The following is a 72,089-nucleotide window of genomic DNA, read 5'->3' on the forward strand; positions in this document are numbered from 1 at the left end:
TTTTAAGCAGGCTACTATCAACCTCCCATTGTTAGATGTGATTAAGCAGATTCCCGCTTATGCCAAGTTTCTTAAGGGTATGTGTACGCGAAAGCGGAAACTTAGTGTCCAGAAGAAAGCCTTCCTAGCTAGTCATGTGAGTTCTATTATTCAGAGTACCACTACTCCTAAGTATAAAGACCCGGGGTCCCCTACTATTTCTTGCACAATAGTTAAACACCGTGTCGAGAAAGCTTTGCTTGGCTTAGGAGCCAGTGTGAACTTACTGCCATACCATGTGTACCTTAAACTAGGACTTGGTGAGATGAAACCTACCCAGATGACACTTCAGTTAGCTGATAGGTCCGTTAAAATTCCTCATGGTGTGATCGAGGACGTTCTTATTGAGGTCGACAAGTTTATTTATCCAGTGGATTTTGTTATCCTAGATACCCAACTTGTCCTTGACCCGGAGAACCAAATATCAGTGATTTTAGGTCGCCCGTTTTTAGCTACATCCAATGTGATCATTAACTGTCGAAATGGTTTTATGAATTTGTCTTTTGGTAATATGACTATTGAGCTGAACATTTTTAATATTAGTAAGCTACCCTCTGAACTAGATGACTCGAACATAAAAGAGGTGAACATGATAGGAACATTAGTCGAGGAGTCATTACCAAACACTTTGTTAGAAGATCAATTAGAGAAATGCCTAGCCCACTTTGGGATTGATTTTGATGATGATGATGTGATTAATGAGGTGAATGCTTTGTTAGATTCAACCCCTTTGATAGACACTAGTAATGGCTGGAAACCTAAGTTCGAACCTCTACCCGTTTCTGAGTCTACCCTAGTTCCTTCGTTAGAAAAGCCTCCTAAGTTGGACCTTAAACCATTACCAGATTCCCTGACGTATGTGTTTTTAGGCCCATCTGAAACTTTGCCTGCGATTATAGCATCCGACTTGGATAGTGATCAGGAAAGTAGGCTAGTGACTGTCCTTCAGAATAACAAGGAAGCTTTAGGGTGGACCATAGCAGACATTAAGGGTAAAAGTCCTACTGATTGTATGCATCATATCTATTTAGAGAGTGACACCAAACCTTTTAGGGAGATGCAACGTCGGCTGAACCCTAATATGAAAGAAGTAGTTCGCACCGAGGTTCTTAAACTTTAGATGCAGACATTATCTACCCCATTTCAGACAGTAAATGGGTCAGCCCCGTTCAGGTTGTTCCCAAGAAATCCGGTATTACTGTAGTCCAGAATGATAACAATGAGTTAATCCCAACCCAGGTGACCACGGGTTGGTGTGTCTGTATCGACTATAGGAAATTGAACAAGTTCACTAGGAAGGACCACTTTCCCCTTCCCTTGATCGACCAAATGATAGAGAAATTAGCTGGACGTGGCCATTATTGCGTTTTAGATGGATAATGCGGTTATAATCAGGTTGTTATTGCCCCAGAAGACCAAGAGAAAACCACTTTTACCTGTCCCTTTGGTACCTTTGCGTATAAACACATGCTTTTCGGGCTATGTAATGCTCCTGCGACCTTTCAGCGTTGTATGCTGAGCGTATTTTCTGACATGGTAGAACGGTTCTTAGAGGTCTTTATGGATGATTTTTCAGTGTTTGGTTCGTCTTTCGATGAGTGCTTGCATTATTTGTCATTAGTTTTGACTAGATGTAAGGAAAAGAATTTAGTGCTTAATTGGGAGAAATGTCACTTTATGGTTCGTCCAGGAATTATTCTAGGGCATATCGTATCTTCGAAGGGGATAGGGGTAGATAGAGCCAAAGTTGACCTTATTAAAACTTTACAGGTCCCAAAAACCGTAAGAGATATTAGGTCATTCCTAGGGCATGCAGGTTTTTATCGTCGATTCATTAAGGATTTTAGCTTAATTTCTAGACCTCTTTGCAATTTGCTTGCAAAAGACATTAAGTTTGTCTTTAATGATGCTTGTTTAGAGGATTTTGAGAAGCTTAAGAATTTACTCACTACCGCCCGCATAGTCCAGGCACCCAACTGGAACCTACCCTTTGAGATCATGTGTGATGCTTCAGATTATGCTATTAGTGTTGTACTAGGTCAGGGAGAAAATAAGTTACTTCATGTGATTTACTATGCTAACAAAACTCTGAATGATGCCCAGTTGAACTATACCACTACGGAGAAGGAACTATTAGCTATTGTGTTTGCCTTAGACAAGTTTAGATCGTACCTCTTAGGTTCTAAGGTCATAATCTTTACTGATCATGCTGCTTTGAAGTATCTTCTTTCCAAGAAGAATACTAAACCAAGATTGATTAGATGGATCCTATTGTTGAAGGAATTTTCCTTAGACATCAGAGATAAAAAAAGGTGTAGAAAATGTAGTAGCAGACCACTTGTCTAGGCTTGTTGTGGATACCCTTAACGATTCTCCTCCTGTTAGGGATAGTTTTCCTGATGAACAACTAGTATTTGTTACTGGTCGAATGCCCCAACATTGGGGTAAACAAGATCGTTCTAGGTTTTGGCCGAGGTGAAGCACTTCTTTTGGGATGATCTTTATTTGTTTAAGTATTGTCCAGACCAGATTATTAGGAGATGTACACCTGAGAGTGACCAGTCCAGTATTATTTCCTTTTGTCATGATCATGCTTGTGGGGGTCACTTTAGTGCTAAGAAGACTGCTGCTAAGATATTGCAGTATGGATTCCATTGGCCTTCGTTGTTTAAAGACTCCCATAGTCACTGTGTTACTTGTGACCGTTGCCAGAAATTATGAAGCATTCCCCATAGGAATATGATTCCCTTGAACCCTATTTTAGTTGTTGAGGTCTTTCATGTGTGGGATATTGACTTTATGGGTCCGTTTCCTAATTCTTTTGGTAACTTATACATCCTTGTCGCTGTAGACTATGTCTCTAAGTGGATTGAGGCGATTGCGTGTAAGACTAATGACCATAGGGTTGTGATTGAGTTCTTGAAAAATAATATACTTACACGTTTTGGTACACCGCGAGCTATAATTAGTGTAATGGACCTTTTAGGATTTTGATGAAGAAATATGGTATTACACATAAGATAGATACCCCATATCATCCACAGACTATTGGTCAGGTAGAGGTTTCCAATAGGGAGATAAAGCGTATATTAGAGAAAACAATTAATCCTAATCGGAAAGACTGGTCGTCTAGGCTTATTGATGCCTTATGGGCTTACCGTACTGCGTTTAAGACCCCCATTGGAATGTCGCCTTATTGGCTTGTGTATGGCAAGGCATGTCATTTACCTGTTGATTTAGAACATAGAGCTTATTGGGCTGTTAAGCAGCTAAATTTTTCACTTGACAAGGCAGGAGCCCATAGGAAACTCCAGCTCAATGAGTTGGAAGAGATTCGTGTAGATGCTTACGATAGTGCGAAGGAGTATAAAAACAAAATGAAACTTGTGCATGATAAGAATATTTTAAGAAAGTCATGTTCTCCAGGTCAAAAAGTTATTCTGTATGATACCCGCTTGCATCTTTTCCCTGGGAAGTTACATTCTCGGTGGACGGGTCCTTTTATTGTTCGCACTGTCTTTCCTCATGGATCTGTTGAGATCGAGACACCAGATGGTAGTAGTTCTTCGAAGGTTAACGGTCAGAGATTGAAACCCTTTTTAGAGCCCTTTCCTACAGGTGATGTTGAGGAGGTCCCTCTGGAGGACCCTGTTTACCATTGATTGACCATCGAGGCGATTGTATGTTGTATATTAGTTTTTGATTTCTCTCTTCACCCAGGTATTATCTTTCCGACTTCTCTCTTTACTGATTCCTCATGTTACTTTGCTTTTGGTATTGTTCTTTCATTAGAAACATTGAAGACAATGTTAGATTTAAGTTTGGGGGTGGGGAAGAAACTTTTTGTTAGCTTTTAGTTGCAATAAATAAACTCCAGAGCCTAGAAATTTATGCTTATTAAGGTTGGCACTAACCAATCTAAGTGGATGGGAACATCTTGGTTGTAGGAGTTGAGGAACCAATCTGATTAGATGGAAACATCTAAAGAGTCTATTCATAAAAGAACAGAGCTCAGGTGTTAGAATTTAAAAAAAAACAAAAAAACATGGTAGTTTCGCCATAACTCGTTGAATCCTAATCCCTCCTGTTTTTATTTCTTAAGTGATTTGGTGGAGCACACGACTCAAGTTGTTACCATTGCTATGTGAAATAGGGTGATTGAGATACAAAAAAAAAAGTTTGAGACCAGACCATCAGACCAACCAGAATAAATTCAATAAAGTCGACCACTGGTGCCCTTGTATATGCCAGTTGTGTTGACCTAGAGTTAGGTTTATCGACCACTGGTCCTCTTGTATATGCCAGTTGTGTTGATATTAGTCAGACCGGTATCTCAGTCCATTAGGATAGGTTCATCTTGGCAGAGGCCTTCAGACAAATATGGGAAACACCGTTCACTTTTACCATCTATTATCCATCTTCTTAATCTTTCCATATGATTGGTTGACTCCGGTTATGATATCTAGAAAGTATCTGAGTAGAGCTCTATCACCTATATATGAATTTTAGTATGCTGAGTGCAAACTCGTGTACATCAATTGGAACTTCGCATCAGGGTACTTCCTCCTATAGTCAATGATTGTATGCCAACCAAGGAGATTCTTTAGTGCCTTCTAAGGTTCAGCGTAGATAGCTAGGGTCTGGAGTAAAGGTTTTGTGGGTAAACCTCTGGTAAACCCTCCGGTGACAACACTCCGCCGCTAGGGCCACCTAGAGGTTTAACGGCTTGCTGCACGTGCTAAGTGTAGACATTTTATATTAGATTTTCTCGAGGACTAACAAATAATAAGTTGGGGGTATTTTATAGACACATTTTTGTGTCTGAATTTCCCCCAGTGTCTCTATTGTTAGTGCTTGATTTTGTACTTATTATGGTGTTTTTTATGTTTGTGTAGGTGTTTTTGGAGAAATACACTTGTGTGGAAAAAGTTGCTCAAAAAGTGCTATTTGGACCCCCGGAGGACACATGTTATTCGGACTCTCAATTTTGGATAAGGGGCACCTAACTGATAAGGGGCACCCCATGGAACCAACTGCTAATCGCACCCCATTACTGGTTAAAGGGGCTCCATCTTCTTCCTTGATTTGAAAAGAAAAAATTGGCGGGAAATTTGGTTTCAAAGGCAAAGGATTTATTATCTTTAAGATAAGAATATCTTTTTGCCTTACAAACATGAAGTTTTGAAGAAAAAGGAAGTTATCTTGTATTAAAAAAGAAAGATATCCTTAGAAGATTTTATCTTGGATTTTATTCTGCGAATTAAAAAAGATATGGGTTTAGTAAAGAAATATATAGAATAAAGAGAAGTAAAAATTCTGAAGATATTTTTAATTAAAAAGAAAAAGATTTTGGAGTTATGGAAGTATATATTTGAGTGATGTTCATTTGTGTGTATAAATAGAGAGCTAGAGAGCACATTTGGGGAGAGTTTTTGGGAGAGAAAAGAAAATCATTGTTTTATCATTGTTTCTCCCATTTCATCTTTGTAAACACCCTTTGAGCAATAAAAATGAATTTTGAGCGTGTTTCCATGATGATGAGCTAATCATCGCGCAACCAAGGCAATGGATGAAGCTATCTATGCAGGAATGATTGGTAACAATTTTATTTTCTCTAATTTACAATTTATAATTCATTCAATCACCGCTTTTGTGGAGTTCAAAATGTTCACATAATTTTCTTAATTACTTGTGATTCAATTTGATAAATTATACTTTGTTTAATTGATTGATAGTCTACTCTTCAGGAGTACAATTAATATTTTGGAATATGTTTGATTATGTGTGAATTAAGAAATAAATGACTTAAAGGATAGTTAGAGTTTTGAAACATATTTGATATCGTTCATTCATGTGTAATAGTGGAATCTAGTGTCTTGGTTACTTTTAATATCTTGAAATCAATTTTGCAATAAGTTTTCTATTTTTAAGTTTTATAAGTCTAAAATCCTTTGCTTTCACAAGTCTCAACGAACTTATTACTACAACATCATTGAAAAATATCATAAGTTAAAATTGATCGAATTTTAGATAGTGGTAAATAGAGTGTCGTTTACTCGGACTTGTGAAGATTGATTTCTAGGATTAAATATAAAAAATACTAAAAGAGAAAAAATGTACAAAATATGTCACGGGATGAAGAATTCATTGGGACTCGGGATTTCACTGTTTTTCATATTCAAGTGGTTCAGAAATTAATCCTAGGCGATTATAGCTCAAAACAAAAGAAATATTAACTCTATTTTTTGCCAAAATAGATTTCGTAAAACATCAATTGTAAATGACAAGCATAGTATATCAAAAGCACACAAGACTAAGCATACACTATCAAACAAGATAACAATTGATTAATAAAAATCATAAGTCATTTAAAATCGGTGCAAAAAGTAAATAAAGAATTAAATAAATTACCACAAGGGTGAAATCCAGCTTCCTCCATTGTCCCAGTGTTGGGGTTTAGCTCCTCATATTGTAGACACTCTCAAATTTTTTTTATTGCTCAAAAAGTGCTTACAATGGTGAAAATAATAAAAGAAGCGAATTTGCAACGATGCTAAGGCGTTACAAACTCGTTGTTAACAAAGGAGGCGTTGCGAAATGAAGATATGCGTTATTAACGGACTGTTACAGAACTTGAAATATACGATACTAAACATCGACTGTTCTTGGCAGCATAATGTTCTTCATGTTCATCTTTTTTGCAGCAGCGGAAACTTCTCCCTGCAACTCGTGATTACTCACTCTGTTGCTCTATCTTCTAACCCCTATCTCTCCATCCCCTTCTCTGAGTCTCCAGCACCCTATATATACTCACAGGATCAACATAACTCTAGTTTAATTACCGTATCTTCTCCATTATTGTTTTTATTCTCAACGGGATAATTTCCTTCTCTGCGAAGATTTTATTCCTTCTTCAAGTGTCTGCTGATGTCGACACACACCCAACATGCTATGTTCACGTTCAGTTAGAGAAATACTCAGTCCATCCACCGTATATATCACAATAAACACCGGAAAATAGAATTGAAGACCCGATATTCTTGTGGACCCTGTTTTACATCAAGCCGATAATCTAGCCCTTTTTTGACGAAACAAAACACATTACCGTCCCTGTTTAATCGAAACAGAGTGATATCAATTAAATCCGATCACTGAATCTCAATAAATCCCCTCCAAATTCTCTGCCAAAAGTTACGCGGCAATAAATTTTTGAACTGATAAACTCCCGCCACTTTTCTGTTTCTTGTGAAGAAGAAGTGGCGTCCCCCTATCCATGTGTGGGGTGTGAGTAACACTGGATTCCCTATAGCAATTGGGTTGCCCTTTATCCAAAGTTGAGAGTCCAAATAACATGCGCTCTCCGGGTGCCAAAATCAACTTTTCGAGCCGAATTTTCCAAAAATGTTTATTTCCCAAAAATGCCTACAAACACATAAAATACCAAAATTAGTACAAAATCGAGTGCCAACAATATATAGTATTGACATCAAATTAGACACACAAATGTGTCTATCACATGTAGGGCTGAACATGGTGTCGGTTAACCGTTGGAAACCGACCGAACCAGACCAATAAGAAAGAAACCGAACCAAACCATTTAGATTTGGATTGGTTTGGTAAAAAAAGTTGAAAAACCGACATTACTGGTTTGGTTTTGGTTTGACCTGAAAACCGAACCAAAAACCATTGGGGAACCGATTAATTTTTAAACTTAGTTTCTACCGTCGATTTAAAAATATTAGATTCTACCCATTGATTTAGAGGATAAATAGAAAACCTAAATCTAATATTTCATTATGATAATCTCCCTCTTTCTCTTTCTCTCAGCCGCCTCCCTTCTCCACCCCCAACTACAGCTGCTGCTACTCGACTTTTTTCTTCCCGTCTTCCTTCTTTTTTATTTGTCAATAACTAAATTAGGATATATTATATATCTTCTTTTGATCTCTAGAATTAGAGGAAGCTTTAACTATTCTTGATTTTTCTTTTTTTGTCTGTATATTTGTGTAAACCAATAATATCGACAACTACGATTTTTTTATCTGTAAATTTGTGTATTTTTTTTTGGTTTGACATAATTATTGATTAACCAAAAACCACTGGGACAAACCGAAACCAACTGGAACCATTTGGAAACCGAACCAATGGTTAATGGATTGGTTTGGTTTAGAATTTTAGAAACCAATAATATTGGTTTCGGTTTTGGTTTGGCTAGAAACCGAACCAAAACCGACCATGAACAGCCCTAATCACATGCCTTTTCACATGACTCATCCTAGTTACTCTTACAAATCGGAAAATATTTCTCTATCTTGGCCAACTCGGCTAAAGAGAAATTTCTCTCTCTCAACACATCATCACAAAGGTTGACCCAGCTTCACACAAATGGGGGGATAACAATTAGGGTTTTGGTCTGGTGGTCTACGTCATGTGTGAGAAATACCCGACTTATTTCTCACCGCAGAAGAGAGTAAAGGCGGTGGAATAATGAGAAAAACTCGACCTAGTTTATCTCTTTTCTTAAAGATATGTGAGAATTGCTCCGCACGGCACGGAAAGCAATCCTTATCTTCACCGACCTAAGATTAGAGAATTCAGTTGTAAATATGTCATATATTTCTCCAAGCTACGATCATCTTTCTCATAACCTCTCGGAGAAATTCTTCTTCAAACCCTAGAATTTTCTGATCTCTCTCAGCATCTGCTTCTCTCCCTAAGACCAGCCATAATTCTCTTCCCTATGACTGAAGCAGCCTTTAACGACTACTATGTGGTCTAAGCGAAGACTATTCGTGCTCAACCTCCCATAACTCACTTTCAGAAACCCTAGAATCCCACTTCTAACATCTCTCGGATTTTACGTAACTACATTTTGGCGACCACAGTGGGAGGTTGTCCACTCAGCCACGGTTCCAAATCAAAAGGTCGTAGGGAAGTTGAATGTTCGTCTCGGGTCATTTGCGTTGCACGCTCCACCTCATCGGTTACCAGTTTATCCTCAAGGGTAAGAACGTCTCTTGAAAAGCGAGGGCCAGAGTATTACAACTTTTCAAAATCGACTTGGATATTGTTGAGCCATTCTCGAATCTATTTCACGTTAAAGCGAAGATTTTCACAAGTGGTCACGAGATTTTAGAGATCTATGAAGTAACTAGAAAGGATGTTGTTCAGAGTCAACTCTCGTATGGCATCAAGGATCTCCAACAAGTCGTTAACTATTTTGAGCATAGGATGAACAACATTAGTTATTATCCCTATTGTAGCAATATGGCCATATATTTTCCAAATCGACCGGTACAGTTCGACATAATTGGTAGCAATACAGAATCCCCCTACGAATATTTCATTCGAATCCAGGATTGCATTAGGACCGACAAAATCAAGACCTGCAGTAGGATATTCAACAATATTCGATGGTTGTGCTCCGCCTCTTCGGGTTTCTTCTACGCGAGAATTACTGAAAGCTGGGGACTGATGGGTGGCTGAAGCATAATCAAGAGAAGATATTTCTATTGTATTTCCATCAAGTACATCTTGATTCGTTCCCACATCATGAGTCTACAAAAAATAAGATGGAATCAAACAAGGTATATCGAGATATGAAAGTGTAAGAGAAGGTTTTGCGACTGAATTTCTTTCACAGGAGAGATTACGGTTCACAGAGACCAAATCCACGTCTTATATTAATATAAGGAAATTTAATGAAGTTATAATACCCCAGGAGTCATAATCAAGACGTCGAAACATGCAAAGGTCCAAGGAATACATGACGAAAACGCGCTAACTGACGAAAATTCTTAAGGAATTTTGGGGTACTATCTTGAGAAAATATGTTTCTATATGTCTCCGCTACAACATCTCCAAAGGGAGCCTCAAACTCGACAAACGAGCTAGGAGATATGGTCCCAACACCGAAGTAAGTGCAATCTGAAACGCTCCTGAAATTCTATACGGGATTCATGATGACAAAAGTACGTGGCTGCTTGACTGAACCGAAAAACTCGGGATTAGGTCATTCTTTTTGTGTTGGATAGATAACTATTTTATGTTTTCAAATTGGGGTCGGGAGCTCAAATCCGACATCGTATGAAGATTCTACAGTCCATTCTATACAAGTCTATCGGATCTGAAAGTTTCTAACGAGTACTCAAATAATGGGATATTCCTATGGTATGACCACTTTTGTACCAACAATGAATGAGAACACTTATACGAGTAGAAAGAGAATGGTTCTTACCGGTGGCATTCCAGAAGAAGGAGATGAATGGTTTTCCGTCATGATAGGCTCAAAACGATCTATGTCATCTCCCATGTCGTGCACATGGGAGTCAGTTTCGCTTCGAGCACGAACTGAACGTCCACTCTAAAAAATCATTCAGTTAAATTCTAAAGAGACATGATTAAGTCATAAAAATCGTTAAATACATGAATACTTACTTGGTTTATGCAAGGAGATGAATGTTTAGGACTTGGCTCACAGGACGTGATAATTACATCCTCTTCTGGGAATAACTTATATGAAATTATTAATGCTCACAAGTTGTTCTATCCAGTAAGTTCGAGCTTTTAGAGATACACGGCCGGTCCTTTAGACATGAAAGAAAGAAAAGTTTCTTTGCAAACCGCTTACAGTACCGAGATTCCTCTGGATCCTTGAAAATATGGACGGTCCTTTGCGAAAAGGGATATCTTGGTCGAATCCCATCTGACGAGCAGTTCTATCAACATTATAAGATTATATAATGAAGTCACCACGACTGTCCAAACTTAAGTGATCACGACCTTCGGGAAGTAATATGGCATCCTGTCATGTGCCGGGCATGGTAAGGGAGTGCCCATATCTTATTTTAGTTTGTAGTTAGCTTAATTAGTGTTTACCTGTAACGGGTGATTGAGATGTAAATTTGTGATCAAAACACACATATCTATTGGAAGCATTTTAATAAGAATCTTGCCTTGTTGAAGTTGTAAGAGAAAATCATCTATATCATTCCCTAAATTCCAAGATACACCCTCAGTCATTTTAACAAGCAGCTTCCCATCCACAAAAATTTCGGTATCATAAACACACAAGGGAATTATCAAATATAAAAATCCAAAATATGATTTAAACCCAATGCTAAGAATCAATTTTCCAGAATAATTCAGTTGTACCACTGCGTACTTTCCACGATCAAAAATGCTTCGAGACTCATCAAGACCAATATGAAAACAATTTCGACAACTCAATTTGTTGTAAAGAACGATTAAACTAACCTCAACCACTTTAACATGATTCTTGCTGTCGAAATAACTCACTTCAGCTTTGTCGATTTCTCTGAATTGAAAACTCGCAGCATCAATTGAATCTTCTTTTGGTTCATTGACAGTGGGTTGAATTTATTTAACCACAGTTGAAACTTCTTTAGCTTGAGAATTTGAACTATTTGTTGAATCAACCATTTCTCCAAAAAAATAAGAAGGAATCAACTCATCAGAAGAGTCACAAATATCTGTAAAATCTACTTTCACTCTGAAAGGAGGTTGATGAGCTGAAGAAGTATATCTAATAAACTGGATCGATATCAATCTCTTCAATGCCTTGTTCATATTTTTGGACCGTCTCCGAAGGCAATAATTTTGAGATGAAGATTTAATTCTTTCCAACCAAAACTTATACCATTTTATGCATCCATCTAAATCGCTTCTTGCTAACCTTTCCAATTTCACTATGGGTACCAATTTTCCATTCCTTTGTACCCATTTTTCTTCCTATAAATTCGTTTCTTCAACCATGATTAGGGTATGAACCGAAACAACTCAGATACTAATTGTCATGTACCTGAGTACGATGACAAGGTTGGGTGGATAGATTAAGGATAAACCTCTCTTGATTCGTGAGAATCAAGCCTCTCTGAGTTCAAAGAACACAGCCTAAGAAGAACAAAGTTCTAATTTGATTAATAATTTGCTTAATGTTTCATTACAACATCCCTAGCTTATAAATCTAGGTTTCTCTCAAATATCTAACGACTACTAACCCGCCATGTGGTTACATCTCAACCATGATATGGGCACTCCCGGTACATGACACTTTTATGGTGTCTGCACATTGTGTTATGCATCTTTTTTGCTTGCTGCATAATGAGTATGTAACCAATTTTCGAAATTTTTGTCTAAAAGAATAATCACCTCCAACTTTTTCATCAAAAATAAATAAATTTGGTATTGTTGTTTGTACTCGTTATGTAGATTTCTTTAAAATCTTTCTAACGAGATAAAATTTGTTAAATTCTAAGGCTCGTTTTTTTGATATGTTATATTTTATAATTTGTTGTCATTTATACCCCTAAAAATATATGATGCATAACGAGTAGTGCAAATAATTATGGGTGTCACGGAAGCTGAAAAATAGTTTGGGCCTGAGGATAAGAATAACATACTTTTGGGGCGTTGGCCTAAGTTCCCCTTTTAACAAACTCTCCCACATGATTTTTTTTTTGGGCCAAAAATAGGGACGGGCTATAGACCGGGTTAGCCCCTTGCTCGGCCCGTCCCTGAATTTTATAAACCGATCAATATAAGGCTAGAGGTTTGATCTCCACTACCACAATCTCAAAGTAGAGATGGAAGGAGAAGATGAACGGCGTAAGGCTGCTGGTAGAGATTACCGTAAGAAGCTCTTGCATCACAAAGAGCTTGAATCAAGAGTTAGAACAGGTTCGTTTTGTTTATTTTTACAAAACCCCCACTTTGGTTGCTGTTTTAGGGTTTTTATATTTGTGAAATTGTTGAAAATTAAGAACCCTAATTCTGACTGTGTAGATCTTAGTTAAAATTATTACTTGTTTGATTCCCTGTTTAGATCTTAACATATGAGCTGAATTTTGAATGGTGGTGGTAGGTGTATATGGAATGCAGTGTGTTGATAGACTTTTATTACTGAACCCATGATTTACCTGGTAATGCTAGGCGAAGCAACACTTATTTTTTGAGGGAAAAAAGAAGAATTTTTTGGGGATAATAGAAAGGAGCGGTTGAGGATAAGTATGATTAGGAACAAAGGGTTGGGTTTGTTGAGAATTTCTGTCCATGTCTAACAATGATTGTTAATCATCAGCTGAGTAGTTTACTGACCTTTTGGTGCTGTGCATAACCAACTACGAGCTACTTGTTGCCAATAGCTTTCGAATGTCAAATTTCATGCTAGATGTTTAGTGTGTGTTTTTGACAGAGAACTGATTTTGTGAATAGTTGATGTCTACATATTGCATTGTAACATTTATGTTGGCTCGCTATGGTCATATTTGAAACTGATAATGAATTTATATATGCGCAGCAAGGGAGACTTTAAGAGGTTCCAAGAAGGAGTATGCTAAAACTGAAGATGATCTGAAGTCCCTTCAGAGTGTTGGGCAAATAATAGGAGAAGTTCTGCGACCTCTTGACAATGAACGCTGTAAGTTCCTTTTTCTTTTCCATCGTCATGGGGCTTCTGGGTTACCCCATCAGTTGTATCTGTACATGTGGAGCTACATTTTTTGTTGGATTTATGTCTGTTACCCCGTCAGTTGGGACATCTGTTAGACAACAAAGTAATTAACTGATAATGTTGTTATGTTCCAGTGATAGTTAAAGCAAGCAGTGGCCCTAGGTACGTTGTTGGTTGCCGCAGTAAAGTAGATAAGGAAAAGCTTACCGCAGGAACAAGGGTCGTTCTTGATATGACAACTCTCACAATCATGCGTGCCCTTCCACGTGAAGTAAGTTATTGTTCTGTAGTAATTAAAATAATAAAATGGTCATCTTTTCTCACTGATGCAAAATTAAAATAATCAATCCAACTGGAATGCTGGTAGATTATTGATCCTATCTGCTGATTATTTTGATCTCAGGTTGATCCAGTTGTTTATAACATGCTTCATGAAGATCCTGGTAACATTAGCTACTCAGCTGTTGGTGGATTGTCGGATCAGATTCGTGAACTAAGAGAATCTATTGAGCTGCCACTTATGAACCCCGAACTCTTCCTTAGGGTTGGTATCAAGCCCCCCAAGGTAATGTGCACTATATTTTAGTTTCTGCATGTGTTGTTTTTCTTTTTACTCCAATCTCAATGTTTTTGATCTCAATATGCAGGGTGTTCTTCTCTATGGGCCACCTGGAACAGGCAAGACACTATTAGCCAGAGCTATTGCCAGTAACATAGATGCCAACTTTTTAAAGGTTTGCATTTTTTGATTTCCTATAAGATTATAACGCGTCCGAAATTTTTATGTTTTCCTTTGGTTAATACGAATCTTTTGGCTGTAGGTTGTCTCAAGTGCTATAATTGATAAATACATAGGTGAAAGTGCAAGATTAATTCGTGAGATGTTTAACTACGCACGTGATCATCAGGTAAGGCCAAGGTCTATGTGTATCAATCATGACATATTATTGATTAGCCTTGTTGCAGACCAAAAAAGTGTCCGAGCATCTGATATTTGGTGTTTTCTTGTTAAGCCTTGCATCATATTTATGGATGAAATCGATGCCATTGGAGGTCGCCGATTCAGCGAGGGTACCAGTGCTGATCGTGAAATCCAAAGAACATTGATGGAATTGCTTAATCAGCTTGATGGGTTTGACCAACTAGGGAAGGTATGCGCCTAGACGATGGTCTTTGTCTTTGAAAGCAGTTGAAATACTGCTATGGCGGTTTCACTTGTTTAAGTTCTATATTTCTCAAGTGACCGCAGGTGATAAATTACAACCTCTCGTTGTTTTGAAATGGATGTATAGGTTAAAATGATTATGGCGACGAACAGACCTGATGTCTTGGACCCTGCACTTCTTCGTCCAGGGCGACTTGACCGAAAGATAGAGATCCCATTGCCTAATGAACAGTCTAGGATGGAAATCTTGAAGATCCATGCTGCTGGGATCGCCAAACACGGCGAAATTGACTATGAAGCAGTTGTAAAACTGGCTGAGGTCTGATCCCTCTCATAACTTTTTCTTATAAAATCTCATTGAAGTAGCCAAATTAACCTTTGAAACTGTTGAACTCTTTCCCAGGGCTTTAATGGGGCTGATTTAAGGAATGTCTGCACTGAAGCTGGGATGTTTGCAATCCGTGCTGAACGTGATTATGTCATTCACGAAGATTTCATGAAAGTAAGTCTTGTCTAAGTTATTTTTTTTTAAAAATAAGCCTATCTTTCTGTGTACTGTGGTGCAATAAATAAAACTATGCAGCTGAGAGGCTTTGGCAAGGGTTTTATGGGAACCTTGTTTAAACCCGGAGCAGTTTATCTCCAATGCTTCCTATGTTATTATTGTTTTCAGCCTTGTCTACTTACCATTTTGACTTTCTGCCTCTTCATTTTTCTCGGTATGGTATTTCAATTACATTTAGTGCAAGTGATTTCTCATATTAAATAATTCTGTTTTCAGGCGGTGCGAAAACTGAACGAAGCAAAGAAGCTCGAGTCAAGTGCACATTACAACGCGGACTTTGGAAAAGACTAATTGGGAGGAAGCTTCATGCTCTTTGTTGTCTAAATATGAAAGCCATGGATGCCGGGCAGTGCACTATATCTCTCTTTCTTTTCGTCCCCTTCTCCTGAATACCCTTGAATTAAGCAAGGATGTGGTTGGGCCAAGATTGCAAGTCAAGGTTAGTAAGGTACCCTGGAGCGCATAAGAACTTCGCAATTACCTTTACTTGGGCTCCTCATTGGAAGACTTATCAGCAGTAACTTCTTCTTCTTCTTTGTCCCTTTTTTCTGTTTAATATTGTCATTTCTCTGTCGATTTAAGCAATTCGTCTAGGATCTTAGTAATTAGGCCTATTCCTTCTATAGATTTAATATTTAATCTTGTTCCTTTTTTGTTTGATTAATTTTCCGTTTATAAATTTTAAGTAATTCAACTATGGGGTTTTGATTTAGGGTTTGGCAATTTAGGGGTTTCCAAAGGGGTTGGTGTTTGTTTGAAACATGGGTTTTCAATCATCCTGGATTTCTACTGATCTCTGTTTTCTTTTGATCTTTTGTTTGGTTTATTGATGCTCTATCTCTTGGGATCTTTTTAAATTGTAGTTTTTGTTTTAGGTGAAGTTTTGTTTGCCCCCTTCTCTTGAGCCGGGAGTTCACCTGAACTGTTTGTATGGGTTGTTCCAATATGGGTTTGTTGATGAATGCAATTGGGAATTTGCATGTGAGTGTGGTTTTTCAGATTTAAATGGGTTAAGCTAAAATTGTGTAATTTAAAATTGCGTAAATCAGAAGATTAAACGATGGAATCAAAACAAAAAGAATAAAGAAAGTTGGTCCCAAGATAGATTAGAATTTGTATGTTAGTGTGGTTTTTCAGATTTAGATGGGTTACCCAAATTTAAATGGACTAGCGCCCTTATTAACGGGAGGCCAAAATGTGGTAAAGTTACTTTAGTACCCCTGTACTAATTAACCTAAAACTAAATCCTAAATTTAAAAACTAAAAATTGTTTAATTTTCCTCTAATCTATCTTTTGTAATCCCTCCCCTCTTCTCCTTCCTTCATCTTATTCCATCCAACTAAAAATTTTAATTTTGATTTTCTACAAAAAAAAATGATTGATTCTAAACGATCAAGTAGCAAGAGAGATTCAACAGGTAACATGAAAAGATCCAAATTAGAGGGAAAGATAAGGGAAAAGTTGGAACGAGTAAACCCAAGAATGCAATCCTTGAAGATGCTGAAAAGAAACCTCTACAGGCGAAAAGAAGACTGTAAGTGATTTCTAAACTCAAACCCGTTATTCTGATGTGTTATATGATTGTTATATTAGGTTAGATTATCAAAAATTATGATTTATGTGTTTTCAGTCGGCAAGGTCGATAATTTAAAACCACGCCGACTGTTGATATTTTGTAAGAGCCGCATGGTCTCGGGATGAATAACCTGCCGACTTTTCATAACAGCCATGGCGACTGTTAGACAATAACCAGGGCCGGCAGGGTATAATAACCAACCTTACCGACTTGCGTCTAGTCGGCATTGTCTTAGACTTGTACTTTTCCGACTTTATGTCACAGAAACCTTAGTTTCCTTAGTTAACCGTCGGCATCTTGCTTGTATAGGACCTTACCGACTGTGTGTTGGTCGGCTTGGTATATGATTACAACCTTGCTGAGTAAGTATTAGTCGGCGATGTATAGATTCTCGACTTTGCCGACCGTATGACCAGAACCATGTTTCAATGTGTAAAAGGTTCATATCTTTTATTTGTGCATTGTTTAAGTTCCCAGAGAAAAAAAAAGAAGATCTACCTTGTCTTGTTAACAATGCAGAAGAGTTATTAGAATTTATTGACGGAATTTATCCCAATTTAGAAGATCCTAAAGATGAAACTGAAGAGAATTGCCCGGTAAGAAAGTTATGTTTGATGGGTTAGGAAAATCCTGAAGAATTTCTAAGGTTTATGAACAGTCCTAGCAATCCCCTCAACTATGAAGAATGCATATCATCAGAGGAGGAAGAAGAGGAGGTTGATCCAAGAACTGTTTTCAGGCATGTGACTTTTCTGGAGTGAACCCCTATTATAATGAGGCCGGTGACTACATAGGTCGGAAAACCAAAAGTTGATGCTGGTGAAAAAACTAGTGATGTGGAGGAAGATAACAACAACAAGAAGGATCCATGAAATTCTTAAATTTTATTATGTTTCACTTGGTTTAGAAACTTAGATTGTGGTTTAAAATCGTACATTATGTTTTGAACTTTTAAATTGTGGTTTTAGACCTGACTTATGTTAATTTTCAGTTTCAGTTGCTTTAGAATTTATTCTTTTTTGTGCAGTTTTAGACAAATATTAGAGTTTTACAAAGTCGGCATGGTTTGTAAGCTCGACCTTGCCGACCATCCCATGATATATGTTATAATGCTGTCAGGGATATGTAGTCGGCATGGTTTTAGATCTCGACCTTGCCGACTTGAATGTTAGTAGTATAAAAATATTACTTTTTAGGTACAAAGTACAAGCCATTGAATGCTCAACGACTACAAATTTCAAAATCAAGACATTAGGTGTGTTGTTATTATAAAAGCATTCTCAACTTCATCTTCAAACTTGCGTAAAGAATGGAAGTTTCAAGTGCAACACAACCAAATATTTGTAGTCTTTGTACACTAAGTGGTCACTTTGCAAACGATTGTCCCTTTGAAGGAAGCAAATGCACTATTGAAGGTTGTAAGGGATTCTTATTTCTCATGAAAGCTGCAGTAGGAGATGTATATCAGCCGTATGCTTCAAAATGCACTTGCTGTGGGTTTTTCTATTGGATAGATGAGCGCCTAGCTCCATATAAAGATGAAGTTGCTAAAATCAACCTTCTACCATGCACAGATCCATGTTGCGACGGTAAGATGAAGCTAATTACCTCTCCTAAGAAATTGTGTACCGGAAAAAGATATTATCTATGTCCCAAAATGTGTTAGGGTTAAGTTTTTAACGTTTGTATGCTTTAATTAAGGTTTGTATGCTCTAATTAAGTTTTTAAGATTCGTGTGCTCTAATTAAGTTTCAAAAGTTTTTTAAGTTTTTAAGAATCCTTGTATTCAATGTTAGTCGGCATCATACTAAATTCAAAGCGTGTCGGCTGCATAGCAGTCGGTACGCAGAAGTCTATTAACACTGCCAGCGTACGTATAGTCGGCATGATTTTCCTCATCAACCCAACCGACTACAATGGGTGAGGAACATCCAGGAACATTTTTTTTCCTGTTTTGATCGTCATGGTTGTCCTCATAAACCATGCCGACCACAAATAAGCCAGCACTGTAGGAGGGAAACAACCTTGCCGACTGTCCCAGGACTTTTTTCCTGTGCTGTCATGCAGTGCAGCCGGCAACCTGAGGAATTTATAACCTGCCGACCCTGGGACAGTCGGCAGGGTCGTGTGATAAATACAATGCCGACCAATGGATTATACACCAAAAAAATCACATTCATTCCATTCATTTGTAGTATTCCAAAGTACATTACAATAAACACGAATGCGATTACAAAAGTACTCCAAAAAGATTCATTATTCCCTAATCATAATCACTCATCACTCAAATCTATTGGAGGGAGTTCATTCAAATCTATTGAACCTCCTTTAGTCAAATCTATGGGACATTCCCTAGACTCATCTAAAGCATTCCAATGGTGCATGTTGTCCTCATAAAGTTTCATCCATTCCTTGCTCTTGTTGTTTATGAACTTCTCCCAAAAACTAAACCTACAAAGAGGAGGTAATGGACATTCCTTGTTGAGTTGTAGACCAATAAAATTATTTTTATCCACCAAAGCAATAACAATTCTTCTATGCTTGAGTTGCTCCACACAAACCACATGTTTCGGTGCAAATGCTATAGATAGTCCTTTACTAAAAAAATGTACCACACATGACCACGTATCCGCCAATAGATGGCCACACTCCGACATTCTCATCCACTGCTCCCATTTGATCGGTGCATTTCCCTCCGGGCCTTTATACTAGTAAGCAATTATTTAAAAGTCGCTTCTTTGTCCTCCATAGAACCTTCTAGCATCATTGAGATATGAAACTCCTTGTATTTTTTATGTATTGGCGTTGGGTGAGATTATCCTCAACCGCTCCACTTAGGTGTCCTAATTGTTGCGAGACAACGTGAAACCCACAATTTCCATCCTTTGCGACGTCGTCGGTACCAATAACGAACTCTTGAATAATTTGAGGGAGTTGTATGTGATACTCTTGCAATACCGGTTGTACTACCTTCCTTGTACGACCTCTTTTCTTCGCAACATCTCCTTGGCTTGCTTGACTCTCAAGAGGTAGAGTGCCATTTGGATTCAAGTTTGAGACTGTTGGTGTAGTTGAATCCTTCCTTGCCCGATCCCTTTTCTTTCCAACAAATTTCACACTTGCTTGACTCTCAAGAGGTGGAGTGCTATTTGGATTCAAGTTTGAAACCGTTGGTGTAGTTGTTTCTTTCCTCGGACGACCTCTTTTCTTTTTAGCTGGCTCCTATTTGTATTGCGCCTCGGTATAAACATGTCCGGATGGATCAAATTTTGTACTCAAATACTCTTTAATTTGTTCCCTTTCTTCCGCCCTCGTCTTTTTGGTAGGTGGTCTACCGCAAGGATCTTGTTTCGCCGGTTCTTGAAGTTCTTCCATAAAACGGTAAACAATAGGCATCAACTTGTGCTTCATAATTTGTTTGTCCAACCTATTCAACTTGGGGTACTTGTCGAGGATTATTCTCCCAAGTTCCATGTCTCCAAAATCTTCACCGGGATCTTCTTTTGGAGCCGGTTTGAAAGATAGTAGCTTCCAATAAGGATCGATATCTTCAATCGGAATGGGAGTTTTATACCTACCAAGCATATGACGACATAGAAGTCCGATAGCCTTCATTATCCTACACTTACAAGGAGTGCTCGGGTCATCATACTTTTGATACAACTTGAGATGTTTCGTCATGAAACATATTGCCCAATGCGAGACGTTTCTATGTATACCAACAAGCAACCAATCATCCTCCTTAAACTCCTTCAACTTACAGAAGCTACTTTCTTGGAATTGCTTTTTTATCTTGTCGATATCGTTATTGGTGTACTCATGGATAGCATGTTGCACCGTCACAATCCCATTTTGACTTGTGAAAAGTAGACCTTTTAGTCTCCCATGAGCTTGCTCTACCATACTTGTGGATTCAAGTTTGAAATGTTTATAGTCGTAAGTAAAAGCATACACAAACCTCTCTTTGTGTGGCCTCAACCATTGTTTCTTGCAATATTCCACTACTTTGGGGTAATTAGTCCCTCACTCATCCTCGAACTCCTTCAAGTTTATCTCATATCTTGCAACACTCACCGACCAAACCACCTTATCCCACACTTTCATGAATAACCCAAACTTGATCTCACCTTCTTTCCATTCTTCGTCTTCTTTATTTTTCTCTTTCTCCCTCTCATCTTTAGTTAGTTTACTAAGACGTTCATCTTCATCCTTTTCACGTTTAGTGTCTTTCTTTGCCTTTGGCTTTTGGATATGATTCCTACAATTCTTTCTAAGATTGCATTGTATATGCCAAGTACAAAGCAAATTTTGTGCATTTGGAAAAACTATCCTCACGGCGTTCATTATTGATTGTTCATTGTCGGTCACTATAACCCCTAGAGTCCCGTCTTCGTGGTAGAGAAGCTTCAAAGTTTCCAATGCCCAAATATAGCATCCTTACCACGATCCATAAAACACCTTTCCACCGTGAACGATTTCTTATCAGAGGTTTGTTCTACAATGTTCAACAAAGGAATGTTGTACCTATTCGTCTTATAAGTACAATCCATGAACAAAACTTGGTAAAAGAAACACGCCAATTGAATCATATCGGAATGCGCAAGAAAAATACGATACACCAAGCCCTCCGATGACTCATGGTGTCTCACCGTGTAGTTGTATTTGTATACTAACCATTGTGATTCTTCCATCACCTTTCTTCCATCCCATTCAATTCTTTTGATAGTTGCCTTGGCCGCATAAATTGTAGACAATGAAGAAAGGTTATGCGGGTCATCCTTCTTGAACTTACTAAGGATCTTGCTTGGTTTAATTCCCTAACTTGTTCTTACTTGTTAGAACTCATGCGGTTTCAACTTGGAAACTTGACAATGCCCAACAAGAGTTTCCGGATCTTTATGGTTATGCCAACCAACATCAACTCTATTCATTCTCCACACGTTATAGGTTTCTTTGTTCCTCCAAAATATAATCTTGAATGGGCATCCATACTTCTTTGACTTCGTCTTGTACACCCTAGTCGTCTTCTTATCATACACATAACCCTTTCTCTTGTGACTTGCATCTGACGACCCATAACATTCGCATACCATTTCAAACCGCGTATCTTTTTGTCGGGTATTTTTCACTAGAACGCACATCTTCTCTTTTGCTTTCTCAACAATCCAATTGATCGCGTCGTTTTTTTCCTCCCATTCCAAATCATTAGCGTAATGTGCGGAAGTATCATGACCCCTAATATTGTGAGCTTGAGGCTGATCCGTCATCGGTATCAACGCAACAATCTAGAAAACATCAAAATTTAGTTGATATGTATTACCAAAGTCGGCAGGGTCGACATATAAAATCGTACCGACTACACAATACCCGACATGGTCTAAAAATAAAACAGTTCCGACCAAACTATAGTCGGCAGGGTCCGTATCCACTACAATGCCGGATTAAGCATGTTTCAAATTCGTTTCCTGCGTTGCAAAAAAAAAACTGGTAGTCGGCAGGGTTCAAATTTTCTACCTTGCCGACATGAATACTGCTCATTAAAGTCGGAACATTGTTCAAATATAAACCACGCCGACGCTTAAAGTCGACATGATCCACAAGCGTCGACCTTGCCGACCCTGGGAAGCAAAAGTGAAGAAAAGAAAACCAAAATCAATCATTTGCATGGAAAAATCACAATCTTCACCACGTAGGTTGTGTACCTGATTACTTGCAGCTCCATTCTCTTCTTCCGGGTCATTGTATTCTACGTTTGGCTCAAGATATTCATCACTTCCATAGCCATATTGAGTTTGAGGAAAATAAAAGTGAGGATCATGCATGTAATACATTTGATCATGATTTGGTAGATCATCATACAAGTACTCATTTGTAGGAGGAAAGTTAGAAGACTCCCCCACTTCAAAATCAGGATTACAATCACTCATGTCACTCACATCACAAATTTCACAAAAACCCTAACTCCCCCCCAAACTTCCTCTATTACTTCATTCTCTTTCTTACTCTCAATTATTTCTAAATCCACTCATATAAATCAACCAACTAAACTAATTAATTTAACTAAATTAATCTAACTAATTTAACTAAATTAATCATTTCAATTAAATCAGTGTTAATCATTGCAGGGGTAATTTTTCCATTCAGAAAATACAAGGTTAAGGGGTGGCTTCTTTTATTTAAAAATGACCTAGCTTTTTTCTTATTAGGTATGCCCTAATTAATTTGGGTATACCCCAATCAAGTCAGGTTTAAAATTGGGTAAATCAGAAGACTAAACTTATTATTTTGCTTGGGACACAATTTTATTCAGGACTTCCAGCGGTCTTGGTTGTGCTACTGGATATGACATCTATCATTAACGGGGCCACACCAAGCAATATGTTTTTCGGGCGCAGAGAGCCTATTGAAAGGTGCATTATATAATGAGCCGTTCTTAATCCTTACAGATCTTACATTCAAAGTGTTTATCAAGTCTGTTAAATGGGGCGACTCCAAACAATATGTTTGCTCTTATGATATGGATTTAAAGCAGTGGGAATTAGTCTGTGAGAATAATGGAGCTTTCATAAGTTATTGGAATGTCAATCGCAGTGTTCTTGAGAAAAATATTTATTAACAACTACATGAGACCTTAATGTCTATTGGGGTTCTTCTGTTTTAGAGTGAAACATTTTTGTTTTGAAAATGGGTGTTTGCAACCAACAATAACAGAAAAGTTTAGACCTTTTTGTTTTGTTTTTGTTTTTTCTTTTATAAATCGTGTCCATAAGTTTATGCATGGAGGTTTTGTGTTATGCATTTGTTAAATACTTTAGATTTTGTTATGCGTCGTGTATAATTACAAGGCTCTTCTTATACCAAGAAGAAAGAACTCCCAGTGATTGACAAACAAAAAATTATTGTCTTATCAGAGCTGCCCCCCTCAAAAATTAGATGCCCTTATGCAGGATTGAACTGCGGACCTTCAGTTTACAAGACTAGCGCTCTACCACTGAGCTATAAGGGCGGACGATAGGCAGAGCTTTGTGAAAAAGAGGGATGTTGGGTGTCTTCTTTTATGAGATTGGGTTTTCAGATTTGCGAGATCTTTTCTTATTTTTTTAAATTGCACAATTTTAGCTCGAGCGTGGGAATAATCACACATGGACCTCCATGTCCCAAGATAGATGAGAATTTTTAAATTACACAATTTTAGCTTTGACGACATATAAAGGTCGATGTCATAGCCAGTAGCACAACCAAGACCGTTGGAGGTCCAGCGACACACAAATTATGTTACCATCCCAACTATTGAAGGATCTTACCCTTTTCGCTCAAAACAGCCACATCTTAGCCTATAGTTGACAACAATTTAGTACCAACTGCTATTGTTACCTAGTTTGATCATAAATTACTATCATCCCGCAAATTCAAGTTTCGGTTGCAACAACAGCCGACACAGATTCCAGCTCAGTGACTTCAAAGATAGCTCGTCTTTTCCAACAACTGTTACCAGTCTAAGTTCTACGCAACTGCTGCAGTTTAGTTTTGTATCAACCATTGCAGCCCAGTTTTGCATCAATAGTTACAACTCACTTTCAACAATAAATTGTATCGCATCAATCACTGCAATTTAGTTTCACCAGTGATTGTTCGGGTCATCTCTCGCCCACAACCATTGCATTCCAATTTCATGCAGCTACTCTGCTCTAGTACCACCCTTCCGTTGCAAACCAGTTCGGCATTCATACCGGTTTGGATCTTTAACAATAGTTCGTGCTTACCTTCTTCCATTCAATCTTCAGTCACAACAACCTCACTCGGGGGCGTCTTGGTTGTGATCTCTACAAACAATAAAGGCAACTTGTTTACGCTTCAACAACAATAATTCACTCTTGGGGGCGAATTTTATAATTGGCTGTCAATACAAAAGGAAAATCAACTTCTTAACCGCACAGCTAAGTTGGAGGCTAAGAGGGGGCGATGTTTGTACTATGAGTAAAATTGCCACATATTGGGCCAAAATATTATCTGGGCCACTATTCAGCTGTCATCCAAGCCTGCTACCCAGTCAACCGACGCAGCCCACCAACCTGCCCAGTATTACATAAAGTCAACAACCGACTAATGGTCAAAGTCAACAATCGGTCAATGATTATAGTCAACGGTCAAAGTCTACAGTCGGTTCAACTGTTGAAGCCATGTTTCCGGTCGCGCTTCCAGACATGTTGCAAGCAATGCTTCCAACTAGTTTCCAGCTAAGTACTCTATCGCGCTGCCATCCAGCCTCCATCCATGTTGTCAATTGTGTTGTCTACCATTCTTCATCTAGTCTCCAACCATGTCTCCAGTCAAGGCAATCAAAGAGATAGTCACAGTCAACAGCGAAAGTCAACCTTGTCAGTCAAAGTCAAGGTTGTTGACCAAGTCGCTGCAGAGAAAGTTTTGGAACATTCCAGATGTCTTCCTTGCCAAGTTACTTGCAGAGGAAGTTTATCTCGAAATTAAGTTTTAACCATGTATTCAACGATATAAATAGAGGGGAATCCCAACCCTAAAAGAGACACGCTCTGATAGATAGAAATACACCAACAAACCCTAGAAGGGATCAGAAATCATTTTAATCCATACAACAATAAAGTATCCCTCCCTACGGGGATTATTCCGTGGATGTAGGCAAAACTTGCCGAACCATGTTAAATTCGTGTCTTTCTATTTATGTTTGTCCAGTGTAAAACCCTAGTTCTGATCATCATCACCAAATCGATTGTGTTATGTGCCTGGAAATATTTCTGGGTACAAACAAGAATATTTCTCTCTCTCAACACATCATCACAAAGGCTGACTCAGCTTCACACAAATAGGGGGATAACAATTAGGGTTTTGGTCTGGCGGTCTACGACACGTGTGAAAAATACACGACTTACTTCTCACCGAAGAAGAGAGTTAAGGAGGTGGAATAATGAGATAAACTCAACCTAGTTTATCTCTTTTCCTGAAGAGACGTGAGAATTGCTCCACACGGCACAAAAAGAAATTATTATCTTCATCGACCTGAAATTAAAGAATTCAGCTATAAATAGGCCATCTATTTCTCCAATCTACGATCATCTTTCTCATAACCTCTCAGAGCAATTCTTCTTCAAACCCTAGAATACTATGATCTCTCTCTTCATCTGCTTCCCTCCCTAAGACCAGCCCTAAATCTTTTCCCTATGGCTGAAGCAGCCTTTGAACGACCACTATGCGTGGTTTAGGCGAAGACTGTTCGTGCTCAACCTCCCATAACTCACTTTCAGAAACCATAGAATCTCACTTCTAACCTCTCTCATATTTTAGGTAACTACAACGGTGTAGCTACTTGTTTGGGTGTTTGCAAAATTCCAATAGCAATCGTTAAGTGTTATTCCGACATAATCTTTTGCGAAGTAGTTGACATTGACTTGTGATGTTGTGTCGGGTGTTCCATGGTTGTTTGAGGTTCGAGCAATTTGTCGTGACAATATTTGTGAATTCACGTGGGAACAACTAAATTCAAGCTAAGGCCAGGAAAACGACCATCGAGAGAAGCAAAGGATGAAGATATATCACCAACTGTAAATGAAGAGGGCTTACCGAGTCAGTTAAATAAAGAAAAGGATAATATTGTCGTGAAAACTTCATATGTCGATCCTTTAGCTGTGTTTTGTAAACCAACATCCATTGATTTCCGTCTACTTGGTGCTTGCGTATGAAGATGTTAAAGCTCAAGTTTTATGTCGAGCACTTGGTGATTCCGATGCATAGTGTTAGGGCATAGCTCGGTTGAACCCACCAAGCGTTGGTATGTCAAGTTTGGTTGTCATATTTTAGTGAACCAAAACTCATTTAAAGAGTCGCTTGATTATTTACTAAAGTCAACTTCGTTTAGGTTAGCTAGAAAGTTATTAGGATATGAGATATACAAGTATTACTCGAAGACTTGAAGAATGTGAAGAAGTAAAGAGCTACAACGACGATATCATCCTTCCACTTGAGGTTAGTAATATTTTGACTTGAAATGTTTCATTCCTAAAGTATCTTTCAAGTCGTACTATATTGAAAACATAAATGCGAAGCTGTGAATGATTATACTCTAGTTAAACGTAGTATTAAGAAATTATAATACAAAGTATAACGCCTATCTTTTGAACTTCGTATATAAGACATCGGCATAATCGTATGAATTCTATTGTGATTATGTATGGGTATGGGTGAAGATTTCGTCCTAGGAAACAATTTTTTACATTCGTTTAAAGGAAGTAAAATTCATAAACTTGTTTTGTGAATCGAAAGGTAAATCGCTAGGCTTATTGTTATTCAGTGCAAATCTTTGGATTACCAATATGTGTGTTTAGCATAACCGCTTATAACTTGTTTATGTATCTTGGTAAAACTATTCACAATGCCTGGCTTATGTATCGGTATGACTTTTAATAGTGAAACCAATCTTAAGTAATCACCTGAGATGATATGATTGATATTTGTAATTGGTGTGACCAATCCTAGTCATTGGGTAACCTATCCTAGTACTTCGTGGGACTAATCACAAGATGTGTAATCGATCCTTCTAGTAGTTAACAAGTTTTAGTAATTGGTGTAACCAATCCTATAACTTGTGCAACCGATCACAAGTAAGTACCATAAATAGTTGTAACCGATCCTGGTACTTAGTTAACCATTTTATGGAAACTAGAGTAACCGATCCTAGTAGCCACTTGGAGGTAGAACCGAACTCGTGTTTGGTAGAACCGTTAAACCCATGAATGGTGATTGGATGTTTTTGATCAATCACATAGTTTTTGGAAATAAGATGAACCAATTCTAAACTCGTTTGGAAGTGTGGCAAATCGGTTCCAAGATTGTAAATATGAAAAAAAATTTACAAAGTAAAGATGTCGACATAATTTGAACATGTGCAGTAATTCTTATCTATTATTGTTCAAAGATATTCCTTAATAACTAAAGGAGAATCCCGGATTGGAATAAACTGAGAATCTTTTAATTAAGGTTTTTAGTTTTATATGCTTTTAATTTCCAGCAATTAAATGCATATCTTTAGAAAATAAAATTGGTAATGTGCATTTACTAATTAGAGATTTTCTACTGAGATTTCGGTCAATATTTGGACAGAGCATTTCCAGGAATTATGAAAACCAATTTTTTCTTTATTGTATATCTTTGAGAAAATTCGGTTTTGGAAATTCCTTGGTGTCCAAACTTCCTTGGTCTATGAATATTGAAGTTTGCATTTCGAGCAAACTAACCCTCAGAGCCAGCAAAACTACTTAGTTGTGTTGTTACTGGTGGAGCCGTCTATTCGGAGAGGAAAGTAACCTAATTAGGCGAAATCTCTTACGACCACTCGTTTTAAAGACTTCTTTGGGATTGAGAAGCTCTAAGAGTACCGTTGGTGGGAAACTAGATAATTGCAGTTTATTATTAGTTTTCGGTTGATTTGATTGACTAACGGTTGTTGAACTATGATTGCACCTAGTTTGTTTATGCTTGAGAATCTTCTCTTCTGATATAAGATTCATTCAAACTAGATCTAAGTATCGACGGGGATCTTTAGACTGTTTGTATATCTAAAGAAGTCTTGTGATAATCCATCGTTAACAGACTCCGTTCTATGTGTGATTGATCACAAGAGATTCAAGTTGTTTGTGTGCATGTGTTTATTGAAGATCTAAGAAGATTTGAAGACAAAGAAGATTTCTTATTTGAGTTCATAATCTTTGGTGTGCAAAAAACTTGATCGGCTGGGGATCCAACTATAATCGATTTATCTTTTGATATATCGGATTGATTAATTGCGTATATCGGCATCAATGCATTTCTTTGTGATTAATAGTATTGATTGCATAGTCTAAACAATTACTTTGGTAGTTGTTGAATAGATTGATCTAAGAACCCGACAAAGGAGTTTATTGGGATAAACGGACGATCCTTTTGTCAAACTCATATCACGTTGTTTGAAAAGAGTTGTTACCGAACAGATTTGTTATTCCTTTATTGTTTGGAATACGAACCAAGGGAATTGTTCCAAGTGCGTGACTTATTGCAAGTTGGAGGCGCAGGAATATTGCGGGAACTAGGTGAACTATAGGTTTAGTTGCTTGGTCTCAACTATACGAAGTTGGTTTAGATTTTGTATAACGGATTAATTTTGAGAGTATTCAATTCTGGACAAGGTCCCGGGGTTTTTCTGCATTTGTTGTTTCCTCGTTAATAGTTTCATTAATCAGATAACAATAGCGAGCCACAGCTGGATTGAAATGACAATACAAAAGGCTATTTATAGCATGTAAACGTAAAAATCTAAAAGACTAAAATTACTAAATTAGCCTAGGAGAATATTAATCTCATAAAAACAAGTTAAGTAAAGCAAATAATAATCCTATTAAATAAAATGACATAATTAATAAATATCTATGATATCAGTAAATCTTGGAATGTGATTGACAAACCAAAGATACGTGCCATATCACTAAAGTCGGTGTTTCTTAAATGTACCCAAAATTCATCAAGTTTTTAAAAAAAAGTCGGGGATTTTATGAAATTTTGAAATAATCCCAAAATTGACCTAACCTAGCTTCAGGTGTTCCGGAACAAATCAAAGAAAACTCTCAATTCAAAAGACAAGCAAACAACAATAAGACCTGGGGTGAACATAAATTGTAACCAAATCATTCAAGAGATCCAACAAAAACGCTATTTTTAGGAGGAATATCACATAAAAGATTCAAATGCAGGATATAAGAAATCAAAAGGCCAGAGATTTATCACCATCCAACATGATTCTCAATATATTACCCACAAATATCAAGCAAAAATGAAACACCCAAAATAAAAAACTGAGTGAGAGAGAGTGTGTGTCTATACTTGGTTTTGGGGCTTCAGATAACCCGATTTGTACTCGTTTTCGTATCTTCGTCTTGAAATATAATTGAAGAACGAATTCATGAACCTTCAAAGCTTGAACTAGGGTTTCATTAGATGGTTCTTAGTGGTTCTAGGAATTTAGTTCTTTTTCTACAACTTGGGAAAAATAAAAAATGAGGGGGTGGAAATATTTCAGAGGCGACAGTGTCTAGAAAAACCCAACAGAAAACTTAAGAAGGGAGAGAGTTGCCCAAACCCTAGATACTGTAGAAAAGGTTTCCCGCTCTCTGCCGCACAATAATAGTAGTACTTCACCCTACTGCGCAGGGCTATGATGCATGGTCTTAATTGGGTAGATCTTACGGCATCCGCATCAACAATTATTAGCCTGAAAATGCTAAATTTAGCATTTGTTTGGTCGTATTTGGCCATAGTAATTAAAATAACTGATTTTTTATATCATATTTGACCATTTATTTTGGCAAGTGGTCAATTTGTTAAGAAAAAAAGTATTTGCCAGTTGTCAAATATCAGTCGTGTTTTAAAGTAAACTGATCTCAACTTGAGGCTGGCTGACTGGGCAAGGTTTTAGAGTGTGCACCACTACACCTTTCATTAAATAAAAGAACCGTTGGTTTTGAAATCGGTGTGGTATCCATACCCGGTACGCAAACCGGAAAAGTTCTGTATATACTTGGACTTGTTTTTTTCTTAAGGGTACACATACTCGGTACACGTACCATGACAAAAATAGTCAATAACAAGGTAGAGTACACGTACTTACCCCGTCGAATATTTTCAGATGCACATAAAATTATTTTTGTGAGATAATTTGCATTTTAATAAATCTCTAAAAACACTATATAAACATATTTGATCACATTATAACCTATGGTTGTGAATCAAGATTAAAGTCTTTAAGTCTTATATGAAAATGATTAAGTTTGTAATTCAATTGGATAGTTCGGCTAATAATTCATGAACAATGTCTTTGCACACGGTTCGTTTCCGATTCATCCTAACCAGAGTGTATATATTATTATATTAATATCAAATCAAAGATTTATATAACGGTGGATATTGATTGCTTGGTTCCAAAGCTATCTTAGCTTAAACCTAAAGCAACCTTTGTTTTGAAAGTCTATATAAAGGAGAACCTCAAGCAACTGGAATTTTGAAAACCCGACATTATTCTTGTGTGCCCTAGTTGTAAACTAGATTCGTCCTCTCCCTCAAAATCTTCTAGGGTTTAATGACTAAAAAGACTTCACCTAGGTATTCGTGAAGCCATGTCTGAGTATCTTTGATAGTTCGTGTATATATCCTGATCTTGTTTTGATTGTTAAGCTTCTAGCTCCATAAAACCAGATAAATATAAACCACAAAGTTATCTTTGTCTCAGACTTTGTGATTCCGCAAGTTTAATACTCGTGAGTTGAATAACAATCTAGGATACTCTTGGAGTTGTAAGTTACGGATTTTGAGGTTTGCTAGACTTTGTCCATTGCAATCGATTTCCAAATTCACCTCGATCTTTGATCATAAAGGAAATCATATATAGGTTTATCCGTGGAAGGCAGATTGGTTTAAAGTCATCAATTGAGTTGAAGCAACTTTTAGGATGTAAAGGACATCAGCTAATGGAATCAATTGCGAGGAGTCCTGCTTGGATTCAAGAGGCGTAAGGAGCGTGACTGTAACTGAATTTATATGAGGGTTCAATTCGGTCTCAACTACATTCCAGTCCGAAGTAATGATAGTAGGCTAGAGTCTGTAGCGACTTAATACAATTTGGTGTTCAATCTGGACTAGGTCCCGAGGTTTTTCTGCATTTGTGATTTCCTCATTAACAAGATTTCTAGTATATGTGTTATTTCTTTTTCGCATTATATTATTTATCTTTATAATTGAAACATCACAGGTTGTATGTAAATCAATCAAAGTAGATACATCCATCGTAATTGATTGGATACAACTTGATTGATTCTTGAATACTGATATTTGGAATCGTCCAAGTACTGTCACACGTAAGTCAGGTTGACGGATTAGTCTCTGTAAACTCTATGATTGTGGAAGAAAGAGATATAACTCTCAATATTATTCCTTGATTGAGATTCATTAAGTCGAACTCTCGGAATTGTATTTAGGTTTTGTCCATACAGGTTGCCTAAGAAAAAGTTGGTGGTGTATTTTGATATCCCCGTATTTTCAATTGGTATAAGAACATGCAAACACGTTTAAGACCTAATAAGTCTGTGTTTGAAGCAATCTGACAGGAATGCAGTCTCGATAAATGTACCGCCAGCCTTTAATGGCATGAATAACTTATGGTGGAAAAATTGTTATGCATTTATTTTTACAAGCCCGTGACTTTGAGACATGAAAACTTGTAATAATGGGATACAATTCTCTAACAGTTGTTAGATACAAAACCACTTTTGTGAAACCTTTAGTAGAATATAGTGAAACCGAGATAAGTGCTGCAAAGTATAATTATGACGGGTTAAATGCTATTATTCACGCCATAACCCTAGATCTTCAACACCATGTGACTTCGTGCACTAGGTCTAAAGATGCTTGGGATATCTTAGAAACCGTATTTGAAGGAGATACCTCAGAGAAATAAGCTAGGCTTCAAAACCTAAATTCCGACTGGGAAAATCTTCGGATGTCTGATATGGATTCATTTGATGAGTTTAATCAAAAAGTGTCAGGAGTTGTTAATGCATGTTATGCACTACGGAAGACCATCCCTTAAATGGACATCATGATGAAAATTTTCCGATCTTTACCAGCAAGATACGAGTCTAAGAAACATGCCATCATAGAAGGAAATAACTTTCAAACTCTTTCCAGAAACAATCTCGTTGGGAAGTTAAAATTTTTCGATCACGAGCACAGTATCACTAAGGATAGCGCTTTTGCACTTGAAGCCACAACCAAAGCAGGCATAAGTTCTTCGAAGTAAAGCTTATCATGGGCTGACGAGTGTTGTGTTGATCACCATGAAGAAAACATTATCCATGATCACACAAGTCAAAAATATCATGAGAAAGAACAGACAATCTGGGAAACGGGACTCATGAACCGAAACCCGAGATAATTTAACCATTCAAGATGGAAATTCTCTTCAAGGAAATAATGCTCTCATAGTTTCTCTTGATAACCCTGATGAGTAATAGAAAACAAACGTAATAAAAAGTAATATGCAAGAATTATATTTAAATAAATGATTGAATTGACACTATAAACATATATATTATGAACCCATCAAAAATACAAAATGTTCAGCTGATTAAGAAAGCACATCGATTAGCCGAACTTGTAACTTGTAAGTTGGCGCGAAATATACAAAAAAGAAGTTCGACTAACAAGTATTGTGTTTCGAATGAGCCAATCTGTTCATATACCAGTTAGGTTCGGCTAGTAACTAATAGCCGAACTGTTCATCATAAAGATCATCTTTCACATTTATCAACAATCTTTTGAATAATTCAACCTGCAATTGGATATTAAACATCATCTTCCACATTTATCAACAAAAAGAAAAAATAAGGACTTTTCTCTCCACTTTATCTTCTTCTTCTTCTATAGTAACACAATCAATCTCTTTAAAAGAAAATTACCATCCTAAATTAACACTAACACCAACTTTAATCTAAGGGTATTTTTGTCTTTATGAAAAATTGCTGGATAGGAGGCACCTAGAAACGCTATTTCCTATCCTGTTGTTGTCCTATTGAATATGCCCCAAAGGTTTTGGGTGGTACGCCCAAATTAGGATTCATCCAAAGGGTGACCGCCAATCGACCACCCATGCCTTAAGGTTTGCCTCCTTCAATACGGTTAATACTACGAGCAACAAACAGATCTTATTCTTTTCTTGAATTCTCTCGACGATACTCCCTCTCTCTGAACAAGATACAACAAAACAAATTCAAAACTTATCCTGCGGATCCATCAATGAGAAGTTGTTGGATTTGTTTTACTGAATCTCGAAATTAACTGGTATTAGGTAAGTTCAGTTTTTATTTTTAAAAACCCTAGGGTTTTGATTTGGGGATTGAGGTTTTGATTTCGTATTCTTTCTGATGGTGTTTAGGTTAATTGATTAACTCTTCATCATTTACTTTTAATTTACTGATAGATTCTTTTTGTTCTTCATCATCTAATTCAATTTGTATTTTTTGTTTATTCGACCAGATTCGTTAGGGTTTTTTGAGATTGAAGAATAATAATTGTAGATTTGTTAGAATGGATGAGGTGAAACATCATCACCGGAAATCATCAAAGAAAGATAGTTCAGATAGGAAAGACAAGGATAGGAATGGTGTTGAGAAGAAGGAAAGAGATAGAGGAGATAGAGATAGAGAATCGTCTCGGCATCATCATCATCACCGGCATCATAGTAAGGAGAGGGGAAGTAGTGTGGATGAAAAACCTAGAGAAAAAAAACATAGAGATAGAGAATCTAAGAACAAGGATAAGGAGGAGCGAAGAAGTAGTCGAGAAGAGGAACGGAAGAAGGAGAAGGTGAAAGAGAGGGAAAGAGAGAAAGAGAAAGAAAGGGAAAGAGAGAAAGAAAGAGCTGCTGTTGAGAAGGAGAAAGAAAGGGAAAGGGAAAGAGAACGGGCAAAGGAGAAGGAGAAAGAAAGGGAAAGGGAGAAGGAAAGAGAACGGGCCAAGGAGAAGGAGAGGGAAAGAATTAGGGAGAAGGAGAAGCGAAGTAGGGAGTTAGAGAGATATGAAAACAATGATGATGGGAAGGAACATGATAGGAAACGAAGACGAAGAGAAGATGATCATAAAGAAAGAGAGCAAGAACGGGAGCGGGAAAGGAGCAGTAGGCACAGGGATGAGAATGATGAGCGAGAGCGAGAAAGGAGCAGTAGGCACAGGGATGAGAATGATGAATCAAGAAGGAAAAAGAGAGGGGACAGTGTGGACGTCAAAGAAAATGATAGGACAAGAGAAGAGGACTTGGAAGAAGAGCAACGAAAACTTGATGAAGAGATGGACAAGCGGAGGAGGAGAGTTCAAGAGTGGCAGGAATTAAAAAGAAAGAAGGAAGAATCTGAGAGAGGAAAGCAGGAAGAAGAAGAAAATGACGAATCAAAGTCTGGTAAGAAGTGGACCTTAGAAGGAGAGTCCGATGATGAAGAAGCTGTTCCACCTTCAAAATCAGATAATGAGATGGATGTCGATGAGGATTTGAAGCCTGTCAGTGGTGGTGAAGACACAATGGTTATTGATTCTAAAGACGAGGCTAAAGTCGAAAATGGTGGTGGTGAAGGTGAAAACGAGGAAGATGATATTGATCCCTTGGATGCATTTATGAACTCTATGGTGTTGCCAGAAGTTGAAAAATTGAATAACTTAGAGAATACATCTATTGCAGTTGATAGTAATTCTGAACCCCCTAAGAAGCTGAATAAGAAAGGCGGTCAAGTGAATGGTGATCAACAAAGGAAAGGTCAGAAAAAATCTATGGGAAGAATATTGCAAGGTGAGGATTCTGATTCAGATTATGAGGATCATCTGAGTGATGGTGTTGCTCCAGAAGACGAAAATGATGACGAGTTTATTAAAAGAGTGAAGAAGACAAAAGTGGAGAAACTTTCACTTGTTGACCATTCAAAGATTGAGTATCCTGATTTCCGTAAAGATTTCTATATTGAAGTCAAGGAGGTATCTAGGATGACACCTGAGGAGGTGATTGCTTACAGAAAAGAGCTTGAACTCAAGTTACATGGGAAAGACATTCCAAAACCAATTAAAACTTGGATCCAAACTGGGTTAACAAGTAGGATTTTAGATACTATAAAGAAGCTTGGTTATGAGAAGCCTATGCCAATCCAAGCTCAAGCGCTGCCAATAATTATGAGTGGCCGGGACTGCATTGGTGTAGCGAAAACAGGTTCCGGTAAAACCCTAGCTTTTGTTTTACCGATGTTGAGGCATATCAAGGATCAGGCGCCGGTGGTTCCAGGGGATGGGCCGATAGCCCTCATAATGGCACCTACAAGAGAACTTGTTCAGCAGATTCACGGTGATATCAGAAGGTTTGCCAAAGTGGCGGGAGTCACCTCTGTTCCTGTGTATGGAGGCTCTGGGGTTGCGCAGCAAATAAGTGAACTGAAACGTGGTGCAGAGATTGTTGTCTGTACTCCAGGCAGGATGATTGATATTCTTTGTACAAGTAATGGGAAAATTACGAATCTTCGGCGAGTTACATATCTAGTTATGGACGAAGCTGATCGAATGTTCGACATGGGTTTTGAACCTCAAATTACCCGCATTGTCCAAAATACTCGACCTGACCGTCAGACTGTTCTTTTTTCTGCTACTTTCCCTCGCCAGGTTGAGATTCTGGCACGTAAAGTCTTGACTAAGCCTGTTGAAATACAAATTGGAGGTAGGAGTGTTGTGAACAAGGATATAAGCCAATTGGTTGAGGTGAGACCGGAGAATGAGAGGTTTTTCAGGTTATTGGAGCTACTTGGAGAATGGTATGAAAAGGGTAAGATATTGATTTTTGTCCACTCCCAGGAAAAATGCGATTCTCTGTTCAAGGATATGCTTAAACACGGTTATCCTTGCCTTTCCCTTCATGGAGCAAAGGATCAGACAGATCGTGAGTCTACTATTTCAGATTTCAAGAGCAATGTATGTAGTGTATTGATTGCCACTAGCATTGCTGCCAGGGGTTTAGATGTAAAAGAACTAGAATTGGTCATCAACTATGATGTACCCAATCATTACGAAGATTATGTTCATCGTGTTGGTAGGACTGGTCGAGCAGGTCGAAAAGGATGTGCAATCACATTCATCTCAGAGGATGATGCTAGATATGCACCAGATCTTGTGAAGGCTTTGCAGTTGTCTGAGCAAGTTGTCCCTGACGATCTTAAGGCTCTGGCTGATGGGTTCATGGCAAAAGTAAATCAGGGGCTTGAGCAGGCCCATGGGACTGGTTATGGTGGAAGTGGTTTTAAGTTTAATGAAGAGGAAGATGAAGTGACAAAAGCTGCAAAGAAAGCCCAGGCAAGGGCACATGGATTTGAGGAAGAAAAATCGGATTCCGATTCCGAGGATGATGGGATACGCAAGGCAGGAGGAAATGATCTCTCGCTCCAGGCTGCTGCTGCTGCTCATGCGGCTGCCATAGCTGCAGCATCCAAGGCAAGTGTGGCTGCTGTGCCTCAGCCCGTCCAATATCTTCCAAATGGAGGGGTGGTCATGCCCGGTGTTATAGTCCCAGGCGGTCCTTCTCTAACTGGAGTTTTGCCCACTGCGGCAAATCCTCTAGTCGAGGGGGCAGCTCGTGCAACAGCAATAGCAGCGGCTATGAATTTGCAGCGTAATCTTGAGAAGATTACAAGTGATGCCATTCCTGAACACTACCAAGCAGAATTTGAAATCAATGATTTCCCCCAGAATGCCCGTTGGAAGGTAACCCACAAGGAAACTTTGGGTCCAATTTCAGAATGGACTGGAGCTGCCATTACTACTAGGGGGCAGTTTTATCCCCCTGGAAAGGTTCTTGGACAAGGAGAGCGCAAGCTCTACCTTTTCATCGAGGGACCAACAGAATCATCTGTCAAGAAGGCCAAAGCTGAAGTGAAACGTGTTCTCGAGGACATCACACGACAGGCAACATCACTTCCTGGTGCTTCTCAACCTGGCAAGTACTCTGTTCTGTAGAGAACCTTTTACCAAAAACCATTACAAGACCGAACTTTATATGCCTTTCTCTGTGTCCTGGTTCCATTTTCTTAAACTGTGACTTCGTTAGCTTAAAGAATTGTAGTGATAGCTGTAATAGTGATGTTTATATTCTGTCTAGAGAATTTTGCAGTTGCAGATTCTGAGAGTTTTGTCTATTTTTAGTGAGTGCAACTTTGTGCACCCTGGTGAACTCCCCTTTTTATTGGGGTTTTATTGTAGACGGATTCGTAAAACAGGGAATTTCATTTCCATATTAAATTACCATTTCTCTCTTCCAGTATTCTGATTCCTCTTTACTCTTCTCTTCAACTTCTCTCTAAGTCGTGCAAAAAACCCTCCTTTCCCCCTTTTTTTTTTCCTCTTCCTTTCTGATCATTTTTAACCATTTTAGTTTTAATTAGCCATTTTTCTCTTTACTCTCCTAATAAATATTAGGCAGAGTAAATTCAAGCACTGGACCTTTTTCTGGCATAGTGAGTTTCTCACTCTCGATTGCATGTTGTAATTCTGATATAAAATACTGTAAAACTGTAAATTATCTTCTGCTTGATGTAAATTTGGCTTGTAAAGTTGTAGATTCTGTACAAGGAACATGTAAGCCTTATAATGGCATAATCCAACAAGGATATTTCGTTTTGATCAGGTAAGCATCCGCTTCATGTAAGTCATGGTTATCTATGCCCCTTATGTATACTGGTGGGGCAAAATTAACAAGACGTATGCTTCATTTTAGTCAGTTTTTTATTTTTCACTTTGCAGTATATGAGCTCTGCGAGAAGAGGCCTCCAATCGATTTTGTCAATGTAGTACTGGCTACTGGGTAATGTTTTTCAGGTATGCGGCTGTTTCCCTTCATTCGCTGATACGTGGTGTTCCAAGTAAATAAGCCAAGAAATATTGTTTCTATATTTCACCTCCTTATAAGATTTTAACCAAGTGCCCGACTTTTTGTCAGTAACGTGCTTGAAAGAGCTCTTTGCCCCAACCACACGCCAAACTTCATCGTTGGTCAATACAAGATTGACCTGTGGCACAACAAGTCCTTCTGGATAGCTAGTAACCATCGTCGATGAATTAAAACAAACACCGAAAGGTTTAACGGAAGCAACGCGGGTGATATTCATGGCTTTATCCCTCTTCACATAAGGACTAGTGAAAGCCTTATTGATGTCTCCATAGCAGTAAAAGGAATTAGAGTGCTGAATTTCGTTCCACCAACTCCATTTTTTCTGTTAATAGATAACAAACTTTTGTGTATTGCGACTTTTTCATCATCTATCTTGATTGAGTTGACACCAATGTAGTAATCGCTAGAAAAATCTTGATGAGTGGGGTGTAAATGAAAGAAGGCCTCAACCTTTTCCTCCGCCAAAGTAGGCGTTGCCAAATTGAAAATCCAAAGCGAATTTCCAAGATGAAATGCAGCTGCAAATTGTTGGGTTAGGGGCCCTTTTTCCGTTGCTGATTGTGTTAAAATTAAGAAAAAAACCCTGATTGAACAGTCACAACATCTGAAAATTCTGAATCTCTCTGACCGCTGCTAGTTAACCGAGCTACTGTGTTAGTTGAGGAAATACTACATGTTTTGTTACAGCATTGCGGAATTTTAACGGTGTTGCTGCCGGCTGGCAAGCATTGGGGTGATTTACAATCCACTGGTTGGTATGACGATGAATCAACTTGTTGCTTTCGATCACAATGGATCGGGGAGGGGGCTTATGGGTATTGGGACTATTAGCCACTTCTTATAATTATTAAGCTAATAGTCCCGCATTGCCTAAAACCTCTAACCTCTATACACGTATTATTCTATGGGCCATTCTACTCATTGCTAATTGGTTTTGAGTTGGCCCAAAAATATTTCATGCTATCAGAGCGAGACCCATGCACGAGGGGCTTAAATTTAGATCGTCCTTACCCGTGAAGGGGAGTGTTAGGTATAATACCCAATATTTTTATTTACAGTTTTGGGTAAGATTTTACCCAACTAATTAGCTAACCATGTGGTCTAGGTTGTTTCCTTTGCCTTAGTCTAGCTTGGTTGTTTGAACTAGATAAGCTACATGATGTGGTTGTAAATAGCCATCTAATTTTGGTTTTAAATAAAAGATAATATAATTAAGAGAAAAATGAAAAGACAAATAGATAAAATAGTTAAGATAAATAAAATATTAAATAGGTGTTATTGTTAGTATTAGTATTAATATATGATTCATAACCAAAATTGGGAGAAAAAATATAGATTAGAAACCAAAGGTTGGAGAGAATGAGAAGGAGAGGAAGGAGATAAATTGGAGCTAGGGTTCTTGAGAGGAAGGCTTATTGAGAAAAACTCAATAGAGGCTTGATAGAATTGAGGTAGAATGTGAAACCCTTTCTCTTTTGATGTTTTTTTTTTCTTTGTGTATTTTCTTGTATGGTTTTGTATTGTTAGGTTACTGATAGATAACATGATTGGGTATTATTGGTAAAAATGTTAGAATAATCCACCATAGATTCACTGTTGAATTTTTGTTTGAATTTGAGTGATGGTTTCTGAAATTCTAGACAGTTTCGTTTTGCTGTAGTTTTAATGTTCTTAGGCAGTCTTAATGATGTTAAAATTATTGTAGGTCTTAACAAAAGTTATAGATAAACATCTTATCTTTTATTTTTCTTTAAAATTGCTTGATTTAAGTTTCATATGAATTTACTGAGAATATTTTGGTAACATGATGTTATCTGTCCAGTTTTTAGGATGATAATATAAAATCATTATCTTTTGATTGAGTCGTTAGTTTAATTTGAAATTCGGATATGTTATACACGATGATGTCAGGAATACTCACTAAAAATTTGAGATAGATCGGGTCAAATTATCACCCTCAATACTTGTTGTTTGTCGTATGATGTTAAGCCATGATTGCTTGTGTTGTTTGTAAAAACGATTTTCAAAAGGAAATGAGTTCATGTTTTTCCACTAGATGGAATATGGTTTCATGCTAACGACGGGTAATGATCCCCATGTAGGAACTTTTCTTTCCTGACCATCGATGGCGGTTATTCGTACTGGATAACGAAAACAGAACGAGTAATGATCCCTGAGAGCAGATGGGTATATGATCCCCATAGGAATATTTGTTCCTGACCATCGATGGAGGATGTCTGTGCCGAGAAACGATAGGTGGATGTACGAACCAAGATTTTCGTACCGTGAACTCATGGTTTTTTGGTGACAATGTTAATATGTGAATGTTTTTTTGAAACTTAAATGGATGATTTGTTGGTAATAATATTAATGTTGTGAACTCATAGAATGAATTCTAGATTGGATAATTTATCCAAAACAATGTTGGTATTGTGATTTTGAACATATCATTGATTCGCTGAAGTTGTATTGTGTTTATTGTTATATTTTGTCCTTGAAAAAATAATTATGTTTGCGCATCTTTAGAGAATTGGGAATGCATTCTATTGAGCTGTCATCTCACTCCAATTGATATATTTTGCAGATTTCATAAATGGAGGAATTGGAAGAAGTTAGTTAACTTGTGGACTGTTTTGTTTCTTGTCGTTGTTTGAAATGTAATCACATCTAAATATTATGTTGAGGATGTTGTTAGTGGATTCATTTTGTTTTATATTAAATTCATGTTGTTGTGTATGATGTAACAAATATATATAACAAAATATTTGCATAAGTCTCTTTCTGGCCCGTAATGCTTCGAATTCGGATCTCCATATGGGTTTGATTCTGGTACGGGACTCGGGGTGTTACATTGAGACTATTAGCCACTTCTTATAACTACTATAACTAAGCTAATAGTCTCACATTTCCTAAAACCTTTAGCCTCTATACACATATAACTCTGTGGGCCACTCTACTCATTGACAATTGGATTAACTTGATATTTTCATATGGGAGACAATCCTCGTATAATATTCACTACGAATCACTCCTTCACCTGAATATATAAAAGAGTTGGAGGCGAAGGATTATTGGAAGACCCCCATAGTAGAAGAAAATTAGCTCTAATTGGCAGTGCTTCCTTCATTTTGAAAGAGTGACACCACCCATAGGATTTTCTCTTGGTAGAATGTTGTCTCTAAAATACAAGAATACAATTTTTTTGTTTTTTAACAGTTGGACCATCTTCATAAATTAAGAACCTAACGGATGCATAACTTGTATTTTTTTTTTATTTTTTACATGCTTATTATGTTACTTTTTATGTAATTAAGGAGTGAATTGACGAGAAAGAAAATATAACTTACTTTAGACTTAAATGGAACTTGGTTAAGAAAGGACAAGAACCTGAATTGAAGATAAAATTAAAGAGTAAAAAGATCCTACCGATAAGCACATATCGATGGCCAAGAGCCAATATGAAGTTGGTGTATTGTATCAGGTCAACTATTAAGTCAGTCTTCATTCGTTTTAGGTAGATAGGTATCTTGTTAATTAGTCTTCCTATTGTTTCCATTTTTTTTTACGTATCTTTATCTCTGAAATCTTTTGTATCATGTATTCACCATAGATATCAATCGATGAAACTCATCTCATCATAGCTGTGAGAGAAACAATATTCAGTCTGTATTTCTTTATGGTATCAGAGCTAGGATAAGTTTTTCTCTCTCTCTTTTCAACTCCATTATTGGTGAAGGTAGGGTCCAAGGTCATATCTCAGTGGTGTCCTATCAACTCCAGTATGGAGGAAGTCAGGGGTTCGATATGCACCATAGAGGTTTGTATTTAAATTAGTTGTATAAATAGGTTTGGCGGGTTGGGTCTAGCAGTAGGGCTAGTCCAATTGGCTGGATTTGGGTAGGGGCCTGGGTCCGACTTTAGCCTAGTAAAAAAAAAAACGGGTGAAGGTGATCAAACTCCAGCAAAGGAGTCTCCAATCATCACTAAGTCTACCAAGGATACATGCATCTCATCGACCAGTACTTATTATGTTTATCCTGCTGATAATGTCACTATTGTATTATTTTTTCTTGTAATCACTATTGGTAATTATTGTACCTGGGTGAAAGGGATAAGCAAAGCCTTATGTACAAAACCTAATATAGGGTATATCGATGGTTCAATCAAGAAACCAAAAGTAGCATCAGATATCCCTTCTTGTCAACGATGCGACGATTTGGTTGGCAGTTGTATAACAAAATATGTGGATCCAAAAATCCAACCAAGTATCATGTCTTTTAATTCAGCTCGTGATATATGGTTGGATCTCAAAGCGCGTTTTTCTCATAGAAATGCTCATACGCTTTATGCTTTAAAACAATCCATCTTTTTACTTAAGCAAGATAACTTAAGTGTGTTGTTATATAGTTTTACTCGTCTCAGATCACTATGGGATCAACTGGATTCATTCCGACCACATGAACCATGAGTTTATGGAGTAGACATCAACTTCATGGATCATCACAACAAGACAGGTCCATGAAGGTTCTTCAGGGACTTCATGATATCTTTGATGCACTAAGAATTTAGTTCTTCTTACTGGAACTAATGCTCTATTCTTCTAAGTTGTATAACCTTGTTTTCCAAGAGGAATAGCAACAAGGTATCAACTCATGTTGAATCTGCAACCTTGAATGTGTCTCGTAGTGATTCAAGAAGGCCAAGGTCTTTTTCCAATAACGCCAACAGTAAGCGTCCAAGGCCATTTTGTAATTATTGCAACAAGCATGGACACACCAAGATCACTTGATGAAATTTAAGTGGTATCCAAAGAACTTGCCAAAACCGAGAGATTCATGTTCACATACTCCTTCCACTGTTGTTGCTCCTGCACCTGTGGCACCAAACATCATTGCTGCTCAATATGCTTGTCTCCTTGCTCTTCTCGGTCCATAAAATGAAAGTACAAACATAGTCCCATCTGATAATTTTGGAGGTATTACTTTATCTTGTTCTACTCATGTATAGATAGTAAATACTGCTACAACTCACTGCATATGTTCATCTCTTTTATTTTTCACTTTATATAACTTAATTACTAAACCAATCATGTTCAACTATCAGATGGATCTCATACCTCTGTGACACACATTGGGAGTGTAGATTTATCACCCACTATTAAGTTGCTTAATGTTTCTCATATTCCAAGTTTCAAGTTCAATTTAATTTCTGCCAGATAATTGAATAGTACAACCAATTGTTGTATCCAATTCTCACAAGAGTTTTGCATCTTTCAGGATCGTCAAACGAACAAGGAGATTGGATGAAATAGGTGAATTTGAAGCCTGAACCATTTTAGTTTTCGTCCATTTGCTTTATCTTTAGCTGCAAATAAGCCAAGTGTGGATTTTTTTCAAAAAAAAAACAAAATAATTTAGCTAGGAAATTTGGTTACATTCGTTCCGAGTTCAGTCATTTATGTGATGTTTTCCCCAGGACAAAACAATCTCACTTAAGTTTAATAAAAGTACTTCTTCATCTTTTATCGTTTTTAATTGATTCATGCTAACATATGAGTTTTTCTTTCAACTGCATCTCTTACTGGTGCAAAATATTTCTTACTATAGTTGATGATTACGCTAGATGCACGTGGATGTAGTTTATGAAGGTTAATCAGAAACTTTGAATTTATTTAAAAAATTTAACTTTGTTATCAATCAGTTTGGTTACAAAATATCCAACATTTCTTCTGGTATTAATACACTGATCATCACATAAGTACAAACTTTTAGATCTGATAACGGGTCTGAGTTCAAATCTAATGAACTCCATTTATGGTTTCATCAAAATGGCATCTTATATCAAACTAGTTGTGTTTATGCTACATAGCAGAATGGAGTTGTCCAAAGAAAAGGTCAATCTAATCTACCTTTTCGTTTTTGGAAAGAATGCACTCTCGCTGATACATACTTGATAATTATAAGATGCCAACTCCAGTTTTGTCTCATAAGACATCAAATGAGATGTTACTGTGTAAACCACCATATTACTATTACCTTCGAGTATTTAGTTGTCTTTTTTTTAGGAGAAACACAAAAATATCTGTCAGAGCACTGCTCGGTTGATCCCACCAAGCAATGATATGTCAAGTTTGGTTGTCATATTTAGTTCCAAAACTCGAGTCGCTCAATAAGTGAACTAGAGTCAGCTTTGTTAGGTTAAGCTAGAAACGATAGAGATATTAATTGTGCTCCAGTTACTCACGAAGATCTAAAGACGGATTGAAGACAACGAATACATTATCCTTCAGCTTGAGGTTAGTTACTACATACTTGACTTGTTCCATTTCTATCTTGTTTCTTTCAAGTCTTTTAGATTGAAAACGTAACATGCAAATTTATACTTAAAAAACTTTAGTATTAGACTTGGTCATATTATTATGATCAAAGTATCAAGGAATTATATTGAATTATGAAGTATAACACTTATCTTTTGAACTTCGTAAATACGACATCAACATAATCTATGTACTTAATTACTTGATTATGTTTGGGATATAGTTGTGATTTCATCCTAGGAAACTATGTATTATTACACTAGTTTAAGGAAGTAGATGTACGAACTTTTTTTCGTAATTGAAAGGGAAATCAATATCTCCAACAACAAGTTCTCTAAATACTCCTTCAACAACTATGATACTAAAGACACCCGCTACATACAGTTTTAGAACATCGATACCAACGACGTTCCAGACTGATTCTGCTCTATGGAAGCCGATTTAGGTTATCCATGTTAGCTGTGTTACCGTGCTTTTGAAAAATCCTTGATCCATGGATCCTGTTATACCTATGTTATTTTTTTGACTATAATTTGAAGAAAAAAAACTCTTGAGAAGTGGCATGATCTTTTGATCCCTACATTCTTGATAATTGTAGATTTGTTATGCAGTTTGGATGTGTTATATTTAATTCAAACCAATCCATTTAAACTTGTCCCACAACTTAGGAATCAGAATGAAATGTTTAGGCTTCGTCTGCAAATCAAGTATTGTAACTATGTTATAAAAAGCTTTGGATGTGTATGTTGTTTGTTGGGTAACTAGATTATGAAAATGATAAGATTGGAATTTGGTCAGGAAGCTCTTAGAAAGTGAATGATCAAACACTACAAGTAAGAGAATAGAAACCTAGATTCAATCCTGAAAACTAGAGAACTTCTCTATATAAGGTCTAGATCAAGTTTCCAGGGCTTTGCTTGGAGTATTGGACTGAAAAAACATGCTGGCAATGGCCAAAGCTTTTGGCAAACCTATTCAGGTAGATAAAAACACTTTATCCATGAATTTCGTTTGTTTGCAATTGCTAGTGTTTTGGTAGAAGTAGACTTTGCAAATAAGATACCAGATCGTGTTTGGGTTGGAAATGGTGATGATGTCAGCGAAGAAGAAGTTTTTTGACAGTCTTCCGAGATCCCCAAGGTCCCTAAGTTTTGTTCTTATTGCAAAATTAAGGGACACTTGGTTTCCCGAATGCAGATCAATCAACAAGGATGTGACTAAGAAAACTGACGATTCTCTGCTTCACATGAGATCGTTAAGAAGAAGAAGAAGAAAAGTCTAAAATAAGCAAAGAAACTTTGTTGGCTGAGGATGTGCAAGAAGGTAATAAGAATGATGTTGATAGAAGTGTCCGGATGGTTTTGCATAGTGTAGATTCCTTATCTTGTGACCCGTTAGTCCTCCTGGTTTCGAAACACAAAACTGTTTCCAAGGGCTTGAAGAAGAGCAAGAAGTGGTTTCACCTCCTTTGATTGTGGAAGCCGTGGAGAGCAGCATCACCAAACCAGATGTTTCTGAGCCAATTCTAGGAGTTAACACCACTATGATCTTAAAGGCTAAAGTGACTGGTCTTTTCCCTGACGGTTGCTTATGTACAAAAAATAAATGCTCCTCTAGATATCTTACTGAACTCAAAAGTTTCAACAGTTAATTTAATGGAGTTCGGGTCCATAATAGGGTTAAGTTTTCCCTTTCTGAAAGCAAATCGCCAAAAAAGTTGAGTGATCCGGGAAAAAACCAGAAGAGGTTAATCATAGAAGAGGTAGATGAAAGTCCTGCTTAATCGTAGCTAGCGGTCATGTTTTAGTTCACAATTTATATTTGATAATTTGTTTCTAAGGTACAACGCTCTTTTTTTGGTTCGTAAGTTACATTTGACGATTTTTTTCTAAGGTACATCGAGTTACATTTTATTGATGTCTTTTTTTTTGTTAGGTCTGTTGAGTTCTCTTTAAGTTGCACCCGCCCGCCCACGACTTGTGTACATCTTAATACAATTGCTTTTGAACGATAAAAAGAAAGATTAAAATGAATTCTTTTTCTCCAACAGTAATATGGCGGCATGTTTGATTGCTTAAAAAAATTATTTTTCTCAAAAACACAAAACTCAGCTGATTACCGAATCATGAGCATTTTCTATCTTAAAACCCATCATCTTAGGAATCCGAGCATCTTCCATCTTAAAACCCCTGAATCTTCACCCATCAATGACTAAAACTAAACAATTTTGTGTTCCATTTTGAACTCTAATAGAGGGTAGATGAAATAAAATAAAAACAAAAACAAACTAGGAAAAAAATGAAAATGATAGACCGGATACAAACTAGAGACAAAAGAAAGAGAGGAGTACGAGGAGGAGGCACCGTGTTGGTTTGATTTTCTATTATGATGTCAAGTGACAACAATATCCTTCAACTCCTAAACTTTGAAGAACACTTGGTGTGCATGCATTCAGTAAAATCAAACCCTTTGGACACTTGGTACGCCAATGAAGTAGCACGTAGCACATACTCCTACATTCTTATTTGATCCCCAAATTTGGTAAGGTCAAATGAGCCCACTTTGTCGTACATTTTTTAAACTGAACTTGATATTTTAGACACATGGACTTGGATAAATCTTTGATGAACTTGGTAACTTTATTATACATTTCTTTTCTGAATTCAGCCAAATATTGGTGTCTTATTACAACTAAATTTTTTATAGTTGAGGTTCAGTATATTTGTTCGTCGTCCCTCACCGCGCGCGGTCATCTAGTTTAAGTTTCTTTGGATGGATTGAAAATTAGGGTTTCCCGAGTTGAGTTGAGAATCGAATTAGGTGATGATTAAGAAGAGATTGGAGATGGGTTTAATTAATTGAAGTAACGATTTTGTTCAATTGATAATTTAATGTGGTCTTGTTGTAAACTCAGAAGTTAGGGTTTGAAGTTCCGAAACAGAGGTGGAATTGAAGCTGATGAAGAACTTGGATTTTGATTGTCGTGCTACGATGATGATGGTGATAGTGACAGGTAGATGTATGTTTAAGATTGCATATGGATTTGGTTAATTTTGAAATTTAATCACAAAGATGAAGGAATTAGGAGTTTAGTGTGGCCTGAGATGATTTGGGGTTGCTGTTGGTAAATTAAAGTTAGGGTTTGTGACAAGACAAGGATGAAGATAGGATTTTTGAGTGGAGAAGATTGAGTGGTGTTTATAACTTAGATTATGTTGAGATACAGGGGTTATGAATATAAAAGTATGACGATGGTGATGGCTTGGATATCTTTAGAGTGAACTATTCATGAAGTCAGTTTATGAAGATGAAATTGATATGGCAGATACTTTATTGATGTGTTTGTTCAATTAAATTCGACTGAGCTGTTGGTGGTTGGTAATCATTGTTATAAGTTGAATAACAGGGGAGTTAAACATGTAGTTGATTTGTAAATTGAATGAATGGGGATGGTTATATATTAGTGTGACTGTTGTTGATGAAGTTCAAATATAAATGAAGAACAAAAAGAGAGTATTGTTGTTGTTGTTTAATGTAAAAGATCAATGAAGACTGTTTTAGAGTTTTGTTGTACTGTGTGTTATTGTTGTTTGATGCACAATGGTTGTGCATTAGAGTTCTTTGGCCTGAGAAATGGCTATGGCCTGTGCAGAAGTTGTGGCCTGTTAGTCAGCCCAGCTGACTCGTAGTATCTGACTGAGTTGAATTGGTTCGACTCAGAATAGACTCATTGGACTGGGTTGGGCTTTTCCTAGTTGCCATTTGACCCTTGACCAGTTGATCATTGACTTGACCTGGACTTAGACGTTCCTGTTAGTTGACCTGTGACCATCAGTTTGACCGTTAGTGACCGCTAATTGACTCAGATGGACTGGACCTTAGTTTAACGGGTCGGTTGTTGGGCTTGGACTTAGATCCAGTTTCCCATTGAACATGAATTAAACTCTTATGGTCCGAATTGACCTTTGGTTCCTCCTACAAAGTTGTGGATATTCTTAAGTCATATCTAATGGACAGTAGAACCAATCTAATTGAATTAGTTTACCTTTAGATATGCTAAAGATAGATAATGAAAAGGTGTAGTGTCATAAATGGGATTGGAACCATTAATTAGACTTGTATGATCCTTGTATGAGCCTTTGGATAATCCTTAGAGTGCTTGTGTGATTAACAGTCAGTCTTTCTTTAAAAACAATCAATCTATAAGATAAACCACTGTATCGAGGATCTCGAGGTAGGCATGGATTGTCATCAAATCAGGTGGGAACTCTTGTAACCTTCTTGTAATCATTAAGTTACTTTCATCTGCGAGCATGATGTGTAAGCATATTATTTGTAATTCAATGGGTATGTTGTGTGATATGCGTTATGTGGTTTCCCCGCAAAGAGTGTCTGTGTTCCCCATAGCTCTTGCCTAAGTTTTAGTAGGGCAATGCTACGTTGTTTGAATATTACATAGTAGTCTGACTTTACCCCGGTTGAGTATTATTATATTTTATTGTCTTAAGATAGTAGTCCGGCTTTACCACAGTTGATTATTACATATACTATATTTTATTTGGGGAAGTCACTCATGTGCATGTTATACTTGATTGTTCAGTCTTAGTAGTATGAATGGGTTACTATGACTTTGACTTAGGAAGAAATTATAGGTTCATGACTGGATATGGTTATTATTTGGAGATTTCGGCCTACGAATAATGATTGGGACTTTTGTGAACCTGCGGGGGGGGGGGGGGGGGGGGGGGTCAGATCATAGTAATAAAATCCTTATTATATTCTAGACTTAGATGATCACATTTGGATCTATGAGGTGTATGCATTCCACAATTGTGACGGATCAGAAAATTTTCACTCCGAACAGGCCAGGTTACGACCCGCTTGGCAAGCTCCGACTTCCCGATACGCCACTCGGAAAGAAAATGGACTTCCAAATTTCGCTATCGTAAATGGTTTCATAATTTGGGTCATCAAAACCAACCAATGATCTTCATCATTTTACTGTGAGGATACAATATCTCTTGCCAGAGTAGTCCGATACCAGCCACTATTATCAAACAAACGGTCTTCCGGGTTGCCACCCATAGGTGGGGTGCCAATTAAGGCATGACATGACGCACCGTTATCAAACAAAAGGTAATCAAATGCCAGGGTATTCCGATACCATCCACCGTTATCAAACGAACTGTCTTCCGGGTTGCCACCCGTAGATGGCGTCCCATTTCCGGCCTGGAAATTCACAGTATTCTCTCAAGCTCATCCAACTGTCTCTCTCAGATGATATGAACTACTCAAAGAGTAGCAATCATCTCTAGGTTGATGGTATGAACTTCCATCATAGGCAGCAACCATCCTCTCATGTCATACGAGTTACCTCTCAGATAATAACCATTGCTTAGCTCAGAAGCCTAGACTGATGATATGGATTACCTCGACCAATAATAATCATCTCTTGTCTTATGGGTTGTATAACTATCAGATGGTATGCATTATCTCCAAGAGACAATTATCACCCTTTCACTAGGTAGTATGAAGAGTCAGTACTGTAACCACCTGTTACCGATGATATATATATATATATATATTGAAAAGTTTGCAATCATCTCTGAATGGATGGTATGAACTGTCAACAGCAACCAACCCTTTCCAGATGATATGAACAACCTCACAGAGATGTGCTGAACCGCATAGCGACTGCCTACGTACCCTCTCCGTTTCTCGAAGGGATCAAGCACGACCGTAGTTCATCATATGACAGTCATTGCTCTCAAAACGAAGTAAAAGAAATCAAAGCTATTTTACTTAAATCCCATGAAGCCACATATTTTCATTCCAATTTCAACAAAGTAAACGACAAGAATAAGATCACCATACAGTATTTAAATTCAGTTTAGATTGAACCTAGCTTAGCTTCAAACGAGAACAACCACGTTATCGAAGATAGATAGAAGTAAATATTACATGCAAACCTTTTTCTTTTGAAATTTTGGTCGAACAGATTGTGGGTGTCCTGCAATAGCTCTATTGCTGTAACATTCTGCCGCTTGTATAATTTCTCTTTAACCTGTTCACACACTCGTCAAGTGCAATAGCACAAACCCACCAATATACATGCATCACTTGCTCAATTGAATAAAGAGAATGATTTCTTCGAAATCTTCTGAATTGAAGAACATGAAGAAGAATTTTCCTACCATGTATTACAAAACAGCAACCATTAACAATATAGCGATTCAACACAATCCTTATATCACCGATCTCTCAAGCATAATTTCAATTTAGTTTTTCATTAGGTTCCCCAGAGGAAGAGAAGGTAGAAAAGAAAATGAAGAAAACCTCAAGAAAGGAAAAGACCCCCGATTTCCTGTCCATTCCTTGTTTTTATCGCTCGTGAAAGAAAAGACTAAGGCTACCCATGGCTCTCATTCAACGTGGAAGCATGCTTAAATTCTTAACGTACTATATTCTCTAGAAAAGAAAATGAAAAAAACCCCAAGAAAGGAAAAGACCCCCGATTTCCCGTCCATTCCTTGTTTTTATCGCTCGTGAAAGAAAATACTAATGCTACCCCTGGCTCTCATTCAACGTGGTAAGCATGCTTAAATTCTTAACGTACCATATTCTCTACTAATCAAGCATATCATACTACTATAGGTAAACTTAAGAATGTTGAAGGCACTTGAGCATTAGAATTTTAGGCATTTCTGAGTTTAGAATTTGGTTAAACCCGAGAAAATTTTCGGATCTCTACACCATTAACAACTTAAAAAGAACTTTGTCCTCAAAGTTCAAAACAAAACGTAGAAGAAAGGAGGATTACATGTAGTCGTAATGCAATAAAAACGCTGACGAATCCCAAACTCACAGTCCCGAATGAATTGGAACTGCTCTGATGCCAACTATGACGGATCAAAAAATTTCCACTCCCAACGGGCTGGATTACGACCCGCTTGGCAAGCTCCGACTTCCTGATACGCCACTCGGAAAGAAAACGGACTTCCAAATTTCGCTATCGTAAATGGTTTCATAATTCGGGTCATCGAAACCAACCAATGATCTCCATCATTTTACTGTGAGGATACAATATCTCTTGCTAGAGTAGTCCGATACCAGCCACCGTTATCAAACAAACGGTCTTCCGGGTTGCCACCCATAGGTGGGGTGCCAATTAAGGCCTGACATGATGCACCGTTATCAAACAAACAGTAATCAAATTCCAGGATAGTCCGATACCAGCCACCGTTATCAAACAAACATTCTTCCGGGTTGCCACCCGTAGGTGGGGTGCCATTTCTGGCCTGGCAATTCACAATATTTTCTCATGCTCAGCCATCTGTCTCTCTCAGATGATATGAACTACTCAAATAGTTGCAATCATCTCTAGATTGATGGTATGAACTACCATCATAGGTGATGAGCACGCAATCGTGACGCATTTTCACCCATAACTACATTCGCTATGACTAATTTAATCACTAATAATCTTGTTTTAAGTCTTTTCAAGGAAATAAGCTCTTTTGGAAAAATAGCTCAAAAAAGTGTTAAAGGCAACCAGAGGAACTGATGAAGGCACCCATCATTTCAGATACATGCACCCAACAAATGGATAGATGCACCCTCTTCTTCTTCATTTGAAACAGATTCACATAATTTATGGGAGATCTCAAAGATTTAAGGAAAAGATATCTTCTTGCCTATTATACAGGAAGTTTTCATATCTTGAAAAATTTGAAGAAAAAAAACTTTGGATGTGGCATGATCTTTTTGACTATGTTATTTTTTGACTATAATTTGAAGAAAAAAAACTCTTGAGAAGTGGCATGATCTTTTGATCCCTACATTCTTGATAATTGTAGATTTGTTATGCAGTTTGGATGTGTTATATTTAATTCAAACCAATCCATTTAAACTTGTCCCACAACTTAGGAATCAGAATGAAATGTTTAGGCTTCGTCTGCAAATCAAGTATTATAACTATGTTATAAAAAGCTTTGGATGTGTATGTTGTTTGTTGGGTAACTAGATTATGAAAATGATAAGATTGGAATTTGGTCAGGAAGCTCTTAGAAAGTGAATGATCAAACACTACAAGTAAGAGAATAGAAACCTAGATTCAATCCTGAAAACTAGAGAACTTCTCTATATAAGGTCTAGATCAAGTTTCCAGGGCTTTGCTTGGAGTATTGGACTGAAAAAACATGCTGGCAATGGCCAAAGCTTTTGGCAAACCTATTCAGGTAGATAAAAACACTTTATCCATGAATTTCGTTTGTTTGCAATTGCTAGTGTTTTGATAGAAGTAGACTTTGCAAATAAGATACCAGATCGTGTTTGGGTTGGAAATGGTGATGATGTCAGCGAAGAAGAAGTTTTTTGACAGTCTTCCGAGATCCCCAAGGTCCCTAAGTTTTGTTCTTATTGCAAAATTAAGGGACACTTGGTTTCCCGAATGCAGATCAATCAACAAGGATGTGACTAAGAAAACTGACGATTCTCTGCTTCACATGAGATCGTTAAGAAGAAGAAGAAGAAAAGTCTAAAATAAGCAAAGAAACTTTGTTGGCTGAGGATGTGCAAGAAGGTAATAAGAATGATGTTGATAGAAGTGTCCGGATGGTTTTGCATAGTGTAGATTCCTTATCTTGTGACCCGTTAGTCCTCCTGGTTTCGAAACACAAAACTGTTTCCAAGGGCTTGAAGAAGAGCAAGAAGTGGTTTCACCTCCTTTGATTGTGGAAGCCGTGGAGAGCAGCATCACCAAACCAGATGTTTCTGAGCCAATTCTAGGAGTTAACACCACTATGATCTTAAAGGCTAAAGTGACTGGTCTTTTCCCTGACGGTTGCTTATGTACAAAAAATAAATGCTCCTCTAGATATCTTACTGAACTCAAAAGTTTCAACAGTTAATTTAATGGAGTTCGGGTCCATAATAGGGTTAAGTTTTCCCTTTCTGAAAGCAAATCGCCAAAAAAGTTGAGTGATCCGGGAAAAAACCAGAAGAGGTTAATCATAGAAGAGGTAGATGAAAGTCCTGCTTAATCGTAGCTAGCGGTCATGTTTTAGTTCACAATTTATATTTGATAATTTGTTTCTAAGGTACAACGCTCTTTTTTTGGTTCGTAAGTTACATTTGACGATTTTTTTCTAAGGTACATCGAGTTACATTTTATTGATGTCTTTTTTTTTGTTAGGTCTGTTGAGTTCTCTTTAAGTTGCACCCGCCCGCCCACGACTTGTGTACATCTTAATACAATTGCTTTTGAACGATAAAAAGAAAGATTAAAATGAATTCTTTTTCTCCAACAGTAATATGGCGGCATGTTTGATTGCTTAAAAAAATTATTTTTCTCAAAAACACAAAACTCAGCTGATTACCGAATCATGAGCATTTTCTATCTTAAAACCCATCATCTTAGGAATCCGAGCATCTTCCATCTTAAAACCCCTGAATCTTCACCCATCAATGACTAAAACTAAACAATTTTGTGTTCCATTTTGAACTCTAATAGAGGGTAGATGAAATAAAATAAAAACAAAAACAAACTAGGAAAAAAATGAAAATGATAGACCGGATACAAACTAGAGACAAAAGAAAGAGAGGAGTACGAGGAGGAGGCACCGTGTTTGGTTTGATTTTCTATTATGATGTCAAGTGACAACAATATCCTTCAACTCCTAAACTTTGAAGAACACTTGGTGTGCATGCATTCAGTAAAATCAAACCCTTTGGACACTTGGTACGCCAATGAAGTAGCACGTAGCACATACTCCTACATTCTTATTTGATCCCCAAATTTGGTAAGGTCAAATGAGCCCACTTTGTCGTACATTTTTTAAACTGAACTTGATATTTTAGACACATGGACTTGGATAAATCTTTGATGAACTTGGTAACTTTATTATACATTTCTTTTCTGAATTCAGCCAAATATTGGTGTCTTATTACAACTAAATTTTTTATAGTTTTGAGGTTCAGTATTATTTGTTCGTCGTCCCTCACCGCGCGCGGTCATCTAGTTTAAGTTTCTTTGGATGGATTGAAAATTAGGGTTTCCCGAGTTGAGTTGAGATTCGAATTAGGTGATGATTAAGAAGAGATTGGAGATGGGTTTAATTAATTGAAGTAACGATTTTGTTCAATTGATAATTTAATGTGGTCTTGTTGTAAACTCAGAAGTTAGGGTTTGAAGTTCCGAAACAGAGGTGGAATTGAAGCTGATGAAGAACTTGGATTTTGATTGTCGTGCTACGATGATGATGGTGATAGTGACAGGTAGATGTATGTTTAAGATTGCATATGGATTTGGTTAATTTTGAAATTTAATCACAAAGATGAAGGAATTAGGAGTTTAGTGTGGCCTGAGATGATTTGGGGTTGCTGTTGGTAAATTAAAGTTAGGGTTTGTGACAAGACAAGGATGAAGATAGGATTTTTGAGTGGAGAAGATTGAGTGGTGTTTATAACTTAGATTATGTTGAGATACAGGGGTTATGAATATAAAAGTATGACGATGGTGATGGCTTGGATATCTTTAGAGTGAACTATTCATGAAGTCAGTTTATGAAGATGAAATTGATATGGCAGATACTTTATTGATGTGTTTGTTCAATTAAATTCGACTGAGCTGTTGGTGGTTGGTAATCATTGTTATAAGTTGAATAACAGGGGATTTAAACATGTAGTTGAGTTGTAAATTGAATGAATGGGGATGGTTATATATTAGTGTGACTGTTGTTGATGAAGTTCAAATATAAATGAAGAACAAAAAGAGAGTATTGTTGTTGTTGTTTAATGTAAAAGATCAATGAAGACTGTTTTAGAGTTTTGTTGTACTGTGTGTTATTGTTGTTTGATGCACAATGGTTGTGCATTAGAGTTCTTTGGCCTGAGAAATGGCTATGGCCTGTGCAGAAGTTGTGGCCTGTTAGTCAGCCCAGCTGACTCGTAGTATCTGACTGAGTTGAATTGGTTCGACTCAGAATAGACTCATTGGACTGGGTTGGGATTTTCCTAGTTGCCATTTGACCCTTGACCAGTTGATCATTGACTTGACCTGGACTTAGACGTTCCTGTTAGTTGACCTGTGACCATCAGTTTGACCGTTAGTGACCGCTAATTGACTCAGATGGACTGGACCTTAGTTTAACGGGTCGGTTTGTTGGGCTTGGACTTAGATCCAGTTTCCCATTGAACATGAATTAAACTCTTATGGTCCGAATTGACCTTTGGTTCCTCCTACAAAGTTGTGGATATTCTTAAGTCATATCTAATGGACAGTAGAACCAATCTAATTGAATTAGTTTACCTTTAGATATGCTAAAGATAGATAATGAAAAGGTGTAGTGTCATAAATGGGATTGGAACCATTAATTAGACTTGTATGATCCTTGTATGAGCCTTTTGGATAATCCTTAGAGTGCTTGTGTGATTAACAGTCAGTCTTTCTTTAAAAACAATCAATCTATAAGATAAACCACTGGATCGAGGATCTCGAGGTAGGCATGGATTGTCATCAAATCAGGTGGGAACTCTTGTAACCTTCTTGTAATCATTAAGTTACTTTCATCTGCGAGCATGATGTGTAAGCATATTATTTGTAATTCAATGGGTATGTTGTGTGATATGCGTTATGTGGTTTCCCCGCAAAGAGTGTCTGTGTTCCCCATAGCTCTTGCCTAAGTTTTAGTAGGGCAATGCTACGTTGTTTGAATATTACATAGTAGTCTGACTTTACCCCGGTTGAGTATTATTATATTTTATTGTCTTAAGATAGTAGTCCGGCTTTACCACAGTTGATTATTACATATACTATATTTTATTTGGGGAAGTCACTCATGTGCATGTTATACTTGATTGTTCAGTCTTAGTAGTATGAATGGGTTACTATGACTTTGACTTAGGAAGAAATTATAGGTTCATGACTGGATATGGTTATTATTTGGAGATTTCGGCCTACGAATAATGATTGGGCCTTTTGTGAACCTGCGGGGGGGGGGGGGGGGGGGGGGGGTCAGATCATAGTAATAAAATCCTTATTATATTCTAGACTTAGATGATCACATTTGGATCTATGAGGTGTATGCATTCCACAATTGTGACGGATCAGAAAATTTTCACTCCGAACAGGCCAGGTTACGACCCGCTTGGCAAGCTCCGACTTCCCGATACGCCACTCGGAAAGAAAATGGACTTCCAAATTTCGCTATCGTAAATGGTTTCATAATTTGGGTCATCAAAACCAACCAATGATCTTCATCATTTTACTGTGAGGATACAATATCTCTTGCCAGAGTAGTCCGATACCAGCCACTATTATCAAACAAACGGTCTTCCGGGTTGCCACCCATAGGTGGGGTGCCAATTAAGGCATGACATGACGCACCGTTATCAAACAAAAGGTAATCAAATGCCAGGGTATTCCGATACCATCCACCGTTATCAAACGAACTGTCTTCCGGGTTGCCACCCGTAGATGGCGTCCCATTTCCGGCCTGGAAATTCACAGTATTCTCTCAAGCTCATCCAACTGTCTCTCTCAGATGATATGAACTACTCAAAGAGTAGCAATCATCTCTAGGTTGATGGTATGAACTTCCATCATAGGCAGCAACCATCCTCTCATGTCATACGAGTTACCTCTCAGATAATAACCATTGCTTAGCTCAGAAGCCTAGACTGATGATATGGATTACCTCGACCAATAATAATCATCTCTTGTCTTATGGGTTGTATAACTATCAGATGGTATGCATTATCTCCAAGAGACAATTATCACCCTTTCACTAGGTAGTATGAAGAGTCAGTACTGTAACCACCTGTTACCGATGATATATATATATATATATATATATATATATATATTGCAAAGTTTGCAATCATCTCTGAATGGATGGTATGAACTGTCAACAGCAACCAACCCTTTCCAGATGATATGAACAACCTCACAGAGATGTGCTGAACCGCATAGCGACTGCCTACGTACCCTCTCCGTTTCTCGAAGGGATCAAGCACGACCGTAGTTCGTCATATGACAGTCATTGCTCTCAAAACGAAGTAAAAGAAATCAAAGCTATTTTACTTAAATCCCATGAAGCCACATATTTTCATTCCACTTTCAACAAAGTAAACGACAAGAATAAGATCACCATACAGTATTTAAATTCAGTTTAGATTGAACCTAGCTTAGCTTCAAACGATAACAACCACGTTATCGAAGATAGATAAAAGTAAATATTACATGCAAACCTTTTTCTTTTGAAATTTTGGTCGAACAGATTGTGGGTGTCCTGCAATAGCTCTATTGCTGTAACATTCTGCCGCTTGTATAATTTCTCTTTAACCTGTTCACACACTCGTCAAGTGCAATAGCACAAACCCACCAATATACATGCATCACTTGCTCAATTGAATAAAGAGAATGATTTCTTCGAAATCTTCTGAATTGAAGAACATGAAGAAGAATTTTCCTACCATGTATTACAAAACAGCAACCATTAACAATATAGCGATTCAACACAATCCTTATATCACCGATCTCTCAAGCATAATTTCAATTTAGTTTTTCATTAGGTTCCCCAGAGGAAGAGAAGGTAGAAAAGAAAATGAAGAAAACCTCAAGAAAGGAAAAGACCCCCGATTTCCTGTCCATTCCTTGTTTTTATCGCTCGTGAAAGAAAAGACTAAGGCTACCCATGGCTCTCATTCAACGTGGAAGCATGCTTAAATTCTTAACGTACTATATTCTCTAGAAAAGAAAATGAAAAAAACCCCAAGAAAAGAAAAGACCCCCGATTTCCCGTCCATTCCTTGTTTTTATCGCTCGTGAAAGAAAATACTAATGCTACCCCTGGCTCTCATTCAACGTGGTAAGCATGCTTAAATTCTTAACGTACCATATTCTCTACTAATCAAGCATATCATACTACTATAGGTAAACTTAAGAATGTTGAAGGCACTTGAGCATTAGAATTTTAGGCATTTCTGAGTTTAGAATTTGGTTAAACCCGAGAAAAGTTTCGGATCTCTACACCATTAACAACTTAAAAAGAACTTTGTCCTCAAAGTTCAAAACAAAACGTAGAAGAAAGGAGGATTACATGTAGTCGTAATGCAATAAAAACGCTGACGAATCCCAAACTCACAGTCCCGAATGAATTGGAACTGCTCTGATGCCAACTATGACGGATCAAAAAATTTCCACTCCCAACGGGCTGGATTACGACCCGCTTGGCAAGCTCCGACTTCCTGATACGCCACTCGGAAAGAAAACGGACTTCCAAATTTCGCTATCGTAAATGGTTTCATAATTCGGGTCATCGAAACCAACCAATGATCTCCATCATTTTACTGTGAGGATACAATATCTCTTGCTAGAGTAGTCCGATACCAGCCACCGTTATCAAACAAACGGTCTTCCGGGTTGCCACCCATAGGTGGGGTGCCAATTAAGGCCTGACATGATGCACCGTTATCAAACAAACAGTAATCAAATTCCAGGATAGTCCGATACCAGCCACCGTTATCAAACAAACATTCTTCCGGGTTGCCACCCGTAGGTGGGGTGCCATTTCTGGCCTGGCAATTCACAATATTTTCTCATGCTCAGCCATCTGTCTCTCTCAGATGATATGAACTACTCAAATAGTTGCAATCATCTCTAGGTTGATGGTATGAACTACCATCATAGGTGATGAGCACGCAATCGTGACGCATTTTCACCCATAACTACATTCGCTATGACTAATTTAATCACTAATAATCTTGTTTTAAGTCTTTTCAAGGAAATAAGCTCTTTTGGAAAAATAGCTCAAAAAAGTGTTAAAGGCAACCAGAGGAACTGATGAAGGCACCCATCATTTCAGATACAGGCACCCAACAAATGGATAGATGCACCCTCTTCTTCTTCATTTGAAACAGATTCACATAATTTATGGGAGATCTCAAAGATTTAAGGAAAAGATATCTTCTTGCCTATTATACAGGAAGTTTTCATATCTTGAAGTTAAAAGAGATAATATATTGATGAGTTTGTTTTTATTGAAAAGGAGAAAGAAAATCTGTGGTTTTATTTATAAATAAAAAAAGATAATATCCCCAGGATTTTATTCTAGCAAATAGAGGAAGATGTGTGATAAATGGAGAAAGAAATTATTCCTGAGATATCTTTCATTAAAGAGAAGATCTGGTGGAGTTATGGAAGAATATTTTGAAAAGATGTTTGAGTAATGGGTTGTTGTGTATAAATAGGGTGCTAATAGGACCAAACAGGTATCCGGAGAGGGGGGAGTTTTAGAAGAGCAAAATAGTTGCGTTTAATTTTTCTTCATCACTTTTGAGCAATAAAATAATCTTTTAAGAGCGTCTACAACATGATGATCTAGACCCCTACACTGGGTCGACGGAGGAATCCGAATTTCATACATGGATAAATTTATTTTACTTTCTATATGACTTTTGCACTAATTAAAATAGAATTATGATTTGAATTAATTAGTTATTATTTTATTTGATGGGTCATTCTTGCTTAAATGTTTGATGTCCCATGCTTACGATTTATAACTAATATTTTGAGAATCTACTTTGGCAAAATAAGAGTCGATGTTATTTTTATTGAGCGATAATTGTTGAGAATGAATAATTGAGCCTTATGATATGAATTCGGTGGAATCCTAGTCCCAGTAGCTCTCTTTTATTATTTTCGTTAAACCTTTAAATTTAGTCTTCACAAATCTTTGAGTTCGAATCTTATGCTACTACAACAACAATTAAAAACCATGATCAATAGGCAGCAACCATCCTCTCATATCATACGAGTTACCTCTTAGATAATAACCATTGCTTAGCTCGCAAGCCTATATTGATGATATGAATTACCTCGACCAGTAATAATCATCTCTTGTCTTATGGGTTGTATAACTATCAGATGGTATGAGTTATCTCCAAAGACAATTACCATCCAATCGTTTTGCAATCATCTACGAATGGATGGTATGAACTGTCAACAACAACCAACCCTTTCCAGATGATATGAACAACCTCACAGAGATGTACTGAACCGCATAGCGACTGCCTACGTACCCTCTCTGTTGCTCGAAGGGATCAAGAACGACCGTAGTTCATCATATGGCAATCATTTCTCTCAAAACGAAGTAAAAGAAATCAAAGCTATTTTACTTAAATCCCATGAAGCAACATATTTTTTATTCCAATTTCAACAAAGTAAACGACAAGAATAACATCACCATACAATATTTAAATTCAGTTTAGATTGCACCTAGCTTAGCTTCAAACGAGAACAACCACGTCCTCCAAGATAGATAAAAGTAAATATTACATGCAAACCTTTTTCTTTTGAAATTTTTGTCGAACAGATTATGGGTGTCCTGCAATAGCTCTTTTTCTGTAACATTCTGCCGCTTGTATAATTTCTATATAACTTGTTCACACACTCATCAAGTGCAATAACACAAACCCACCAATATACATGTATCACTTGCTCAGTTGAATAAAGAGAATGATTTCTTATAAGTCTTCCGAATTGAAGAACATGAAGAAGAATTTTCCTACCATGTATTATAAAACAACAACCATTAACAATATAGCCACTCAACACAATCCCTATATCACCGATCTCTCGAGCATAATTTCAATTTAGTTTTTCATTAGTGTTAGAGCATTGCTCGGTCGACCTCGCATGCGTTGCTATCTCAAGCATGTTTGTCAATGTTAGTGATCAAAACTATAAGTCTTGATTTCTAGTCTATTATAGTTAAGTCTCGGACTAGGATAGAAAGTGTAGCTGAGCTCAAGGACTTCATGGAGATTCATCATACAAGTAGAATAACTACTCAAGGAACCGGTGGAATTCTCGACAAAAAGGTATGTGAATACTTGAACTTATCTATCACTCAAAATTTTATCTACTTTATCTCCCACTTCTTGAGACAAAAACTCATATGCTATATATATAGACTTTATTATACACATTTGGTATTTCGAGCCGAGTATACCTCGCGTATATAGATCTCGAAATATGTATTGGTAAGATTTTCGCTTCGATCAAGTTTATCTTTACCTAGTATGTTTCAATCATCTTGAAAATTGCTTTGACGAGAAATGGTGTAACAACTGTATAACTTCCTCTAAGAATGTTTCAATGACTAGAATGAGAGTTTAGGTTACATAACCAATGATGGACATAAGTATTGTTGTGGAAACACATATGTACATAAGTCCTATCCCTTGAACCAAAGTTTGCGAACTTTGTTGATCAAGAGAAACCGGAAGAATGGCTTGTTGCCAAGTCCGCGAACTCAGTCCGCGAACTACCGAACTTCTCATCCCGAGAAATTCTGCTGGAGTTGACAAACTAGTTGCGTGAGTGCCAGTCCGCGAACCGACGGAAGGTCTTTTGCCGAGATTTTTTGCTGGAGTTTGTAAACTCTGCCCGGTTGCTTAAGTCCGCGAACCTAGTGTGCGAACTTAAGAAGGTTATATATCTGAAGATGATTTCTGAACTTAAACTTATAAAGGCTAAGGAATGCAGTATGCAAACCGTGGCTATAAAGTTCATGAACTGATTCAAGTGAATCAAATCATCTTTGCTTCAATTGTGTCTTGTGTAGTACATAAGATTTCCTTGCAATTGAACAACTCTCTAACTAGTTCATCTTGAAGTCATTTGAACTAGTTATGGTGAAGAAGAACATGGTTGATATGAAATGCTCATATGGATAACCATTTGGTTAACTATTGTTGAACCAACAATATACACGTTTGGGTACAGTTACACAAACCTAGAAGCATACATGTCAAGTGTGTGTAACAAGCTAAATTTTCGATCTAACGGTGGATATTAATTGCTTTATTACCAAGGCAAAACCATGATTTGAAAGACTATATAAAGGAGACATCTAACTTTGTGAAAAAATAATCCCCACACCTTACGTGTGATACTAGTTTGCGTGCTAGAGTCGGTTCTCCTTTCACCATTGGTTTTCTTCTTCTAAAACCAGGTTAACGACTTAAAGACTTCATTGGGATTGTGAAGCCAGAACGATACTACTTTTATCGTAGTTGTGTGTTCTGATCTTGCATCTTCTATCGTACGAGTACAATCAGATTGATTGGCTTGAGATTAACCTCTCCGATAGGCAAGATATAAAAAGTAATCACAAACATCTTCGTCTCATCGTTTGTGATTCCACGACATCTTGTTTTGCTACCATATGATTAAGATTGTTGTGAGGTGATTGATTAATCTAGGACGTTCATCGGAAATATAAGACCGTGTTATCAATTGGTTTCTGTTCACCTTGATTTTATATCAAAAGACGAAACAAAAACTTTAGGTTTTTTTTGTGGGAGACAGATTGATCCTTTGATAGACTTGTCTATATGAGATAGATTTGTTTAATGTCAAAGCCTGTGATTTTGGGTCGTAGCAACTCTTAGTTGTGGGTGAGCTCAACTAAGGGAATCAAGTGTGCAGCATCCTGCTGGGATCAGAGGCGCAGGGGTGCAACTGTACCTTGGATCAGTGGGAGACTGATTGGGGTTCAACTACAGTCCAGTCCGAAGTTAGCTTGGAGTAGGCTAGTGTCTGTAGCGGCTTAATACAGTGTGTGTTCAATATGGACTAGGTCCCGGGGATTTTTCTGCATTTGCAGTTTCCTCGTTAACAAAATTTCTGGTGTCTGTGTTATTTCATTTTCCGCATTATATTGTTTTATCTTTATTATTGAAATAATACAGGTTGTGCGTTAGATCATCAATTAGAGTAATCCAACCCTTGGTTGTTGATTGTCATTGATTGATCCTTGGATATTGGTCTTTGGTACCATCCAAGTTATTCATTGTGTTTGATTAGAGACTCGCTGATTTCTATTAGCTTGAGTAAATCAAAACAAGAGAGAGATATTAACTCCTTGAGATACTTTTAATTAGATTTAGTCTGATTGTCTAGTTGATTCTCTATAAAGCATTTCAGAGTTAGTCCATACAAATTTCTAAGCGAAATATTGGGTGGTGTTGATAGACCCCCGCTTTTTCAATTGGTATCAGAGCAGGCAAACACATTAAAGACCTCATAAGTCTGTGTTTGTAGATCTGAGTATATGGACAGTAGTGTTATCTCAATAAATGCACCACCAGATCCAGGGATTTCAGAATTCTCTTCCATGACTGATTTAATAAAATCCGTTGAAGAAATTCTATCTAAACCTCCACCAGATTTAAAATCTCTTGAAGTGTTTTCATGGCTTGAAAAAAAGCTTGAGAGTTTATCTCTTGATGTTGAGTTATACCTCCAGAAAGAGCAAGAATTTCTTGACAGGCTAAATCAAGTTATGATGAATAATATTCATGTTGAGGTTGATATTGATTTACTAATCAGTGAGAGCAATGCTCCTCCTCTGCGTAATTCAATTAGTTGTGATAAACTAAACGAATTACAAGAGGAATTTAAATCTCAGTCATCTGAGTGTATCACCTCAAAGCATGAATTGATTCGTTGCTCAATTCCTGATACTTCCTATCAAGATAGTAGTATTGTCTTCTTTTATGAAGAATCTAGGACGTCTCTTTTATCAAAAGAGTTTTCCTTCGCAGTATTAAAAAATATCTGCAGAAACTGTTTTCTATACGTTGGAAAACAACAAATCAGAAACACAAATATTTTTGGGTTCTCTTGAAGTTCTTTGATAGACTTATAAAAACAGTTCCTTGGGTGTTTCTCACACTACAAGATTTAAGAGTTGTTGGAAAGAAACTATTTTTTAGTGCCATGGTGAGCAAGACATTGTTCACCTCAACACAACTTGTTTGTGTTGAAAGTGCATCCTCACCAAGAAATGCCCTGTTATGAATATGGTGAGGGAAGCGCAACAACTGGGGCGCACAGATTATATTCGGTAAGGCTGTAGAATTCAATTGGACTTTTCTAAAAAGGTATGTCTATAAACTTGAGAAAGTTTTATGTTTTTTACTTGTTTGAGTATTTATAATGATCCATGTACCTTGATTATCGTTCATTTCTACCTAACTTGATATGTGTTTAAGGTTCTTAAATGTTTAGGTTTGAAAAAATTAGTTCTGGATGTTTGGACTTCATGGTACACATACCAAGTATGCATAACATCATTTAAAACCAAAATCCAGGGGTTTAAGTTAGCAAACCCCGTCTGCAAACTGCTCCAGGATACGAAAATTCGTTTGCAAACCCGTATGCATACTTGACGTCGATATTCGGTAAACTTGTTTTGGCCGTAACTTCTTCGTCCGAACTCGGAATGAACTCATCCTTTTTGAATTATCTTCATCTTTAAATTATCTTCAAAATGGAGATGAGAATTATTGAATTTGGATGAGTTAAGATTGATATTTTTCCTGTATCTTGTTATTGAGTATTTTTCTCCGTTTCGTTGCACTTGTTCTACTTCTCTTGAACTTGGGCACTTGGATTTTTGGAGTACTACTCTTCTAAGATAATTGTAGCTTTTAAAAGAATGTTGTTGGTGAATCACAAATAAGGAAGTTCAAGAATGTAAAGTAGTATGCAGTGCAATGGAATTCTTGAGTGTTCACAATCATCCTTTGTGAACTATGGTGCATGGTCGTTATTGACTTTGTATGTTCTTCTTTGTTAAGAAAATCTTTTTGTACGCCTTTGGTAGCTATTTTTGGTTTAAATCCATCCGAAATAGATTGATTCTACCTTGTAAGGACAAATTATCTTGTATGTGCATTACGAGTTTGTCTTGATGCCTAGGAAACTTCTTATGAGAATTTATTCTTATTTTTGAGAAGGATTACTAGAGTTTGGAATAGCCATTATTTTGATTACACATATCTATATCCAACATCTTCATGTTTTTAGATTTATTGGTTTAAATTCTAAAAATATTTGGAGGATGATATTTTTGCAGTATTAATATTTATGATTTGATATATTGCAACTTGTTATGGGATATTTGTGTTTATGTCCGTGAACTATGTTTGTCCCGTACCTTGTCAAAAGTAAAGTCGTTTGTGATCGATATTCATGTACTGGTAAAAGAATGAATGGACTTTTGACAAAAACAAAAGTTAAGCCTATATTGTCAATTATTTGATGAAGATAGGTTAAAATATTCCGTGTTCAAGGATTATGTCTATTATTGTCGTTATGCAAATAGTGATGGAAAATAGAATGAATCCTTGTGTATTCCGTAGTATTGATCATCCCCGATCCATATTTTATGTATTACTGTGAGGCTTCGTAATGTGTCTTATGTTGAGCGCGATACAACAAAGTTAATTATTTTTGACTTTGTTGGTTGTTCCGTAAGGTACTTTATGTTGAGCATTTTGAACTAAATTAATCATCTTGTTTGGTTATTTAGTTATTGCCCCGTAAGTTTACTTGTGTCGAGCAAAACAAATGACAATTAAATTGATTACTTTTGTAATTAGTTTGGTTGTGCATTCCAATTAGATTAATTATGGGTTCTCTTTTAATTAATCTAGTTGAGTATTTTTGTGTCTCCATAAGTCCTCTTATTTTGAGCACAATCAATTTAATTGATTACTTTTTGTGTTTAATTTGATTGTGTATTCCGATTAAATTAATCATGGGTTTACCTGTGATTAATTTGATTGAGTTTTTGGATATAGGAAATCATTCTTATGGTTTTTGGTGTCCAATAAAAATCCTTCTTTTCTTTCGAAATTAAGGTCGCTCTTGTTGTTCTTTCGGGAATAACATCAAATGGGGGAGAGTTCTTTTGAACTTGTGCTTAATGGTCATATCTTGAGGGGTGTGCGGCTGTGGAATTTTAGAGGGGTTATCTTGTATCTTTAAACTCCTTGATGAATGCATTTAGCTTCGGCTTTATGATTGCATCTAAATTAGTTGGTATGTATTTTTTTCTTTTAGTCATGAAATGTATCTTCGGAAATTTCATTATGATCCCGTTCTTGTACCTTTGCCAATTTTATTGACAAAAAAAGGGAGAATTAATATGTAGTTCACACTACAAATACATATGGTTTTCGGATCATTGTGTAAGGGAGAGTGGTTTCCATGTGAGATGGAGTATTGACTAAGGGGGAGTGATACGTATCACCATAGTATTATTGTTGAATTTGTGATGCAATTGGACTTTGACACTGTGTAATAATACTATGAAACTTTATAACAATGATCGAGACCGATGCTTTCTCATTGTTATAGCTACGGATCTTCAACAACGGTGATGCTAAACTTACAACCTTTGGGATCATTGGAGTACTTGGAAGTGACGAAGATTTCGAGGAATGTTGAAGATTAGACATGTGGAATAGGATCTACTAAAGTTTCTTTATATTTTTTGTTTTCCATATGTATTGATAGTTTTGTCACTGAAATTGACAAAGGGGGACATTGTTAGAGCATTGCTCGGTCGACCTCGCATGCGTTGCTATCTCAAGCATGTTTGTCAATGTTAGTGATCAAAACTATAAGTCTTGATTTCTAGTCTATTATAGCAAAGTCTCATACTAGGATAGAAAGTGTAATTGATCTCAAGGACTTCATGGCGATTCATCATACAAGTAGAAGAACTACTCAAGGAACCGATGGAACTTCTAGACAAAAAGGTATGTGAAGACTTGAACTTATCTATCACTCAAAATTCTATCTACTCTATCTCCTACTTCTTGAGACAAAAAGTCGTATGCTATATATATAAACTTTATTATACATATTTGGTATTTCGAGCCGAGTACACCTCTCCTATCTATATCTCGAAATATGTGTTGGTAAGCTTTTTGCTTCGATCAAGTTTATCTTTACCTAATATGTTTCAATCATCTTGAAAATTGCTTTGACGAGAAATGGTGTAACAACTATATAACATCCTCTAAGAATGTTTCGATGATTGGAATGAGAGTTTATATTACATAACCAATGATGGACATAAGTATTGTTGTGGAAACACATATGTGCATAAGTCCTATCCCTTGAACCAAAGTTTGCGAACATTGTTGATCAAGAGAAACCGGAAGAATGGCTTGTTGCCAAGTCCGCGAACTCAGTCCGTGAACTGCCGAACTTCTCATCCCGAGAAATTCTGCTGGAGTTGACAAACTAGTTGCATGAGTGCCAGTCCGCAAACCGGCGGAAGGTCTTTTGCCGAGATTTTCTGCTGGAGATTGTAAACTCTGCCCGGTTGCGTAAGTCCGCGAACCTAGTGTGCGAACTTAAGAAGGTTATATATCTGAAGATGATTTCTGAACTTAAACTTATAAAGACTAAGGAATGCAGTATGCAAACCGTGGATATAAAGTTCATGAACCGATTCAAGTGAATCAAATCATCTTTGCTTCAATTGTGTCTTGTGTAGTACATAAGATTTCCTTGCAATTGAACAACTCTCTAACTAGTTCATCTTTAAGTCAGTTGAACTAGTTATGGTGAAGAAGAACATGGTTGATATGAAATGCTCATACGGCTAACCATTTGGTTAACTATTGTTGAACCAACAATGTACACGTTTGGGTACGGTTACACAACCTAGAAGCGTACATGTCAAGTGTGTGTGACAAGCTAAGTTTTCGATCTAATGGTTGAGAAATATTAGCTTGAATCTAAATCAGGTTTTCATCTAACGGTGGATATTGATTGCTTTGTTACCCAGGTAAAACCCTGATTTGAAAGACTATATAAAGGAGACATCTAGCCTTGTGCAAAACTAATCCCCACACCTTACGTGTGGTACTAGTTTGCGTGCTAGAGTCGGTTCTCCTTTAACCATTGGTTTTCTTCTTCTATAACCAGGTTAACGACTTAAAGACTTCATTGGGATTGTGAAGCCAGACCGATACTACTTTTATCGTAGTTGTGTGTTCTGATCTTGCATCTTCTATCGTACGAGTACAATCAGATTGATTGGCTTGAGATTAACCTCTCCGATAGGCAAGATATAAAAAGTAATCACAAACATCTTCGTCTCATCGTTTGTGATTCCACGACATCTTGTTTCTCTACCTTACGATTATGATTTTTGTGAGGTGATTGATTAATCTAGGTTGTTCTTTGGGAATATAAGACCGGATTATCAATTGGTTTCTGTTCACCTTGATTTTATATCAAAAGACGAAACTAAAACTTTAGGGTTTTTCTGTGGGAGATAGATTGATCCTTTGATAGACTTGTATGTGTGAGACAGATTTGTTTATTGTCAAAGCCTGCGATTTTGGGTCGTATCAACTCTTAGTTGTGGGTGAGATCATCTAAGGGAATCAAGTGCGCAGTATCCTGCTGGGATCAGAGGCGTAGGGGTGCAACTGTACCTTGGATTAGTGGGAGAGTGATTGGGGTTCAACTACAGTCCATTCCGAAGTTATCTTGGAGTAGGCTAGTGTCTGTAGCGTCTTAATACAGTGTGTGTTCAATCTGGACTAGGTCCCGGGGTTTTCTTCATTTGCAGTTTCCTCGTTAACAAAAATTCTGGTGTCTGTGTTATTTCATTTTCCGCATTATATTTTTTTATCTTTATAACTGAAATAATACAGGTTGTGTGTTAGATCATCAATTAGAGTAATCCAACCCTTGGTTGTTGATTGTCATTGATTGATCCTTGGATATTGTTCTTTGGTACCATCCAAGATATTCCTTGTGTTTGATTAGAGACTCGCGGATTTCTATTAGCTTGAGTAAATCAAAACAAGAGAGAGATATTAATTCCTTGAGATACTTTTAATTAGATTGAGTCTGACTGTCTAGTTGATTCTCTATAAAGTATTTCGGAGTTAGTCCATTTCCTGTCCATTCCTTGTTTTTATCGCTCGTGAAAGAAAAGACTAAGGCCACCCATGGCTCTCGTTCAACGTGGAAGCATGCTTAAATTCTTAATGTACCATATTCTTTAGAAAAGAAAATGAAAAAAACCCCAAGAAAGGAAAAGACCCCGATTTCCTGTCCATTCCTTGTTTTTATCGCTCGTGAAAGAAAATACTAAGGCTACCCCTGGCTTTCATTCAACGTGGCAAGCATGCTTAAATTTTTAACGTACCATATTCTCTACTAATCATGCATTCTCTACTAATCAAGCATATTATGCTACTAAGGGAAAACTTAAGAATGTTGAAGGCGCTTGAGCATTAGAATTTTAGGCATTTATGAGTGTAGAATTTGGTTAAACCCGAGAAACGTTTCGGATATCTACAACAATAATATCTTACGGTACCTGGATTCATGCTATCATTTGAGACTGGAGTTATTCCTAGCATCTTCTTCTCCATTAAGTGAGACGATGTTAGGATAACATATGTTTAGGTTGTTTAACTCTATTCTCGTAGATCCATCCGGTGGTGGATCTTTCATGGATATTGCCACGATGGACGCAATATATGGAGAAAAGAGTTGAAGCAATCTTCTGCTTCGTGTTGTGTGTAAAAGGTGTTATCTGTTTTCTTTTGATATTCTGTTTTAATTTCATTATCTTTTAAAACTGTGAAGTATGTTAGTGATTACTTCTAGGTTATATGTTTCCATTGGGCACCCCTTTGGGATGATGTGCTCACTCGTTCCCTCTTCATTTTTAGTAATCAGAAGGAATGGTGCGCGTGAAGATACCCGTTAGCGTCGCTTAAAGATTTTTGCGATGTTAGAGATGTTATGAATCTTTTATATATCTTTATTTTTTATTTATTCTGTAAAACAACACATTAATATATTCATATCTCAAGAGTGTTCTTCATTTCTACAATATCAGAGTGTATGGGTTTTATTTTTGGAATTAGCTTATGTAACTGAGTTTCTTAAGATCGTTAATATAGGTTTGATGCTTCAATTAGGTTGTAATCTTATTAGTTAAGCAGGTGATTAGGTTGGGGCGTCACACTTTTGTTTGATTTCATCTTTTGTTGTGGAAGAGGGATTGGTTAGTTGGAAATAAGCTATTATTCAGCACATTCATCAACAATCCCATATTTCCCAGGTGGCCATTTAATATAATGTAATTAAGAAGACCTGATGTCATACTCTGAGAAAAACTACTTAACAGCTAACAGTAAGCAAGCACCTCTGATCCTCCAAGTTGACCGCTTTCGCCATTGCAACTAACTTTGGGATATTGAAATTGCCAAAAAAACAAAAAAAATCTTCTTCGTAGAAGTTGTAGCACTAAGTTTTGATGTGAGAAGAAAGGGGTTTTAAAAAGATTGTATTTGGGAATGTCTAGTAGTAGTACTTACATGGTTTTTAACTAGGGCACCTCCATATGCTCAAATTAAGTAGAAACCCAAAACTGCATTTTCAAGGTAGGGGCCCTAGTGTCAAGAAGGAATTGCATCAAAAACAGTGAATGCATGTTTGGAAGGTACTTGTCAGCACTTAGTGGATTTTACCCAGGGAGATACCGGTACTAGGATCTGCAGAGAGACATAAGGTCTTCTCTGGGTGATTGCCATTACTAGGTTCTGCAAAGATATTTAAGGTCTGTACTAGAGAATATGGATCATTGATAGGTGCTTCAGAGACTGGTTTTGACATCTATGTGACTATGTCTAAGGCATAGCTCGCAAACTGCAAATACAATTTGCTCACAATGGCAAAAGTTTAATCAGTTTGAGGCGAAAAGAGGCATGCAATCAGGCTATGAATATAACAACACAGTCAAATTGCCATCCAGGCCCTGTCTAGGTATAGGTTGCAAGTTATATTTGTATAACTATCCTGGGCAACAACATATCATCAACTCAAGTCACATAAAACTTCATTTCTCATATAATATTAGTCTTGGAATCTCATTTACAAACACCCATTTACAATCAATAGATATAAAAGAAAGATTAGGTTGAAAGTACCTCTTGCTCTCCTGGTTGATTGTTGTCACCATTACAGCTGACTTTGCGACACTGACAGTCTTGTGATTTCTATAGTATTAACTAATAATCAAGCACGTCCCTCAAATTTTGATTGAAAGTTGAAACAAGCACCAGAAGCAATGGAAGAGTGCAATTGTGAGACCGAGCTGCTGAACTGCCTCTTGGAGAAGGAGGAAGGGGACCGCTTTTCCATCTTCATACAGTTGTTAGACTAAGTCCTATGGGCTAGATTGAGATGCTAGATTAGCAGTTAAATGTTGCAATTCAAAAAAAAAATGTGGCCTAAAAGTTAACCCTAGTTCTCTCTCATAGCATGTGCTCGCAGGTGAAGTAACAGCGAGATTGAAGCGTTGAATGGTTCAGCGCCACTAAAATCACCTCTCACAAAAATCACACGGATCACAAAAATCATAAAATTTGATTTGATAGCTGAAATTGGTTGCGCTGAACCAAACAGCGTTGGGCGGTGGTCCCAACTGACGTGGGCTGCTAATCTAGCTGCTAGATTAGCACTCCGATATGACTTAGGAAGTAGTCCTGGCTGACGTGGACTGCTAATATAGCTGCTAGATTAGTGCCCATAGGACTA

The 72,089-nt window shown here is 37.2% G+C and overlaps 2 protein-coding genes, 2 long non-coding RNA genes and 1 other non-coding gene across 6 annotated transcripts; 4 read left to right on the forward strand and 1 right to left on the reverse strand.

Annotated features, from left to right (window-relative positions):
- The first annotated feature begins 12,631 nt into the window (after positions 1 to 12,631).
- On the forward strand, positions 12,632 to 16,055 carry LOC113348522 (26S proteasome regulatory subunit S10B homolog B). Its single transcript, XM_026592329.1, has 10 exons — positions 12,632 to 12,738; positions 13,358 to 13,477; positions 13,645 to 13,781; positions 13,914 to 14,075; positions 14,158 to 14,244; positions 14,332 to 14,418; positions 14,524 to 14,661; positions 14,803 to 14,994; positions 15,079 to 15,177; positions 15,457 to 16,055. Exons 1-10 carry the CDS (start codon positions 12,645 to 12,647, stop codon positions 15,529 to 15,531), a joined length of 1,191 nt encoding a protein of 396 aa, XP_026448114.1. The 5' UTR covers positions 12,632 to 12,644; the 3' UTR covers positions 15,532 to 16,055.
- A 7,696-nt stretch (positions 16,056 to 23,751) lies between these two features.
- TRNAT-UGU lies at positions 23,752 to 23,823 on the reverse strand. Its single transcript has one exon. It is a non-coding gene; the product is annotated as a tRNA-Thr (tRNA).
- Positions 23,824 to 33,543: 9,720 nt separating this feature from the next.
- On the forward strand, positions 33,544 to 37,704 carry LOC113348523 (DEAD-box ATP-dependent RNA helicase 42-like). Its single transcript, XM_026592330.1, has 2 exons — positions 33,544 to 33,714; positions 33,903 to 37,704. The coding sequence occupies exon 2, from the start codon at positions 33,954 to 33,956 to the stop codon at positions 37,401 to 37,403; it is 3,450 nt and encodes a 1,149-aa protein (XP_026448115.1). The 5' UTR covers positions 33,544 to 33,714; positions 33,903 to 33,953; the 3' UTR covers positions 37,404 to 37,704.
- A 62-nt stretch (positions 37,705 to 37,766) lies between these two features.
- Positions 37,767 to 38,792, forward strand: LOC113348524. Its single transcript, XR_003359707.1, has 3 exons — positions 37,767 to 38,070; positions 38,187 to 38,261; positions 38,383 to 38,792. It is a non-coding gene; the product is annotated as an uncharacterized LOC113348524 (long non-coding RNA).
- An 866-nt stretch (positions 38,793 to 39,658) lies between these two features.
- On the forward strand, positions 39,659 to 41,094 carry LOC113353749. Of its 2 annotated transcripts, none has more exons than XR_003361506.1 (3): positions 39,659 to 39,785; positions 40,437 to 40,596; positions 40,919 to 41,094. It is a non-coding gene; the product is annotated as an uncharacterized LOC113353749 (long non-coding RNA). The 2 variants fall into 2 exon arrangements; XR_003361507.1 differs by having other exon boundaries at positions 40,437 to 40,590.
- Positions 41,095 to 72,089: the final 30,995 nt, after the last annotated feature.

Source organism: Papaver somniferum, chromosome 2, assembly GCF_003573695.1.
Source record: "Papaver somniferum cultivar HN1 chromosome 2, ASM357369v1, whole genome shotgun sequence".
Classification (NCBI taxonomy): domain Eukaryota; kingdom Viridiplantae; phylum Streptophyta; class Magnoliopsida; order Ranunculales; family Papaveraceae; genus Papaver; species Papaver somniferum.

What these genes read in the sequence shown, in the direction of transcription:
- LOC113348522 (XM_026592329.1), top strand. Translation starts at nt 12,645, where the DNA reads ATGGAAGGAGAAGATGAACGGCGTAAGGCTGCTGGTAGAGATTACCGT. An exon ending in TGAATCAAGAGTTAGAACAG is followed by an intron (nt 12,739 to 13,357) that starts GTTCGTTTTGTT and finishes ATATATGCGCAG; the next exon opens with CAAGGGAGACTTTAAGAGGT. An exon ending in CAGTTGTAAAACTGGCTGAG is followed by an intron (nt 14,995 to 15,078) that starts GTCTGATCCCTC and finishes ACTCTTTCCCAG; the next exon opens with GGCTTTAATGGGGCTGATTT.
- LOC113348523 (XM_026592330.1), top strand. Translation starts at nt 33,954, where the DNA reads ATGGATGAGGTGAAACATCATCACCGGAAATCATCAAAGAAAGATAGT.